General features: G+C 34.7%; 2 protein-coding genes and 1 non-coding gene across 3 annotated transcripts in view; 2 read left to right on the top strand and 1 right to left on the bottom strand.

Moving 5' to 3' along the window:
* Positions 1-21,996: 21,996 nt before the first annotated feature.
* Smp_tRNA_00715_His_GTG.1.1 lies at positions 21,997-22,067 on the top strand. Its single transcript has one exon. It is a non-coding gene (tRNA).
* Positions 22,068-24,968: 2,901 nt separating this feature from the next.
* Positions 24,969-46,529, top strand: Smp_168360 (hypothetical protein; the record flags this gene model as incomplete). The annotated part of the gene is made up of 9 exons (XM_018793619.1): positions 24,969-25,126; positions 25,159-25,439; positions 30,945-31,073; positions 33,215-33,497; positions 35,924-36,110; positions 38,599-38,831; positions 40,814-40,994; positions 42,488-42,749; positions 46,021-46,529. The coding sequence occupies 9 exons, from the start codon at positions 24,969-24,971 to the stop codon at positions 46,527-46,529; spliced, it is 2,223 nt and encodes a 740-aa protein (XP_018648113.1).
* A 20,167-nt stretch (positions 46,530-66,696) lies between these two features.
* The window catches only part of Smp_168370.1 (putative vav2), a gene marked incomplete at its 3' end in the record, with an annotated part of 47,530 nt that continues 42,137 nt past the window's right edge, over positions 66,697-72,089 (bottom strand). The window contains exons 18-20 of the mRNA XM_018793618.1: positions 71,184-71,274; positions 69,323-69,471; positions 66,697-66,729 (exon numbers count right to left, since the gene is read on the bottom strand). Coding sequence (XP_018648112.1) covers positions 66,697-66,729; positions 69,323-69,471; positions 71,184-71,274 — 273 coding nt within the window. The remainder of the gene's footprint in view (positions 66,730-69,322; positions 69,472-71,183; positions 71,275-72,089) is intronic.

Genomic DNA, 72,089 nt, shown 5'->3' with positions numbered 1-72,089 from the left:
GTTTCATTTGTATATTGTCTGGCATTTCTGTACTGAAAGATTTCGTCTCCTCTCCTGATGTTTGAACTTCGCAGCGGTAATAGAATCGGTTGTTGTTTCCATGGTCTCGATATTTTCTATCTGAGCATGAGATTAAGAGAGTGTTCGAGTTGTGTACAAGTCTCCGCACTTCGATTCTGTGGTCAACAATTCGTCAGGTATTTGGTTAGCACACTGCACATGATTAAGTAGTAATTCACTGTGAGATTCCTATGACAATGGAACTGAATTCTCTGGAAAATCCAGATGCCTTATCAGGTTATACACATCTTTGCCAATGAATGTCTGGAAGTCAGCTGCGAATTCACCATCTTTAATATCTGTTCCAGTCGTGCACCAGATTTCAAACAGCTCCATGTAGTCTTCAAAGAAATCCTCACTTGCAAAAATATCCAACTGACTCGATCTTGACGCCAATATGACAATTACAATTAGTCGAAATGATGTGCTAACTACGAACTGCAAACATAGTCCAATTTAATAAATACAGAACACGATGAGAACAAGGAATGAGACAGTCGGTGAAACATCGGTTTGACGTGATGCACTTACCGATGTGAGTGTCAACGTAGCTGTGGTTGATGTGTATGTGGATTGAGTAGGTGTGTTAGTTAGTTGGTGTTGTCGAGATTTTGCCCAATTTTGATAAGGGCAACTAGTACCATACAACAACATTTCAACATATAACTGCCAACACAGAAAGAAAAGATAATGAGTGAGATTGTCGATGGTGTGATGAAGGTGAGTGAGACGTGTGTGAAGTGTTCAGTTCGGTCGATTGAATTCGACAGAGTATTGATTATTGTGTGTGGTTGCGTTGGTGTGGAGGTGACTGTGTGATGGCGATGGTGTGTGTGTGTGTGTGTGTTGTGAGAGCGTGACGTTGGGACGCACGTTCATCGTCGCTGTGGTCTAGTGGTTAGGACATTGCGTTGTGGCCGCACTAACCCAGGTTCGAATCCTGGCAGCGACATTACATTTATTTGCCACTCCACATTCACTACCATCGACTGCACTTCACCCCAATCAATCCACAATTGACACTTCCAATTCAACTGAGTCCTCACTGACACTGGTGTCCCGACGCACCGATACAAGTCATAGACCGCATTCCGTCGTACACTTCCGATACAGTACACAGCACGTCAGTCCTCATTTGACTGCATCTCAGTTAATATAATATTATGATCATTGAAATTATTCGTATCGATTTGCTGAGAATTCCCAGATTAGTCCAATCTAATGCAGACATAATACGATGAGCACAACTCAACGTGTTATATTCTCAATTTGAATTAGCTGCAGAATGAAGCACTATGGAATCATCAATTGGTACGAATAACACAACGGTTACAGCTTATATGGGAATCCAGATTTCTGTAGTCTATTATTCGTCTTCTCAGTAGGTCCGTCATGTTTTTTGTTCGCTTGTGTATTGAGTATAGACTGTGTGTGTGTGTGTGTGTGTGTGATCTAGAATGTACTCATCAGTATTGTAATTCACAACGGAAATTGGAACCGACTCACCTGAATCCTTGTAATGTATTTGGTTGATGTGACTGATGTGCATACGAACCATAGATTTTTGAATATTCTTGGATTGTTGGAGATCAGTTCCTTGATAGTATGTGACGTCAGCAGTCTGTAATCACTCCATGTTCGGTCGAATATTTTTGTTGTTGAAGCAGTTTTGTTATTGTTTCATTTGTATATTGTCTGGCATTTCTGTACTGAAAGATTTCGTCTCCTCTCCTGATGTTTGAACTTCGCAGCGGTAATAGAATCGGTTGTTGTTTCCATGGTCTCGATATTTTCTATCTGAGCATGAGATTAAGAGAGTGTTCGAGTTGTGTACAAATCTCCGCACTTCGATTCTGTGGTCAACAATTCGTCAGGTATTTGGTTAGCACACTGCACATGATTAAGTAGTAATTCACTGTGAGATTCCTATGACAATGGAACTGAATTCTCTGGAAAATCCAGATGCCTTATCAGGTCATACACATCTTTGCCAATGAATGTCTGGAAGTCAGCTGCGAATTCACCATCTTTAATATCTGTTCCAGTCGTGCACCAGATTTCAAACAGCTCCATGTAGTCTTCAAAGAAATCCTCACTTGCAAAAATATCCAACTGACTTGATCTTGACGCCAATATGACAATTACAATTAGTCGAAATGATGTGCTAACTACGAACTGCAAACATAGTCCAATTTAATAAATACAGAACACGATGAGAACAAGGAATGAGACAGTCGGTGAAACATCGGTTTGACGTGATGCACTTACCGATGTGAGTGTCAACGTAGCTGTGGTTGATGTGTATGTGGATTGAGTAGGTGTGTTAGTTAGTTGGTGTTGTAGTGTTTGGTGAATATGTTGTGATTCAGGAGTCGTGGATGTTGGTGTTGTTAAATTGTTGTTTTCGTTGTTATTGTTGGGAATGAGTGAGATTGTCGATGGTGTGATGAAGGTGAGTGAGACGTGTGTGAAGTGTTCAGTTCGGTCGATTGAATTCGACAGAGTATTGATTATTGTGTGTGGTTGCGTTGGTGTGGAGGTGACTGTGTGATGGCGATGGTGTGTGTGTGTGTGTGTGTTGTGAGAGCGTGACGTTGGGACGCACGTTCATCGTCGCTGTGGTCTAGTGGTTAGGACATTGCGTTGTGGCCGCACTAACCCAGGTTCGAATCCTGGCAGCGACATTACATTTATTTGCCACTCCACATTCACTACCATCGACTGCATTCGCACCATCCCACACACTCACCACTGCACTTCACCCCAATCAATCCACAATTGACACTTCCAATTCAACTGAGTCCTCACTGACACCGGTGTCCCGACGCACCGATACAAGTCATAGACCGCATTCCGTCGTACACTTCCGATACAGTACACAGCACGTCAGTCCTCATTTGACTGCATCTCAGTTAATATAATATTATGATCATTGAAATTATTCGTATCGATTTGCTGAGAATTCCCAGATTAGTCCAATCTAATGCAGACATAATACGATGAGCACAACTCAACGTGTTATATTCTCAATTTGAATTAGCTGCAGAATGAAGCACTATGGAATCATCAATTGGTACGAATAACACAACGGTTACAGCTTATATGGGAATCCAGATTTCTGTAGTCTATTATTCGTCTTCTCAGTAGGTCCGTCATGTTTTTTGTTCGCTTGTGTATTGAGTATAGACTGTGTGTGTGTGTGTGTGTGTGTGATCTAGAATGTACTCATCAGTATTGTAATTCACAACGGAAATTGGAACTGACTCACCTGAATCCTTGTAATGTATTTGGTTGATGTGACTGATGTGCATACGAACCATAGATTTTTGAATATTCTTGGATTGTTGGAGATCAGTTCCTTGATAGTATGTGACGTCAGCAGTCTGTAATCACTCCATGTTCGGTCGAATATTTTTGTTGTTGAAGCAGTTTTGTTATTGTTTCATTTGTATATTGTCTGGCATTTCTGTACTGAAAGATTTCGTCTCCTCTCCTGATGTTTGAACTTCGCAGCGGTAATAGAATCGGTTGTTGTTTCCATGGTCTCGATATTTTCTATCTGAGCATGAGATTAAGAGAGTGTTCGAGTTGTGTACAAATCTCCGCACTTCGATTCTGTGGTCAACAATTCGTCAGGTATTTGGTTAGCACACTGCACATGATTAAGTAGTAATTCACTGTGAGATTCCTATGACAATGGAACTGAATTCTCTGGAAAATCCAGATGCCTTATCAGGTTATACACATCTTTGCCAATGAATGTCTGGAAGTCAGCTGCGAATTCACCATCTTTAATATCTGTTCCAGTCGTGCACCAGATTTCAAACAGCTCCATGTAGTCTTCAAAGAAATCCTCACTTGCAAAAATATCCAACTGACTCGATCTTGACGCCAATATGACAATTACAATTAGTCGAAATGATGTGCTAACTACGAACTGCAAACATAGTCCAATTTAATAGATACAGAACACGATGAGAACAAGGAATGAGACAGTCGGTGAAACATCGGTTTGACGTGATGCACTTACCGATGTGAGTGTCAACGTAGCTGTGGTTGATGTGTATGTGGATTGAGTAGGTGTGTTAGTTAGTTGGTGTTGTAGTGTTTGGTGAATATGTTGTGATTCAGGAGTCGTGGATGTTGGTGTTGTTAAATTGTTGTTTTCGTTGTTATTGTTGGGAATGAGTGAGATTGTCGATGGTGTGATGAAGGTGAGTGAGACGTGTGTGAAGTGTTCAGTTCGGTCGATTGAATTCGACAGAGTATTGATTATTGTGTGTGGTTGCGTTGGTGTGGAGGTGACTGTGTGATGGCGATGGTGTGTGTGTGTGTGTGTGTTGTGAGAGCGTGACGTTGGGACGCACGTTCATCGTCGCTGTGGTCTAGTGGTTAGGACATTGCGTTGTGGCCGCACTAACCCAGGTTCGAATCCTGGCAGCGACATTACATTTACTTGCCACTCCACATTCACTACCATCGACTGCATTCGCACCATCCCACACACTCACCACTGCACTTCACCCCAATCAATCCACAATTGACACTTCCAATTCAACTGAGTCCTCACTGACACCGGTGTCCCGACGCACCGATACAAGTCATAGACCGCATTCCGTCGTACACTTCCGATACAGTACACAGCACGTCAGTCCTCATTTGACTGCATCTCAGTTAATATAATATTATGATCATTGAAATTATTCGTATCGATTTGCTGAGAATTCCCAGATTAGTCCAATCTAATGCAGACATAATACGATGAGCACAACTCAACGTGTTATATTCTCAATTTGAATTAGCTGCAGAATGAAGCACTATGGAATCATCAATTGGTACGAATAACACAACGGTTACAGCTTATATGGGAATCCAGATTTCTGTAGTCTATTATTCGTCTTCTCAGTAGGTCCGTCATGTTTTTTGTTCGCTTGTGTATTGAGTATAGACTGTGTGTGTGTGTGTGTGTGATCTAGAATGTACTCATCAGTATTGTAATTCACAACGGAAATTGGAACCGACTCACCTGAATCCTTGTAATGTATTTGGTTGATGTGACTGATGTGCATACGAACCATAGATTTTTGAATATTCTTGGATTGTTGGAGATCAGTTCCTTGATAGTATGTGACGTCAGCAGTCTGTAATCACTCCATGTTCGGTCGAATATTTTTGTTGTTGAAGCAGTTTTGTTATTGTTTCATTTGTATATTGTCTGGCATTTCTGTACTGAAAGATTTCGTCTCCTCTCCTGATGTTTGAACTTCGCAGCGGTAATAGAATCGGTTGTTGTTTCCATGGTCTCGATATTTTCTATCTGAGCATGAGATTAAGAGAGTGTTCGAGTTGTGTACAAATCTCCGCACTTCGATTCTGTGGTCAACAATTCGTCAGGTATTTGGTTAGCACACTGCACATGATTAAGTAGTAATTCACTGTGAGATTCCTATGACAATGGAACTGAATTCTCTGGAAAATCCAGATGCCTTATCAGGTTATACACATCTTTGCCAATGAATGTCTGGAAGTCAGCTGCGAATTCACCATCTTTAATATCTGTTCCAGTCGTGCACCAGATTTCAAACAGCTCCATGTAGTCTTCAAAGAAATCCTCACTTGCAAAAATATCCAACTGACTCGATCTTGACGCCAATATGACAATTACAATTAGTCGAAATGATGTGCTAACTACGAACTGCAAACATAGTCCAATTTAATAAATACAGAACACGATGAGAACAAGGAATGAGACAGTCGGTGAAACATCGGTTTGACGTGATGCACTTACCGATGTGAGTGTCAACGTAGCTGTGGTTGATGTGTATGTGGATTGAGTAGGTGTGTTAGTTAGTTGGTGTTGTAGTGTTTGGTGAATATGTTGTGATTCAGGAGTCGTGGATGTTGGTGTTGTTAAATTGTTGTTTTCGTTGTTATTGTTGGGAATGAGTGAGATTGTCGATGGTGTGATGAAGGTGAGTGAGACGTGTGTGAAGTGTTCAGTTCGGTCGATTGAATTCGACAGAGTATTGATTATTGTGTGTGGTTGCGTTGGTGTGGAGGTGACTGTGTGATGGCGATGGTGTGTGTGTGTGTTGTGAGAGCGTGACGTTGGGACGCACGTTCGTCGTCGCTGTGGTCTAGTGGTTAGGACATTGCGTTGTGGCCGCACTAACCCAGGTTCGAATCCTGGCAGCGACATTACATTTATTTGCCACTCCACATTCACTACCATCGACTGCATTCGCACCATCCCACACACTCACCACTGCACTTCACCCCAATCAATCCACAATTGACACTTCCAATTCAACTGAGTCCTCACTGACACCGGTGTCCCGACGCTCCGATACAAGTCATAGACCGCATTCCGTCGTACACTTCCGATACAGTACACAGCACGTCAGTCCTCATTTGACTGCATCTCAGTTAATATAATATTATGATCATTGAAATTATTCGTATCGATTTGCTGAGAATTCCCAGATTAGTCCAATCTAATGCAGACATAATACGATGAGCACAACTCAACGTGTTATATTCTCAATTTGAATTAGCTGCAGAATGAAGCACTATGGAATCATCAATTGGTACGAATAACACAACGGTTACAGCTTATATGGGAATCCAGATTTCTGTAGTCTATTATTCGTCTTCTCAGTAGGTCCGTCATGTTTTTTGTTCGCTTGTGTATTGAGTATAGACTGTGTGTGTGTGTGTGTGTGATCTAGAATGTACTCATCAGTATTGTAATTCACAACGGAAATTGGAACCGACTCACCTGAATCCTTGTAATGTATTTGGTTGATGTGACTGATGTGCATACGAACCATAGATTTTTGAATATTCTTGGATTGTTGGAGATCAGTTCCTTGATAGTATGTGACGTCAGCAGTCTGTAATCACTCCATGTTCGGTCGAATATTTTTGTTGTTGAAGCAGTTTTGTTATTGTTTCATTTGTATATTGTCTGGCATTTCTGTACTGAAAGATTTCGTCTCCTCTCCTGACGTTTGAACTTCGCAGCGGTAATAGAATCGGTTGTTGTTTCCATGGTCTCGATATTTTCTATCTGAGCATGAGATTATGAGAGTGTTCGAGTTGTGTACAAATCTCCGCACTTCGATTCTGTGGTCAACAATTCGTCAGGTATTTGGTTAGCACACTGCACATGATTAAGTAGTAATTCACTGTGAGATTCCTATGACAATGGAACTGAATTCTCTGGAAAATCCAGATGCCTTATCAGGTTATACACATCTTTGCCAATGAATGTCTGGAAGTCAGCTGCGAATTCACCATCTTTAATATCTGTTCCAGTCGTGCACCAGATTTCAAACAGCTCCATGTAGTCTTCAAAGAAATCCTCACTTGCAAAAATATCCAACTGACTCGATCTTGACGCCAATATGACAATTACAATTAGTCGAAATGATGTGCTAACTACGAACTGCAGACATAGTCCAATTTAATAAATACAGAACACGATGAGAACAAGGAATGAGACAGTCGGTGAAACATCGGTTTGACGTGATGCACTTACCGATGTGAGTGTCAACGTAGCTGTGGTTGATGTGTATGTGGATTGAGTAGGTGTGTTAGTTAGTTGGTGTTGTAGTGTTTGGTGAATATGTTGTGATTCAGGAGTCGTGGATGTTGGTGTTGTTAAATTGTTGTTTTCGTTGTTATTGTTGGGAATGAGTGAGATTGTCGATGGTGTGATGAAGGTGAGTGAGACGTGTGTGAATTGTTCAGTTCGGTCGATTGAATTCGACAGAGTATTGATTATTGTGTGTGGTTGCGTTGGTGTGGAGGTGACTGTGTGATGGCGATGGTGTGTGTGTGTGTGTGTTGTGAGAGCGTGACGTTGGGACGCACGTTCATCGTCGCTGTGGTCTAGTGGTTAGGACATTGCGTTGTGGCCGCACTAACCCGGGTTCGAATCCTGGCAGCGACATTACATTTATTTGCCACTCCACATTCACTACCATCGACTGCATTCGCACCATCCCACACACTCACCACTGCACTTCACCTCAATCAATCCACAATTGACACTTCCAATTCAACTGAGTCCTCACTGACACCGGTGTCCCGACGCACCGATACAAGTCATAGACCGCATTCCGTCGTACACTTCCGATACAGTACACAGCACGTCAGTCCTCATTTGACTGCATCTCAGTTAATATAATATTATGATCATTGAAATTATTCGTATCGATTTGCTGAGGATTCCCAGATTAGTCCAATCTAATGCAGACATAATACGATGAGCACAACTCAACGTGTTATATTCTCAATTTGAATTAGCTGCAGAATGAAGCACTATGGAATCATCAATTGGTACGAATAACACAACGGTTACAGCTTATATGGGAATCAAGATTTCTGTAGTCTATTATTCGTCTTCTCAGTAGGTCCGTCATGTTTTTTGTTCGCTTGTGTATTGAGTATAGACTGTGTGTGTGTGTGTGTGTGATCTAGAATGTACTCATCAGTATTGTAATTCACAACGGAAATTGGAACCGACTCACCTGAATCCTTGTAATGTATTTGGTTGATGTGACTGATGTGCATACGAACCATAGATTTTTGAATATTCTTGGATTGTTGGAGATCAGTTCCTTGATAGTATGTGACGTCAGCAGTCTGTAATCACTCCATGTTCGGTCGAATATTTTTGTTGTTGAAGCAGTTTTGTTATTGTTTCATTTGTATATTGTCTGGCATTTCTGTACTGAAAGATTTCGTCTCCTCTCCTGATGTTTGAACTTCGCAGCGGTAATAGAATCGGTTGTTGTTTCCATGGTCTCGATATTTTCTATCTGAGCATGAGATTAAGAGAGTGTTCGAGTTGTGTACAAATCTCCGCACTTCGATTCTGTGGTCAACAATTCGTCAGGTATTTGGTTAGCACACTGCACATGATTAAGTAGTAATTCACTGTGAGATTCCTATGACAATGGAACTGAATTCTCTGGAAAATCCAGATGCCTTATCAGGTCATACACATCTTTGCCAATGAATGTCTGGAAGTCAGCTGCGAATTCACCATCTTTAATATCTGTTCCAGTCGTGCACCAGATTTCAAACAGCTCCATGTAGTCTTCAAAGAAATCCTCACTTGCAAAAATATCCAACTGACTCGATCTTGACGCCAATATGACAATTACAATTAGTCGAAATGATGTGCTAACTACGAACTGCAAACATAGTCCAATTTAATAAATACAGAACACGATGAGAACAAGGAATGAGACAGTCGGTGAAACATCGGTTTGACGTGATGCACTTACCGATGTGAGTGTCAACGTAGCTGTGGTTGATGTGTATGTGGATTGAGTAGGTGTGTTAGTTAGTTGGTGTTGTAGTGTTTGGTGAATATGTTGTGATTCAGGAGTCGTGGATGTTGGTGTTGTTAAATTGTTGTTTTCGTTGTTATTGTTGGGAATGAGTGAGATTGTCGATGGTGTGATGAAGGTGAGTGAGACGTGTGTGAAGTGTTCAGTTCGGTCGATTGAATTCGACAGAGTATTGATTATTGTGTGTGGTTGCGTTGGTGTGGAGGTGACTGTGTGATGGCGATGGTGTGTGTGTGTGTGTGTTGTGAGAGCGTGACGTTGGGACGCACGTTCATCGTCGCTGTGGTCTAGTGGTTAGGACATTGCGTTGTGGCCGCACTAACCCAGGTTCGAATCCTGGCAGCGACATTACATTTATTTGCCACTCCACATTCACTACCATCGACTGCATTCGCACCATCCCACACACTCACCACTGCACTTCACCTCAATCAATCCACAATTGACACTTCCAATTCAACTGAGTCCTCACTGACACCGGTGTCCCGACGCACCGATACAAGTCATAGACCGCATTCCGTCGTACACTTCCGATACAGTACACAGCACGTCAGTCCTCATTTGACTGCATCTCAGTTAATATAATATTATGATCATTGAAATTATTCGTATCGATTTGCTGAGAATTCCCAGATTAGTCCAATCTAATGCAGACATAATACGATGAGCACAACTCAACGTGTTATATTCTCAATTTGAATTAGCTGCAGAATGAAGCACTATGGAATCATCAATTGGTACGAATAACACAACGGTTACAGCTTATATGGGAATCCAGATTTCTGTAGTCTATTATTCGTCTTCTCAGTAGGTCCGTCATGTTTTTTGTTCGCTTGTGTATTGAGTATAGACTGTGTGTGTGTGTGTGTGTGTGATCTAGAATGTACTCATCAGTATTGTAATTCACAACGGAAATTGGAACCGACTCACCTGAATCCTTGTAATGTATTTGGTTGATGTGACTGATGTGCATACGAACCATAGATTTTTGAATATTCTTGGATTGTTGGAGATCAGTTCCTTGATAGTATGTGACGTCAGCAGTCTGTAATCACTCCATGTTCGGTCGAATATTTTTGTTGTTGAAGCAGTTTTGTTATTGTTTCATTTGTATATTGTCTGGCATTTCTGTACTGAAAGATTTCGTCTCCTCTCCTGATGTTTGAACTTCGCAGCGGTAATAGAATCGGTTGTTGTTTCCATGGTCTCGATATTTTCTATCTGAGCATGAGATTAAGAGAGTGTTCGAGTTGTGTACAAATCTCCGCACTTCGATTCTGTGGTCAACAATTCGTCAGGTATTTGGTTAGCACACTGCACATGATTAAGTAGTAATTCACTGTGAGATTCCTATGACAATGGAACTGAATTCTCTGGAAAATCCAGATGCCTTATCAGGTTATACACATCTTTGCCAATGAATGTCTGGAAGTCAGCTGCGAATTCACCATCTTTAATATCTGTTCCAGTCGTGCACCAGATTTCAAACAGCTCCATGTAGTCTTCAAAGAAATCCTCACTTGCAAAAATATCCAACTGACTCGATCTTGACGCCAATATGACAATTACAATTAGTCGAAATGATGTGCTAACTACGAACTGCAAACATAGTCCAATTTAATAAATACAGAACACGATGAGAACAAGGAATGAGACAGTCGGTGAAACATCGGTTTGACGTGATGCACTTACCGATGTGAGTGTCAACGTAGCTGTGGTTGATGTGTATGTGGATTGAGTAGGTGTGTTAGTTAGTTGGTGTTGTAGTGTTTGGTGAATATGTTGTGATTCAGGAGTCGTGGATGTTGGTGTTGTTAAATTGTTGTTTTCGTTGTTATTGTTGGGAATGAGTGAGATTGTCGATGGTGTGATGAAGGTGAGTGAGACGTGTGTGAATTGTTCAGTTCGGTCGATTGAATTCGACAGAGTATTGATTATTGTGTGTGGTTGCGTTGGTGTGGAGGTGACTGTGTGATGGCGATGGTGTGTGTGTGTGTGTGTTGTGAGAGCGTGACGTTGGGACGCACGTTCATCGTCGCTGTGGTCTAGTGGTTAGGGCATTGCGTTGTGGCCGCACTAACCCAGGTTCGAATCCTGGCAGCGACATTACATTTACTTGCCACTCCACATTCACTACCATCGACTGCATTCGCACCATCCCACACACTCACCACTGCACTTCACCCCAATCAATCCACAATTGACACTTCCAATTCAACTGAGTCCTCACTGACACCGGTGTCCCGACGCACCGATACAAGTCATAGACCGCATTCCGTCGTACACTTCCGATACAGTACACAGCACGTCAGTCCTCATTTGACTGCATCTCAGTTAATATAATATTATGATCATTGAAATTATTCGTATCGATTTGCTGAGAATTCCCAGATTAGTCCAATCTAATGCAGACATAATACGATGAGCACAACTCAACGTGTTATATTCTCAATTTGAATTAGCTGCAGAATGAAGCACTATGGAATCATCAATTGGTACGAATAACACAACGGTTACAGCTTATATGGGAATCCAGATTTCTGTAGTCTATTATTCGTCTTCTCAGTAGGTCCGTCATGTTTTTTGTTCGCTTGTGTATTGAGTATAGACTGTGTGTGTGTGTGTGTGTGATCTAGAATGTACTCATCAGTATTGTAATTCACAACGGAAATTGGAACCGACTCACCTGAATCCTTGTAATGTATTTGGTTGATGTGACTGATGTGCATACGAACCATAGATTTTTGAATATTCTTGGATTGTTGGAGATCAGTTCCTTGATAGTATGTGACGTCAGCAGTCTGTAATCACTCCATGTTCGGTCGAATATTTTTGTTGTTGAAGCAGTTTTGTTATTGTTTCATTTGTATATTGTCTGGCATTTCTGTACTGAAAGATTTCGTCTCCTCTCCTGATGTTTGAACTTCGCAGCGGTAATAGAATCGGTTGTTGTTTCCATGGTCTCGATATTTTCTATCTGAGCATGAGATTAAGAGAGTGTTCGAGTTGTGTACAAATCTCCGCACTTCGATTCTGTGGTCAACAATTCGTCAGGTATTTGGTTAGCACACTGCACATGATTAAGTAGTAATTCACTGTGAGATTCCTATGACAATGGAACTGAATTCTCTGGAAAATCCAGATGCCTTATCAGGTTATACACATCTTTGCCAATGAATGTCTGGAAGTCAGCTGCGAATTCACCATCTTTAATATCTGTTCCAGTCGTGCACCAGATTTCAAACAGCTCCATGTAGTCTTCAAAGAAATCCTCACTTGCAAAAATATCCAACTGACTCGATCTTGACGCCAATATGACAATTACAATTAGTCGAAATGATGTGCTAACTACGAACTGCAAACATAGTCCAATTTAATAAATACAGAACACGATGAGAACAAGGAATGAGACAGTCGGTGAAACATCGGTTTGACGTGATGCACTTACCGATGTGAGTGTCAACGTAGCTGTGGTTGATGTGTATGTGGATTGAGTAGGTGTGTTAGTTAGTTGGTGTTGTAGTGTTTGGTGAATATGTTGTGATTCAGGAGTCGTGGATGTTGGTGTTGTTAAATTGTTGTTTTCGTTGTTATTGTTGGGAATGAGTGAGATTGTCGATGGTGTGATGAAGGTGAGTGAGACGTGTGTGAAGTGTTCAGTTCGGTCGATTGAATTCGACAGAGTATTGATTATTGTGTGTGGTTGCGTTGGTGTGGAGGTGACTGTGTGATGGCGATGGTGTGTGTGTGTGTGTGTTGTGAGAGCGTGACGTTGGGACGCACGTTCGTCGTCGCTGTGGTCTAGTGGTTAGGACATTGCGTTGTGGCCGCACCAACCCGGGTTCGAATCCTGGCAGCGACATTACATTTATTTGCCACTCCACATTCACTACCATCGACTGCATTCGCACCATCCCACACACTCACCACTGCACTTCACCCCAATCAATCCACAATTGACACTTCCAATTCAACTGAGTCCTCACTGACACCGGTGTCCCGACGCACCGATACAAGTCATAGACCGCATTCCGTCGTACACTTCCGATACAGTACACAGCACGTCAGTCCTCATTTGACTGCATCTCAGTTAATATAATATTATGATCATTGAAATTATTCGTATCGATTTGCTGAGAATTCCCAGATTAGTCCAATCTAATGCAGACATAATACGATGAGCACAACTCAACGTGTTATATTCTCAATTTGAATTAGCTGCAGAATGAAGCACTATAGAATCATCAATTGGTACGAATAACACAACGGTTACAGCTTATATGGGAATCCAGATTTCTGTAGTCTATTATTCGTCTTCTCAGTAGGTCCGTCATGTTTTTTGTTCGCTTGTGTATTGAGTATAGACTGTGTGTGTGTGTGTGTGTGTGTGATCTAGAATGTACTCATCAGTATTGTAATTCACAACGGAAATTGGAACCGACTCACCTGAATCCTTGTAATGTATTTGGTTGATGTGACTGATGTGCATACGAACCATAGATTTTTGAATATTCTTGGATTGTTGGAGATCAGTTCCTTGATAGTATGTGACGTCAGCAGTCTGTAATCACTCCATGTTCGGTCGAATATTTTTGTTGTTGAAGCAGTTTTGTTATTGTTTCATTTGTATATTGTCTGGCATTTCTGTACTGAAAGATTTCGTCTCCTCTCCTGATGTTTGAACTTCGCAGCGGTAGTAGAATCGGTTGTTGTTTCCATGGTCTCGATATTTTCTATCTGAGCATGAGATTATGAGAGTGTTCGAGTTGTGTACAAATCTCCGCACTTCGATTCTGTGGTCAACAATTCGTCAGGTATTTGGTTAGCACACTGCACATGATTAAGTAGTAATTCACTGTGAGATTCCTATGACAATGGAACTGAATTCTCTAGAAAATCCAGATGCCTTATCAGGTTATACACATCTTTGCCAATGAATGTCTGGAAGTCAGCTGCGAATTCACCATCTTTAATATCTGTTCCAGTCGTGCACCAGATTTCAAACAGCTCCATGTAGTCTTCAAAGAAATCCTCACTTGCAAAAATATCCAACTGACTCGATCTTGACGCCAATATGACAATTACAATTAGTCGAAATGATGTGCTAACTACGAACTGCAGACATAGTCCAATTTAATAAATACAGAACACGATGAGAACAAGGAATGAGACAGTCGGTGAAACATCGGTTTGACGTGATGCACTTACCGATGTGAGTGTCAACGTAGCTGTGGTTGATGTGTATGTGGATTGAGTAGGTGTGTTAGTTAGTTGGTGTTGTAGTGTTTGGTGAATATGTTGTGATTCAGGAGTCGTGGATGTTGGTGTTGTTAAATTGTTGTTTTCGTTGTTATTGTTGGGAATGAGTGAGATTGTCGATGGTGTGATGAAGGTGAGTGAGACGTGTGTGAAGTGTTCAGTTCGGTCGATTGAATTCGACAGAGTATTGATTATTGTGTGTGGTTGCGTTGGTGTGGAGGTGACTGTGTGATGGCGATGGTGTGTGTGTGTGTGTGTTGTGAGAGCGTGACGTTGGGACGCACGTTCATCGTCGCTGTGGTCTAGTGGTTAGGACATTGCGTTGTGGCCGCACTAACCCAGGTTCGAATCCTGGCAGCGACATTACATTTATTTGCCACTCCACATTCACTACCATCGACTGCATTCGCACCATCCCACACACTCACCACTGCACTTCACCCCAATCAATCCACAATTGACACTTCCAATTCAACTGAGTCCTCACTGACACCGGTGTCCCGACGCACCGATACAAGTCATAGACCGCATTCCGTCGTACACTTCCGATACAGTACACAGCACGTCAGTCCTCATTTGACTGCATCTCAGTTAATATAATATTATGATCATTGAAATTATTCGTATCGATTTGCTGAGAATTCCCAGATTAGTCCAATCTAATGCAGACATAATACGATGAGCACAACTCAACGTGTTATATTCTCAATTTGAATTAGCTGCAGAATGAAGCACTATGGAATCATCAATTGGTACGAATAACACAACGGTTACAGCTTATATGGGAATCCAGATTTCTGTAGTCTATTATTCGTCTTCTCAGTAGGTCCGTCATGTTTTTTGTTCGCTTGTGTATTGAGTATAGACTGTGTGTGTGTGTGTGTGTGTGATCTAGAATGTACTCATCAGTATTGTAATTCACAACGGAAATTGGAACCGACTCACCTGAATCCTTGTAATGTATTTGGTTGATGTGACTGATGTGCATACGAACCATAGATTTTTGAATATTCTTGGATTGTTGGAGATCAGTTCCTTGATAGTATGTGACGTCAGCAGTCTGTAATCACTCCATGTTCGGTCGAATATTTTTGTTGTTGAAGCAGTTTTGTTATTGTTTCATTTGTATATTGTCTGGCATTTCTGTACTGAAAGATTTCGTCTCCTCTCCTGATGTTTGAACTTCGCAGCGGTAATAGAATCGGTTGTTGTTTCCATGGTCTCGATATTTTCTATCTGAGCATGAGATTATGAGAGTGTTCGAGTTGTGTACAAATCTCCGCACTTCGATTCTGTGGTCAACAATTCGTCAGGTATTTGGTTAGCACACTGCACATGATTAAGTAGTAATTCACTGTGAGATTCCTATGACAATGGAACTGAATTCTCTAGAAAATCCAGATGCCTTATCAGGTTATACACATCTTTGCCAATGAATGTCTGGAAGTCAGCTGCGAATTCACCATCTTTAATATCTGTTCCAGTCGTGCACCAGATTTCAAACAGCTCCATGTAGTCTTCAAAGAAATCCTCACTTGCAAAAATATCCAACTGACTCGATCTTGACGCCAATATGACAATTACAATTAGTCGAAATGATGTGCTAACTACGAACTGCAGACATAGTCCAATTTAATAAATACAGAACACGATGAGAACAAGGAATGAGACAGTCGGTGAAACATCGGTTTGACGTGATGCACTTACCGATGTGAGTGTCAACGTAGCTGTGGTTGATGTGTATGTGGATTGAGTAGGTGTGTTAGTTAGTTGGTGTTGTAGTGTTTGGTGAATATGTTGTGATTCAGGAGTCGTGGATGTTGGTGTTGTTAAATTGTTGTTTTCGTTGTTATTGTTGGGAATGAGTGAGATTGTCGATGGTGTGATGAAGGTGAGTGAGACGTGTGTGAAGTGTTCAGTTCGGTCGATTGAATTCGACAGAGTATTGATTATTGTGTGTGGTTGCGTTGGTGTGGAGGTGACTGTGTGATGGCGATGGTGTGTGTGTGTGTGTGTTGTGAGAGCGTGACGTTGGGACGCACGTTCATCGTCGCTGTGGTCTAGTGGTTAGGACATTGCGTTGTGGCCGCACTAACCCAGGTTCGAATCCTGGCAGCGACATTACATTTATTTGCCACTCCACATTCACTACCATCGACTGCATTCGCACCATCCCACACACTCACCACTGCACTTCACCCCAATCAATCCACAATTGACACTTCCAATTCAACTGAGTCCTCACTGACACCGGTGTCCCGACGCACCGATACAAGTCATAGACCGCATTCCGTCGTACACTTCCGATACAGTACACAGCACGTCAGTCCTCATTTGACTGCATCTCAGTTAATATAATATTATGATCATTGAAATTATTCGTATCGATTTGCTGAGAATTCCCAGATTAGTCCAATCTAATGCAGACATAATACGATGAGCACAACTCAACGTGTTATATTCTCAATTTGAATTAGCTGCAGAATGAAGCACTATGGAATCATCAATTGGTACGAATAACACAACGGTTACAGCTTATATGGGAATCCAGATTTCTGTAGTCTATTATTCGTCTTCTCAGTAGGTCCGTCATGTTTTTTGTTCGCTTGTGTATTGAGTATAGACTGTGTGTGTGTGTGTGTGTGATCTAGAATGTACTCATCAGTATTGTAATTCACAACGGAAATTGGAACCGACTCACCTGAATCCTTGTAATGTATTTGGTTGATGTGACTGATGTGCATACGAACCATAGATTTTTGAATATTCTTGGATTGTTGGAGATCAGTTCCTTGATAGTATGTGACGTCAGCAGTCTGTAATCACTCCATGTTCGGTCGAATATTTTTGTTGTTGAAGCAGTTTTGTTATTGTTTCATTTGTATATTGTCTGGCATTTCTGTACTGAAAGATTTCGTCTCCTCTCCTGATGTTTGAACTTCGCAGCGGTAATAGAATCGGTTGTTGTTTCTATGGTCTCGATATTTTCTATCTGAGCATGAGATTAAGAGAGTGTTCGAGTTGTGTACAAATCTCCGCACTTCGATTCTGTGGTCAACAATTCGTCAGGTATTTGGTTAGCACACTGCACATGATTAAGTAGTAATTCACTGTGAGATTCCTATGACAATGGAACTGAATTCTCTGGAAAATCCAGATGCCTTATCAGGTTATACACATCTTTGCCAATGAATGTCTGGAAGTCAGCTGCGAATTCACCATCTTTAATATCTGTTCCAGTCGTGCATCAGATTTCAAACAGCTCCATGTAGTCTTCAAAGAAATCCTCACTTGCAAAAATATCCAACTGACTCGATCTTGACGCCAATATGACAATTACAATTAGTCGAAATGATGTGCTAACTACGAACTGCAGACATAGTCCAATTTAATAAATACAGAACACGATGAGAACAAGGAATGAGACAGTCGGTGAAACATCGGTTTGACGTGATGCACTTACCGATGTGAGTGTCAACGTAGCTGTGGTTGATGTGTATGTGGATTGAGTAGGTGTGTTAGTTAGTTGGTGTTGTAGTGTTTGGTGAATATGTTGTGATTCAGGAGTCGTGGATGTTGGTGTTGTTAAATTGTTGTTTTCGTTGTTATTGTTGGGAATGAGTGAGATTGTCGATGGTGTGATGAAGGTGAGTGAGACGTGTGTGAATTGTTCAGTTCGGTCGATTGAATTCGACAGAGTATTGATTATTGTGTGTGGTTGCGTTGGTGTGGAGGTGACTGTGTGATGGCGATGGTGTGTGTGTGTGTGTGTTGTGAGAGCGTGACGTTGGGACGCACGTTCATCGTCGCTGTGGTCTAGTGGTTAGGACATTGCGTTGTGGCCGCACTAACCCAGGTTCGAATCCTGGCAGCGACATTACATTTATTTGCCACTCCACATTCACTACCATCGACTGCATTCGCACCATCCCACACACTCACCACTGCACTTCACCCCAATCAATCCACAATTGACACTTCCAATTCAACTGAGTCCTCACTGACACCGGTGTCCCGACGCACCGATACAAGTCATAGACCGCATTCCGTCGTACACTTCCGATACAGTACACAGCACGTCAGTCCTCATTTGACTGCATCTCAGTTAATATAATATTATGATCATTGAAATTATTCGTATCGATTTGCTGAGAATTCCCAGATTAGTCCAATCTAATGCAGACATAATACGATGAGCACAACTCAACGTGTTATATTCTCAATTTGAATTAGCTGCAGAATGAAGCACTATGGAATCATCAATTGGTACGAATAACACAACGGTTACAGCTTATATGGGAATCCAGATTTCTGTAGTCTATTATTCGTCTTCTCAGTAGGTCCGTCATGTTTTTGTTCGCTTGTGTATTGACTGTGTGTGTGTGTGTGTGTGTGTGATCTAGAATGTACTCATCAGTATTGTAATTCACAACGGAAATTGGAACCGACTCACCTGAATCCTTGTAATGTATTTGGTTGATGTGACTGATGTGCATACGAACCATAGATTTTTGAATATTCTTGGATTGTTGGAGATCAGTTCCTTGATAGTATGTGACGTCAGCAGTCTGTAATCACTCCATGTTCGGTCGAATATTTTTGTTGTTGAAGCAGTTTTGTTATTGTTTCATTTGTATATTGTCTGGCATTTCTGTACTGAAAGATTTCGTCTCCTCTCCTGATGTTTGAACTTCGCAGCGGTAATAGAATCGGTTGTTGTTTCCATGGTCTCGATATTTTCTATCTGAGCATGAGATTAAGAGAGTGTTCGAGTTGTGTACAAATCTCCGCACTTCGATTCTGTGGTCAACAATTCGTCAGGTATTTGGTTAGCACACTGCACATGATTAAGTAGTAATTCACTGTGAGATTCCTATGACAATGGAACTGAATTCTCTGGAAAATCCAGATGCCTTATCAGGTCATACACATCTTTGCCAATGAATGTCTGGAAGTCAGCTGCGAATTCACCATCTTTAATATCTGTTCCAGTCGTGCACCAGATTTCAAACAGCTCCATGTAGTCTTCAAAGAAATCCTCACTTGCAAAAATATCCAACTGACTTGAACTTGACGCCAATATGACAATTACAATTAGTCGAAATGATGTGCTAACTACGAACTGCAAACATAGTCCAATTTAATAAATACAGAACACGATGAGAACAAGGAATGAGACAGTCGGTGAAACATCGGTTTGACGTGATGCACTTACCGATGTGAGTGTCAACGTAGCTGTGGTTGATGTGTATGTGGATTGAGTAGGTGTGTTAGTTAGTTGGTGTTGTAGTGTTTGGTGAATATGTTGTGATTCAGGAGTCGTGGATGTTGGTGTTGTTAAATTGTTGTTTTCGTTGTTATTGTTGGGAATGAGTGAGATTGTCGATGGTGTGATGAAGGTGAGTGAGACGTGTGTGAAGTGTTCAGTTCGGTCGATTGAATTCGACAGAGTATTGATTATTGTGTGTGGTTGCGTTGGTGTGGAGGTGACTGTGTGATGGCGATGGTGTGTGTGTGTGTGTGTGTTGTGAGAGCGTGACGTTGGGACGCACGTTCATCGTCGCTGTGGTCTAGTGGTTAGGACATTGCGTTGTGGCCGCACTAACCCAGGTTCGAATCCTGGCAGCGACATTACATTTACTTGCCACTCCACATTCACTACCATCGACTGCATTCGCACCATCCCACACACTCACCACTGCACTTCACCCCAATCAATCCACAATTGACACTTCCAATTCAACTGAGTCCTCACTGACACCGGTGTCCCGACGCACCGATACAAGTCATAGACCGCATTCCGTCGTACACTTCCGATACAGTACACAGCACGTCAGTCCTCATTTGACTGCATCTCAGTTAATATAATATTATGATCATTGAAATTATTCGTATCGATTTGCTGAGAATTCCCAGATTAGTCCAATCTAATGCAGACATAATACGATGAGCACAACTCAACGTGTTATATTCTCAATTTGAATTAGCTGCAGAATGAAGCACTATGGAATCATCAATTGGTACGAATAACACAACGGTTACAGCTTATATGGGAATCCAGATTTCTGTAGTCTATTATTCGTCTTCTCAGTAGGTCCGTCATGTTTTTTGTTCGCTTGTGTATTGAGTATAGACTGTGTGTGTGTGTGTGTGTGATCTAGAATGTACTCATCAGTATTGTAATTCACAACGGAAATTGGAACCGACTCACCTGAATCCTTGTAATGTATTTGGTTGATGTGACTGATGTGCATACGAACCATAGATTTTTGAATATTCTTGGATTGTTGGAGATCAGTTCCTTGATAGTATGTGACGTCAGCAGTCTGTAATCACTCCATGTTCGGTCGAATATTTTTGTTGTTGAAGCAGTTTTGTTATTGTTTCATTTGTATATTGTCTGGCATTTCTGTACTGAAAGATTTCGTCTCCTCTCCTGATGTTTGAACTTCGCAGCGGTAATAGAATCGGTTGTTGTTTCCATGGTCTCGATATTTTCTATCTGAGCATGAGATTAAGAGAGTGTTCGAGTTGTGTACAAATCTCCGCACTTCGATTCTGTGGTCAACAATTCGTCAGGTATTTGGTTAGCACACTGCACATGATTAAGTAGTAATTCACTGTGAGATTCCTATGACAATGGAACTGAATTCTCTGGAAAATCCAGATGCCTTATCAGGTCATACACATCTTTGCCAATGAATGTCTGGAAGTCAGCTGCGAATTCACCATCTTTAATATCTGTTCCAGTCGTGCACCAGATTTCAAACAGCTCCATGTAGTCTTCAAAGAAATCCTCACTTGCAAAAATATCCAACTGACTCGATCTTGACGCCAATATGACAATTACAATTAGTCGAAATGATGTGCTAACTACGAACTGCAAACATAGTCCAATTTAATAAATACAGAACACGATGAGAACAAGGAATGAGACAGTCGGTGAAACATCGGTTTGACGTGATGCACTTACCGATGTGAGTGTCAACGTAGCTGTGGTTGATGTGTATGTGGATTGAGTAGGTGTGTTAGTTAGTTGGTGTTGTAGTGTTTGGTGAATATGTTGTGATTCAGGAGTCGTGGATGTTGGTGTTGTTAAATTGTTGTTTTCGTTGTTATTGTTGGGAATGAGTGAGATTGTCGATGGTGTGATGAAGGTGAGTGAGACGTGTGTGAATTGTTCAGTTCGGTCGATTGAATTCGACAGAGTATTGATTATTGTGTGTGGTTGCGTTGGTGTGGAGGTGACTGTGTGATGGCGATGGTGTGTGTGTGTGTGTTGTGAGAGCGTGACGTTGGGACGCACGTTCATCGTCGCTGTGGTCTAGTGGTTAGGACATTGCGTTGTGGCCGCACTAACCCAGGTTCGAATCCTGGCAGCGACATTACATTTACTTGCCACTCCACATTCACTACCATCGACTGCATTCGCACCATCCCACACACTCACCACTGCACTTCACCCCAATCAATCCACAATTGACACTTCCAATTCAACTGAGTCCTCACTGACACCGGTGTCCCGACGCACCGATACAAGTCATAGACCGCATTCCGTCGTACACTTCCGATACAGTACACAGCACGTCAGTCCTCATTTCGCTGCATGGTGTTTTTTCTTTTATTTCCTTTGACATGTTTTCTTGTAGTTGTGTTTTTCTCACTTATTTCAATGTTGTGCACATGTTACTTGTTCTTTTTCAGTATTTATATTTGAATACTGTTTAATTTCTTGTGGTGCAGATATTTGTGGTTTAATAGTAGAATTCATCAGTTTTTTCATCTTCAGTTGATTATTTGTGTATCTTTTGAACTTCCTAATATCATGCTATGCATTACTTGGTTTAGAATACCCATCTAAGTGAAACGAATTTACTGGTCATTAGTTTTTGCATGTTTATTGCACTATTTTTACTGATATTTTGAATTTCATTCTTACAGCTTGGCAAACAATATAAAAATGCTCACTTGCTCTAGAGAGGATTCAGAGAAATTTTTATATTGTCCAAATCACAATTTGGCTTTGAATCCTTTGTTATGATTGGAGAGATTTCTGCCATCATTTTATTCAACCTTTCGTATTAATTCGCTTACGCGTTTATTGCCATGGTGAGTAACTTTGATCATGCTTATTGAAATCAATAATGCTACGGCCTAAGTTTGAAATTTTTAAATTGAACTAATAATGAATGTGATGTCAAATTAACAAACGGATTCGTTGTTTGTACCTTAAGTACTTCAATGATGATATTGTGGTGTGGGTCACTTATATCCACATATGTAGTATATGGTGATGGTCAGGCATAGAATGTATTTTGGCAGAAGATTGATAAGGAAAGAACAGGAACGAAGCGCAATCGGTATGAAAATGTGTGAACAAAGAAATCAGAGAAGATGGACTGATATTTGCAGAAAGAACGGTCAAGAATGAGACAATTGATTGATAGTTTGAAAATTAACTGTTTACTGTATGGTTATCAGATTTTAGTGTTATAGTCTGTAATTTGTGCTTAAATATATTCGGTTAGGATCAGCATTTTGCTGGGTGCATCACCTCTAAATTGTAGTCGTATACACAGAAACCTTTTGCTCACATTTGGGACTTCTTTATCCTCTTTCCACGACTAATTGTTTAGTTATAAATCTCTCGACATAACCTTTTATTTTTAGCGAAGTACGTAATCCATTTGTTTCTTCTTCAACCGTATCTGGGAAGTATATAGTCTTGATTCTATATTCTTAATCAAGTTTCTTCCATATTGTAAAGGAACAAAACTAACAAAATTTATAAACCGACCAATCGAAGTAGTTTTCATGTTCAAGTTTCTTTGAAGTGACCCATCTACAATGATATATCATGTAAACAGCAATCTGCCTAAATCCGTTAGACAAAGAATTCTTCAGACGACTAAAGCAATAGCTATACAGATCAGAAGACCGAGGCTTTGCATTTAGAAGAAATATATTCAAATGCTTCTCTTACCTTGGTCAACTTCTGACAATCATTTTAATGATATGGCCACGCGATTTGACTGATGTTCATGTAATCTTCCTCTTTGCATTTTAAAAGCTTAAGCTTATCTTATTCACAATTATTATTATTATTATTATTATTATTATTATTATTATTATTACTAGTACCACAACGCTTGCAAACGTTTTGAAGAATTTGTTCAGCATCCACCCGCTCTTACTAACCCATATTATTCTATATATTACGTGATTCCTGATTTGTAATTATATTATTATCTCTCTCACCCCATGTTAACCACATTTATCCACATTTATTCTGACCAATATACTCTCAAGTTCATTTAACGTATAAACTCGTTCAAGTCAAAGCTTCAAGATCGTCATCCCAATATTAACGTCCCTATTTTCTTTTATATTGCAAACAATCCCAAATCCACATGCTATTACTTTAAATGATGTATGTTACCTGGAACCTGTCCACTTTTTGGATTACTAACTTGAATATATAACTGTACAATCTGTAGAGAATATATTGAAAAGACATATTTTTGTTTACAATGTATTGATGATCATTTTACAAGCATAAGGTGATAAGAATAAGTTTCAGAATGTTTTTAAATACTTGGATTAAGGAAACTGACAATCAATCCAAAAATTTAAAATAAAATTAGAGGCAAGGTAAATAAGTCAGTGCGTTTTCAAACCTGCCCGCCGTTTCGTATGCGCGACCTTGAACGGCCTGTCACGAGGCGGTCATTCCGTATTTGATTTGTTAAGGGTCGGTTCGTTGTCGTCTGGGTTGCACGAATATCAGGTTTTCTCGTATTTGAGTCGTTTTTGGCTGTAGCAAATTCGCGAAATCAATGCCAAAAGCGTTTATTTGGCTTCCTCTGTTTTGTAATGTACAATTTGGCTCTTTTTGTTGCTTCGTAACTTGACCTGGGATAACAATTACCCTGCTGAACCTCACTCTCCTTGTTTAAAATTTATAGGGGTCCCCATTACTGCGTATCCAGTATAAATTAACTGTAAAAGTTACTCTGAATTTGTGTGAATCGTTGTTTTCTGCAAGAAATAAGACATGACAAGTAACCCGTAAGTCCTAAATGTTTGTAGTCCTTACTTCAGTTACTGAAGGATTACTGCAGGAAATGGCTGTTTTTTTAATAATTAACGAGTGATGTTTTTAGGTACTCATGTTCCAGAGACATTTCTGTCGACTTAAGCGAGCCATTTCAACGCATTATACTGAGCAAGCGTTTTGGAAGCTGGAATGAATTCGAAAGTGTGTTTAAGGAGTTCCAAAAAGTATGAATGCATAATTCTATCCCTTTACAGACTACCCATACGCACTACATTCACGGTGAAAGTAAAGTGTTGAAGGACGTGCGATTCAAGTACAGTTTTGTGGTGTTTCACTGCACATTTGGCCATCGGCGTAAACCACAAGGTCTATCAGTGAATAAAAAACCGTGAGAAATTTAACTAACGTGTGACGTTTAAGGTCCAAGTTTCGAAACTGCCAATCAAGATTCCGTGTGAAATTGGACGGTGATGAATATGTCATCAAGTCGTACAAGATGCTTCACAATCATCCGTGCAGTAGTTCATTTATGCTTTGCGATCCGTGGTCCAGAAGGTTGTCCGCTGAAGAAAAAGAAAATCTGAAGCCCGTGATACTACAGTCATCGTCAACAGATGAATTAGTAGAAAGTATTAAGGACAGAACGGGTAAACAGGTTACGGCAGCTGATGTGAAGACTATGAAAGCTAAACTCTCCACAGGTAATTGTGTAAAAGTATATTTCAGGTTGTTATACACGAACGCAAGTATTTGATGTATTGCGGCAAAATGGTGAACTAAGAGAGTATTCCGAAAATGGATACATCACCAGAATCTGCTTTAGTACTTATGAGCAGATAGAATTATATAACAAATATCCGGAAGTAGTTTGTATGGATTCTACTTACAACACCAATAATAAAAAGTATTTATTTTTTTTCCAATTACGCTTTGTAGATATTCTTTATTCCTGTTAGTAATAACAGATAATTTTGGACGGGGACGTCCTGTTTTGTTTGCATGGACCAAAAAAGAATTTCGTTCAGATGTAACTTGGATTTTGGATAAATTCAGACAAATTATGGGCAATACGTCAAACACCCAGACTTTTGTTATGGATTGTTCACGAGCGGAAAGCGCGGCAGTCCGCATTACACACAGTAGTGCAAGTATAATTTTATGCGCCTTTCACGTATGTCGCGCTTTTCGTAAAAAGGTACAGTGATCGCGATTTTTATGAAATTGCCTTTAGACTCGTGACAATATCTTGAGAACTTACCTGAGTAGGTTAGTAACCGCTGAGACTGTTGGAAGGTATTATGTGAAATATATTTATTCTGCAGATTTAACCAGTATTTCAGAATTATTAACCAACGTGATAAACAAGTAGGTCATTATCTCCAACGATTCTGGATGCCTCGTAAACATTTGTGGGCTGCAGCTTTTACCGGAACAGTTTTGACGCTGGGTAACAACACCAACAATCGTGTTGAGTCACTAAATCGTCAACTGAAGAGAAACACACGCAAAAGCGACAGTTTGCACAAGTGTATACACAAGGTTTTTAAGTGGAATGCACTGACATCAGCAAGAAAAACTGTCGAGGAAACAATATTAGCCAGCAGATGTTGTATGCATAGTGTCCCAAAGCGATTAATTCCGTTGTTTAACCTACTTACTCCCTTTGCACGGACGAAGGTCTCATTGGAACTGAAAAGAATGCGTTTCGTTAACATTGAATACGAAAACGGTGATTGGTTGTTCATGATTGACTGCGGCAAGCATTATGAAGTAGATGCAGGCACTTGCGAGTGCAATTGTCGAACATTTATGACTTGTCGATATCCTTGTCGTCATATACTACTGACATATGTAAAAAGACCAACTCTTTCAGGTAAGATTAATCAATTACGAAATAAATAAACTAATTAGCTCATCACATTCTTAGACCATGCAGCCGATGGAAGTTAAATAACACACTTAACTTCCATTATAATACAACAACATCATTACCCAGACGGAGTGAGGGGTATGTCCGGATTCAAAGAACCCAAAAAATCCTCAAACAACAAATAATTGAAAAATATGGTGAACACTTCGCTATGATGTTGGATAGGAATGTAAACAATTATTACTTGAAATTCATCAATAACTAGGTAAGACCGCAATTTCTCAAACATTTATCTACGTGCAGTCCTTTTTACGATCGGTATATACGGATGAATAATTGGAGTGGCATTGTTTCCTAATCACATGGTCTCCGGAGCCAAGGATATAATAACTGAAAAAATGTAGCACTTAGAGAAGCTCGGAAGTGGTAAACGTGGCGATATTCAATCGAATGGCATGACTCAGTGTTGCAGACGTGCTCATTATGTTAGACTTATTTATATTCACATTAAATATATTATTCTATCCCAAGCATGTGTTCTTCAGAAGTACTAAGTATTATCGTTAGTTGTCACGATACGAGGACTCATCGTATCGTATGAGTCCGTGTAGATAGTGATGCGATTTTCACGTAAGATCTTACAGACTAGGCAATCAAACGATAAATTTACCGTTTTCGGACGACGTCTGTTATCAAGGTAGTGTTAGTACCGAACTAGATTTAAAGTTCGAAAAACTACAGTTGTTATATATTACATTTAAATAACTTATTAGATGAATAAACGCGGTAGTAGTCAATACAAAACACAGTTATCGTCAATGTGTAAATTGTTTCTCCGCATAAACTTCCATATTACGAAATTCGCCAACTTGTTCACCTGCATAGACTTGATGATTCCAAAGATTAGAGCCTTTAAATTAGTTGACAGAAGTCATAAGTTGTATAACAGAAAATGTATGGATAGCTTGCTTAATGCAATTCTGAAAAACAACAAATCAATCGTGAAAGAAAAGACTAAACCTCGTTATCAGTATCAAATTCAATAAGTAAATGAAATAGCAATTGATAGGATGTACCTGTAAGTGTTTTACTTACTGTAAACAGTGCTCTTCATTTTATAACCTTCCTACAATTTCATCTAGTTATTCGGTATTAACAAACAAACTTCAGGCACCAAATGAAGGGACTCACAAACTTTAAATAGTTATATGAAATTTAAGAAAAATCCAACTACAACGTTCATAATACTGTTTGCAGTTCACTCATTACGTACAATAATGAAATAACTGGAAAATACTATTTGGCGATCACTCGTCAACATGGATTAACACTTTGTTTATGATTTGGTCAGTGATTTCGGATTCCGTTAACAGAAATTTATATTTTAAACCTATACGAGACATCGTAAAATAGTATTATCTACGACATATCTTAGTTACCATGCTCATAACAAACACGCATCGCTTTACTTAAGAAGAGTATTCGGCTAACTTATGTGGCACTAAGAGTAATGTTCTACACAATTCTTGTATAAATTCAGAAAGCGGACAGAAAAATCTATCAACGCCAATTCTTACTAACATAATTTTTCTTTCTCACATTACGTAATAATATATCAGTCCAGTTGACAACGATGATACTTATCATAGATTAAACTGTTTACGGCTGTATATTAATAGTACATTGTTTACTTTTCTACTACATACGCACCGACGTAATTAAACGCCCACTTTTAAAACGCTTCTGTATTTACCTCAACCGCCTCCTGTGTTCGCCTTCATTCCCACAACACAATACACGAATAATGCAAAGTACGTAAAATATGATATAATTCCCAAATTTTTATTGAAAACAAAAAGCTTATTAATGTACAACGTTATGAGCAGATGGTAGAGCATCAATGCTCCTTATGTAATTGCAATTGTCACGGACCACGCATTTCACGTATTCATTCTTTCTACCAGGCCTGTTGGACTATAGAGACTCAAATAATTCTTGTGAATTCTAAAATGTAATGAAGAAAAACGTTACTATATCTAGGAAACTTGTTTTGTACAACAAGGTACTTGAAGCTGAACTTACGGTTATATCCTTGAACACGGAAGACTCTACCTATAGATAAGGCAAAAACAATAATCACTTTAAAGTCGTACATACGTGTTCTTTCTTCCGTCGATGACGCTACTGTACTTTGTCTCTCATGTCGTGAAAATAACTTTGCGTAGCCATGTCATATAGTTTCGCAAGGTCTTTCTCGTTGACAGATGACGACAGGAATCAGTTTCACTTTCAGTTTGGAAAGGACAGGAGGCTTGATGGCCTGCGTTAGTCCTGGCAATGATGGTCTCTCAGCTGATCCAACTTTCTTTTGAAGGAGTCGACGGATGGAGCCTCAACCACGTGCTGAGGTGATGAATTCCACTCGTTGATTATTCGATGGGAAAGTCGGTAGTCAGCTGACAAGTAATTCGTTCGGGGCTTGTGAACTTTTTTGGAGTGTCCTCGTAGATTTTCTGTTTTGGAAGACCAGAAAAATGAGGGCATATCAGGTGCAAATTTGTCATTAAGCAATTTGAAAACTGTAATCAAGTCGCCTCTGATTCTTCTATATGACAGCGGGAATAGGTTTAGCTTGGTCAGTCTAGTATCATACGGGAGCTTCGCTATTCCGGGAATCAGCCTAGTTGCTGTTCTCTGAACCCTTTCCAAGAGTTCACTGTCTTTTTTTAAGCAAGGCTAGCTGCTTGTATGCAGTACTCAAGTTTACGGCGTACGAACACTGTATACAAAGTCAGAAACGTTTTAGCGTCAACATGCCTAGAAGCCCTGCGTATGGACCATAAAGTCCTAAAACCTTTGGCGGCTATTGCACGGCAGTGTGCAGTAGTCTTTAAGTCTTGACTAACGATGACGCCTAAGTCATTGTGTGCCTGAACAATAGGTAACTCAGTGTTATTCATCGTGTATGTATCTGTACCCTGGTGGCCAATATGCATCACAATACACTTGGAAGTGTTTATCGGCAATTGCCAGGTTTGGGACCATTCAGATAATCTCTCCAGGTCATTTTGAAGTTCTAAGCTATCGCCCTTGCTTTGTATCGCTCTCCATATCTTGACATCATCAGCATAGAGTAAGACCGATGACGATAGTAGACGAGGGAGATCATTTACGTACAGGAGGAATAACACTGGCCTCAAAACTGTACCCTGGGGGACTCCACTAAGCACAGTTTCCCAGCTAGACAACTTGGAGTTCACCCTTACTCTTTGTTGACGCCCAACTAGGAAGTCTTTTATCCACATCAATAGATTGCCTCCAATCCCGACATTCCTTAACTTATATAACAGCCGATTATGCGGAACTTTGTCGAAAGCTTTGCTGAAATCGATGTAAGCTAAGTCGATAAGTCAGTGCACCTAAAGTTTGAAAACCTTATTTATCTTACTTCGTACGCAGCCATAAAACCGGCACTTCTGAATCGCTCGTTTTGATGAAGTACTAAGTTGCGTGCAATTAATGGCAACTTCTGGTTTCATGATGTAGAACAGAAGATATCGCATGGAGGTTTCAGGATAATCATCCATTAAACGCGTCAACATGGCCATCTGTAATAGGAATGAAGGATAAAAAGCATGTTGTGTACTTACAAATCTGTCCCTCACGTGCAGGAGAAAAAGCGACATTCCCCGTTTATTTACGCTCTCGTTCGCTTTATTTCCCCTTTTTTCGCTTTTATTTCCACTTTATTGGTTGTTTGGCTCACTACCATAATAAGGGGTGTAAGTCATATGTAAATTATTTTACAGCTTGTTTTTGCTTGAAACTATAATTTCGGTTTATTTTTGACTTGATAAATGATGAATTTCACTTGCCTGAGTTTGCATCGTTACAAATTACCAAGTTAGGCTGACTAAACATTCATCCAGGTTGTCAGCTCCAAATACGTCAGGCAACCAATAAACTGCAATAAACACCATGTAACACGCATAAATATTACAAAAATTTACATGTGACGGAGAAATACTGCGATCAGCCGATAAAAAACGACATTAGAAATCCGCGACAACATGTAACACATAAGCGAGAATCAATGACATGACTTTTCGACCATGCCAAATTAGATAAACGATACTTTTGAAAAAGTACCGATACGTCAGAAAATGTAACTTCTACAATTATCATTGGTTATTTATCTTAAGAAGAAGCTCATTGGTGCAAAATTACAATTGGTTGATGATATAATTTAAAGTTTTATATTAAACTCTTCAATAATGATAAATCCAATAGTTATATCCATAAATTAACTTCATAATGCGTACTGTTACAAACGTAGGAAATTATTATACTTGTAATTCACCAAATTGTTGTCATCCATCATGTTGGGAAACAATAAGGAAATTAATGAATGGGATTCTTCCATTTAAAGCTAAAAATGATTTGTGGAAACGCATTGAAGATTCAGGTAATAATGTCATTATAATACTTGATTAAGAGAAAATAAACATTACAGATATTCCATATCAGTTAATTTATGATTCATTTGAGCAATCAATATTTTCAGATTCACAATATAGTTATAAGTGTAAGTTCCTGTTTGTTTGTTTTTATATGTCATGAAATTAACTTATGAGCAACCAAATTTGTCCTTTTGATCAAATTATCATAAAATTATTGAATATTGACCAAGTTTATTGCCATCATTATATAAAGATGTTTTATATAAACCTTATTAGTAAAATAAGACTGAGATTACTCTCATTGTATTCAGAGTTTAGAAAGTCTATCTTAACCAGCACTTTCGTTTATTGTCTTTCATTTATTGGATGAGTGTTGCATATTAGAGTGTGATTTTCACTAAAGATTTTAGTTAAAGCATTTGCAGTTATTAACAATTATTCAATGTAATTGAACCCAATATTTTAGATGTGAAACATGAATATATTGAAAGTTAGCACTTGAAATGAAATGTCCACCTAAATTTACACCCTATTGTGCAGCAGTAATCTACTAAATAAAAGAAAAATGACGGAAATACTTTGTTGAGACATTTATGGAATAATGAAAATATTGAGGGATAACCTCAGACTCAAAACTATGTTAAGTGAATTTAAATAGAGCATATATTTTTAACATAAGAGTAAAGTTAAAGTTATGTGTCCGGTAATGAACAGTATGTACATGAATCCTAAAACTGTAAATTCTGACCAAAAATATATCTATAATCCTAAGGATTCTCATAAAAATCAAAACGTATGAACTGGCGACGGATATTAGCTAACATGATAATATAAATTTGGATACTGCTTCTCTGTGTCTTGATCAGATTTAAAACAGGCTAAAGAAATGTTTGATGAGGGCATCGAACTGCTTCCATATCAGCTACTAAGGTTTATCATAGCACTCTTTCTGTGCAAACGATTTTTAACAGTACGAAGTAAAATCTATAAAACATTCATTATATGCTCATCCAAAAACGATTTACAATTGAGTCCACTGCTTAATGAACTATTACCATAAAACGGACAATGTATAGTTTATGTTTAATTCATTCTTTAAGTTTTAGATTTTACTGAACCGCACTTCAGAAGTAACACCGATACCATTATTCAAATAAACTTAACCCTTAGATGTATGCCAAAGGAAATTTAGTGTTACTGGGAAACTCTGTAGAAGTTATTTCTCTCTTCATTCTGATCTGTAGGCATCTGTCGACATTCAAATTTATGATAAACACTTATGCATTCATTAATAGCCATAGAAATAAGAGTTTTAGGGTAACAATAACAGTTAGAAAAAAGCCACTTATTGAAAAGGTGTTTTGAAAGTAAGGTAAATAAAATGATAGGGATGGAGATGAATAAAAAATAATTGAAACATTGATGAGAGGTAATTCGGAAGTGACACATTTGATATGATGAGTGATAGTCTAATAAATTCACTGCGAATTTCAGAATGTTCTGCTCCACTTACGTGTAACAGCAAACAGATAAACATCGTATCAGTGAGTATGAACCCAGCGGTTATCGTCAACAGTTCTTTATTACAAATATGTAAGCTTGCATGGCTTCAAAAGAGTTAATCATCACTATGAATGATTTCTAGATAGTCTTATATGCATAGTTTTTATTGTTACTTTCTTTGAAAGTGTTTATAGTTCGTAAGAGCTAAATATTTATACTTTCTTTCATTTAATATACCACTTACATCCCCTGTCCATTAAATGAATGTTCTTGTAAGCATCTTAAGTCATCTTATTTATATTTGATATATAAAATATAACTTGCGCCAAAGATTATGAATATTACTAACAGTAAATAAACAGTATAAGTCAAACATTCAACCGATTATAAGGAATAGAAAATTTTATTTATTGAAAGAACGAATGAGGTCTCCAAATGACTTCTTGAATCATGTAACACTTATTTGTGAATAATGTATGCAGTCCCGAAATTTCATTTCGTAATTATTTATTTATTATTCCGTAAGACTCATTTAGTATTGTTTCTCAAACCATCAAAAATATTGTCATCTAGTGACTAGTTCAAGTTAATTAACAGTCGGTAAAATCCATATCTCAGAGGTTTCTTTTAATTTCTTTTTTAGCTCCAAGATTAACAAATTATGCTTATTTTATGATGGAAAAATTAAAAGGATCTCATATTGAAGATATAAAAAATAAAGAAGGTGAATTAATTGATGAAGATAATCAAGATATTAAGATTGATGAAGAATGTGTAAAAAATTCAGGGGAACATTTAATGACTTGGAATTTACTTAAAAGTCAATTAACAAAATGGAACCATATAAAAGATGAAAGTCAATTAAAGCCTCCTTATGTTTGGATATCATCAAAAAAGTTAGATAAGTCAGAAAATAAACCAGTAAAGTAAGCGTTATTGAATATACATTGTTCAATTGTGTTTTTTCTAAATATAAAGTCTAACTGGGCGTATATTTATGTGAATATACCAAAACTACTTCCATTCTAGAAATAGAGATTATTTGTAGGTGATTACTATAATAGGTTTATCAGTTTAGACTTTTTTTATTACAGGCACCTGTTATTAATTAAATAAGTTGTGATTTTTACAATACACAATTTTGGTTGCTGATAATTTATTGATTATTGCAGTAGAGGAAAGTAATAGTTTTGTGCAACTTTTAAATTTTTTTAGTAGACAATTCACAATTTATCAGTAGATTTATCTTAATTTTAGAAATTGAGATAATTAGATTTTTCATTCTTGATTTTTAATCGAAGATTTTCTCGACTAGACCTGAATTGCCCGATAACAGAATTGTACTATTAAAAATCATAGTATTCAATGAAGCAACTGTTACATACTTTTGGTTTTTAGAGCCTCTTCAAGTAAAATCATGTTAAAAGGGAACCTGTTCCAGAATTAACCCTGTTGCTTGAATCCGTTAACAGTATACCCGACACTACTTGCTGTTCGATTTATTAGGTTAGGAAACATCTGATGGTTAGATTAGTGAAAAATACCATCTAATGAAATAAATAAATTTTAGAATAAATAATTAATAGAACTAAGGATCTAATATCCAACTGATCAAATCCCAGAGAGCAGAGAGCACAACACCTCCAAATTTTTCTCCCCTGACATATTTTTCATTATTTTGAGTAATTTGTTACATCGTATTAACATAAATATTCAGTAAACATTGAAGTAAAACAGGCAGAATTGGAGTAACCCTACCCAACTAGGAGTCGTGAGTATTGATCAATTATCACTTACAGTGACTCTTTCATACACTGAAAGCACAATTATTTCGTCTTTTATCTTATGGAATAAAAATCTTTGTAACATACATTACAGTAGATGTCAATTTAACAAAGAAAAATTAGATAGTACTGACCCAACTACTTTGTGCAACACACGTTTGTAATATATTAAGGTAGCAAAATATTCACTTTAATAAGGTAGCAAAATATTCACTTTAAGAGTCTATCTGTTGTAAACCAATTCTATGTAACGTTTGCAGATATATATATATATATATATATCCGCAAACTATTCTAAAGTGGATATGATTTATCCCGTTTAGATAATAAAATCTGAAGCAAAAGCCATACTAGAGACCACACAATTAATATTTTTCGGTGATTTTTATTGGTACTAAGGTATTTATTAGAACTTAATTCATCCTTCCATTTTTGTAGATAGTTTAATGAAGAGCTTTAAATAATTTCTGGGACCTCAAACAGCCAAAGAGAACAATAAAATGGTGTTTAGTCTTTGAGCAAAGCTTTTCTATAGTGTATTATATATTTGTGTTTGAGAAGTTTACCGATGTTTAAAAACTACTTTTATCTTATCCTCATTCTGAAGTGTTATTCAATTCAATGTAGCGTTAGGTATTATTGCATTTGGTTATATTGGTATAAGAAAATAATGGAGACAGTCAGTCTAGTTTTTTCCAGTACAGATAATAATATTGTTGTTGAAACTAAACACGACCTACTAAACTTCGAACCCAAAGGTATTTATTAAACCTGTATTATACTTTCGAAATGACTTCAGTTAAGCTTGATAAAACACATAGCAGAATATCTGTAATGTGAAAGGTTGACTCAAAACTTATTCACATATGAATTAAATTAAATTTTATTCGGCAATGATTTTTGAAGAATTTCTTTTGACTAATTATGGTGTTTGTCCTAAATAATAGTTCTTTTTTATAGTATTACGCACCTAATTCAAGTAACAAATTTAATGCCTTTAAGTGTACTCACTGCTTTCTCTTTGACTTCAGTATTGGTTCATTCGCAACTAATAGAGTACATGTTGGAAGTACTTAAATTGCTAGTTAGTATACCAAACTAGATTCTACTACTCCAAATTACTACATCAACACTTGATTGCACATCATTTATATGACAGTCAAAATAGTTCTTGGGCTTTCATACAAGTGTTACAGAAAATATTTCAGTACTTTTATCCAGAGGCTTCAATTTAGTTTGAACATTTCAGAGATTTCCATGAATTTAATGTGGAAATAGCTTCAAAGGGCTTTCTGAAATCGATTATTCATTAACATATAATTAACGTACTCCATTTAAAAATGCGTGATTCAGCGAAAGTGACTAATTACAACAAATTTGTATATAAGGTTGTACAGCTTGACAATAAGTTTGTTGAAAAGAGATCACGTCACTGAACTTAATGTTTTTCATTTCCTAATGATATTCTATTAACACCATTTTTCCAATAAATCACTTAGTTTGGACAGTGAAAACAAAACAATTTTGTTTATTCCGTTCTGTTATTATCACAAAAACGATTTTATTAGACGAAAAAGATCTAAACCGAAAGGTAATGGGAATCTACTATTTATGTTGGCATCAAAGCCAGAAAAATGTCAGTCATTTGTTCGACAGATATCATTAACAAAAAAAGATGTGAATCAAACTCTGGTCAGTGATTACAAACTAAAAAGAAATGAACAAAATGATATATCTGAAGAAGCCTCTTGTATGGTAAGATAAAAACTTTCATCCTCTAAACATTTTGTAAGTTTTGTGAACTTTATGTCACTTAAATTGTTAGATTAATTGAACTTACACCCAGTAAACTGAGTCTATCATATGGAATAAGCACCAAGAAACATTATTATATAATTGTAAGCAAAGATGGATAGTGGCTAGCAGTGGTGTGGCAGTGGATGACATAAATTCGAACAACAGATTAATCCTTATTAACTACTAGATTTCACTATTCGATCAGTGAAAATTGAGCATAATCTAAAATTAAACTTACATGCTATGTTGATATGATATTTTAGACCTCGTACTTATTACTTATGCAGTCGTAATATATTTGAAGTTTGTTTGATTCTGGTCTGTTGGAGATTTAGGTTTTCGATCCTAGAGATGCTCGTATTCAAGGAGTCATCAAATTTAATGTTTACTTAAAGATTATTAGTTCTGGTCGAGTTTTACACTCTTACCGTTTCCAATTTGGTTGACTAATTGAAATTTAACTTGAATGCAAATAATTCACTAAGTCACAAATTTCGGATCAACATTATATTCGAACTTTAATTTTCACTTAATTCAATTAAAGTATCGTATTGGCTTGCTGAAGGTTTTCTAGCCTATGTATATAACAATTAACTAGTGAACAGGTGATTTACAAATATAGGTAAATAGCTATATCAGATCTAATTCACTAATTGCTATAAAAAGAGCAGCATGGATTTAGGATATTCTCTTGACGTTTAACTACTTTTAGTATTGAAAAGGTGACCATTTACTCACAAATGGATTAATATACAAAAAGACTCATGAAACTGTATTGCTTTAGGCGGATCTATGTATTAATTGATTCTCTGGGCCTAATGCATTGGTTTTTCACACCATTTAAGGATTTACTTGTTGGACAAAATGTCAGTTTTGGATTATGCACTTAGTTACAACCAATTGGTATCAGAATATAGTTCAGCGTGAATCCTTATTAAAGTAACATTAGACTTCTGTTGATTCGAGTATTAAATGTATTATCAAACCTGCTGCCTTTTATTCAATTTACTGATAACTAAATTGCTAAACCTTATTGACCTTATTTGTAAATTAGTCTATACCACATCATACTGTACAGTTTAAACTACCTATTAATTGCAGAAGATAATGAGTGGGATTTATGGTAAATTTAGTTTGTTTAGAAAGAACTAGCCAAATGTAGTAATCTGTAACTAAAATTACATTGTATCTAGAGTGAATAACGTAAGTGTAACGATATTTAGAATGCTTCATGAAAGTAATATTATAATATCAGTATGAGAAACATATCATCTATTTGGATCAAAGTTTAATAAGTCAAATATGCAAATAAATTAAAATTAACAATTATACTAAATTAACACAAGAACTGGATAAATGACGGAAAAACTCTAAAACCTGGTGTCAAAGTTTTTTCATAATGTCAGTAGTATAGAAAATTTAAAAAGTAACTTAAACCAGACCTATTTTCAAATTTGATGTATTTATAGTGACTTGTAAGGATAGAATTATTACAAATGAATAAAATCATAATTTGAATACTTAGCAGGGAACATACAGTATTTACCACAAAAAAACACACCTAATATCTAGTTTACGAGAAGCCACTATTAGATTTGATTATCAATTTTGAAGAATCGATTATCAATGCACTTTTGTCAATGTTAGGTAATTTTAAAATCAATCATTGAATTACCTTAACTTATATTAAATAAGCTTTACCTCTCACACGTCATTAGCCAAATAAGTCCTTCCAATTTTCGAAATTAAAAATTTTGTATATAATTGGAATAAATCAAATCTGATGGTGTAGTATTATTTTTATTTTATTTTAACAACGTGCAGAACAGAAATCAAAACTAAAATAATGGTTACTTAATTAATCACTTTCATTTAAGTCATTAAAATTTTAGAAATAGAATTGAGGTGATTTAGTAGTTTAATGATGTTGCATTTACTCACCTGATTAGGTTAATCGTTAAGTTTTCATTATCTTTCTAAACAAGTTTGTTTTTATAAGCAAAGATGGATAGTGGCTAGCAGTGGAATTCAGGACGCGCTATTTGGGACTCGTCAGCTGGATGTACCTGCGTCTCAGAGTTGATGTTCACCCTGGGACTCAAACCCAGTACCTTTCGCTTCAAATGCCATCGCGTTATCCACTCAGCTACTGAGTCCTGATAGCCACTTGCTTGTGCAATGGGGTGAAGTTTGATTTCACTTAGTATTGTTTGTTTGAATTTTGTTTTTCTTAATCAATTCCAAGAAACCATCTATTATGATTACCGTTTTTTCTCAAGAATATTTGAAAAGATACAGATAGATATTCTTGGTACTAGAATTATTAGTCATATGAGTGATAATTTTAAAACAAAAATATACTCGAATTCAATAATTATCGGTTATTTGCATGATATTATAAGTCCTGATTATAGTTAAATGTTTATACATTTATTTTAAATTTTAGCCACGATGGATGATATCCTGTCATATAAGTGACCAAGCCTTAAGAGCAAGATTATTACCCTTGGCTCGAGCACAAATACGTCGACATATTCGTCAAGGAAGTTTAATATTGTGTCCTAACATAAATAATATTGAATCAGATAGAAGATTGGAAAAAAGAATAACTGATAGCAAGGTTTCATTGACAAAACTCTCAGAAGATGTATGTGGTTTTGAAGGAGATGAACAGTCAATGTTAGTACTTTGTGTTAATAGAAAATTTTTATTTTCTTCATTAAATAGAAACAGATATGGTGGTTGTGTATATAATTGTCTAATTCTGTTCGTTATGGTTATTAAGAACCATTATTTATCAGTCTCAATCGGCATATGTCCTTTATAAACAAATTGTTTCTATGTAGCCAAGTGGTTATAAGTTTAATAACATCTATTTTGTAAAAATCAACACTTGGATCCAAGTACATAGACCTGACAATTCTTAAATATGACAAAATAGGCTTCATGGATCCCACTTTCAGTCAAAATCAGAATATGCCAGCTATCTAGGCAAAGATTTATATATTTGTCTTAAATACGCACACATTAAGAAAGTATTGATTATGTATGAAAACATAAAACTCTTCATTGGATTTTGACAACTTTAAACCTGTGAATCCTTGACTACTCATTCCATTCGTTAACATCCGAAATATCAGCTATTTTGATGAACAATCATTCACCTGGAAATATTTTGTGTGATTGATCTACAAACCCACCCTATATTTGAAGGCTAATGATACCAACTGTTTGCCGAAACCAAAGTAGTTGAAGAGCAGTTCGAACACGCCACCTTTTAACTGTAAGTCAAACACTCCATTTATTGACCAACCCCTACACAAAATCAACTATCAAGTAACATCATTCCATGTGAGTTCGAGGACCTTGAGGACCTTGGCTGTCATTGGCTCGAACTTTGTTGATCTCAGAAGTTACTAGTATCCAATAGGATATCCAAAGGCGTGTCATAAGTCTACCCATTATATTTAACTGTGAACTGATTGATATTCCGTGGTTATAGTTCATAATTCTATGCAAATAAAACTGATAAAAACGTGAATTATATTTAAAGTATTAGATGGCAAACAACCTGGTCAAACTAACGTAGGTGTTTTTGTCTAAATAGTACATAAATTTCATCGAGAAACATATTATGCTATTAATTTACTTATGAAGTACACCAGAGACTGGAGTAATGAAGTATTTGAATGAGACAGTCTTAATAACACAAATTAGTGTAAATTTATCTCTACTGTTATGGTGATTGCTATGGTTGAGTTATTTTTATTGGTTAGATCGTCTTAATAGTTTGACTTCTCAGTCGTACAACATGATTAACTGATAATCAACCGTCAAACTGAGCTTAGTCTGTAAACTTCCGTTGATGTTTAAACGTCCAATATAAGTTAAACAAACTGCAAAAGATAGGCTAACTATTTATATTTGTGTCAGTTTACATAGAATGATCCGCTTGGATAGTACATAGTGAATAAAAACTTAAGAATTTTAAACTATGAAATATTATAATGAACTCGTGACCCTTTATTCAGTTGGAATATTAAGTAAATATCGTAACGCGTAACCTCAATCCCTCTAATAGTTTCTTCATGATACCAGCTTAAATTTCGACCAATTAACTTATTGTGAAACACATCATAAATATTCTACTCTGTTTCTGATTACAATTTAGTGTTAATTCAGAAAGCTAATCATTCAAACGACCTCATCCTTTGGTAATAGATGTATAAAAATGACTTATTCGCTCACATGAATTCATATCACATATTGTGAGTATCACTGCTACTAAGCTTGAAATGAAATTGACGGAGTTCATAAAAATTAGATCTAAAAAATGGTTTGAATTCTGAAAACGAAACATCATAGTTTAACATTATTTAAATATCATAAATTATCACAAACCATGGGTAACCAAGAAGTTTGTTGAAATGTAGGTGTGAAACCTAAGCATAGAAGTTCGATCTTGATTCAAGATGATCAAGGCGGGAAGTGTTGGGTTCGAATCCCGTGTGAGGGATCGTGGATTCATACTGCTGGATTAACACTTTCCTGATTATCTCAGCTACAACAAGTATTATATAGTGATTCGTTTGACTTTCACTGTAAAATGTCGTAATGAAACATTGAAATGTATCGTTTTTTCGAAATTTGATTCATTCTAGTTTATTCACTAGAGAACTTACCATTCCAAACCAGAAACTTATTTCTTTAAATGAATCATTGCACTCAAATAGAGTAAATGTGGAACAGCATCAGCACACTAAACCATATTTTTTGAACGAACTATTAAAATCTCAGTGTTCTGGACATGATAAACGAAAAGTTTCTGATTCTCCAATCCAGGTAAGTCTGATCGTTTTGAATTTTAGTCGTTTGTTTTATATTACTAAAATAAAGAGAGTAGTTAACATGCAGATATGTTTCACATTTAATATTTCCAGTTGAATCTACACTAGCAACGAAATTAAATACAGCTTTTTGTGGAGAAATCTCTTTACCAATAAATTCGTTTACATATGTATGACTATATTTTAATAAACACTCAAGTAAAAATACATGATTAATTATCCGATAAGACAACAATTCATTCTGTGTATGAATGGTCGGTTATCTTAAAAAGCCATTTGGAAAACTGTCATGGATTAGAAGTAATAGCCTGGATTTGATTTATTTTACGTGATGTCGATAATATTAGTAACCTTTATAGACAAAGTCCTTCAAGTAATTATGCGTACATTTCATCTCATGAACAATCGTATTCTAAAGATAAATTATTGTTTTTCGCTTTGAAGATTGATTAATTGGCCATGTTCATACATTCTTTTTTCCGACAAACTACTCATCAACTTATAGACTAATAACAAATGAATATTGATCTACTTAAAATTTATGAGACAAATTCAGCTGGCCAGTTTTTATTTCTCATTTAGTGTCAAGTACTCACGTATACGTGATGGTACGTTGATGTAATTATACACCAACGACTAAATTAATCGATCATATATTAATTATTACTGAACTAACTTTACAATATATTTCCACTCATCATGAATCGAACACAAAACAAACATTCATCAAATGATCGCGTTTTTTAAACACTTTTTAGTGTTGTACTCATTCATCAGCTAATTAAAATAACCAATTGTGTCATTGGAATTCAGCGAAGAAAATTTTCTTCTTGACGAAATTATCTACACGAATATTCGTCAAGGTTAGAACGAATAGTTTGACAATAATTGGGCGCCGAGTATGGAGAATTCATTATATGTGAAAAAATTATATTTGAAATAGTCTCAGCGATTGAAATTTAAATAATTCCAACGTTTCGTCCAGCTAACTTGTCTGGACTTCTTCAGGGAGATAATCAAAATCAAAATCATCAAAGAAATATATAGTGTTTTTTTAACAATCATATCAAAATCTCTACTACTTTTTAATCCAATCATATTTGGATGTCGAATTTTTTTTGTAAACAGGATAATATGAGTCAGTTGAATGAGAATCAAGTGAAAAGTTCAACGATGTGAATTAAAGGAGACTGGATGGATTGTGTGTGTGTGTGTATGTATGTATGTGTAAGATGAGTTATTAATGAATGATATTCAGTGTTGATATGTTTCTATGTGAAGTAAAAATAGGAATAAAAGTGCAAAATGAAGGTTGAAAAGTTTTTTCGGAAACATCGAAATTGCAAATAAAATGAGAAATTATCTACAGTTTAAGCAGATGGTTTCATCGAAAAGAAACTCTTCGCTGAATTCTTCCTATCTTTATTTGTTTATCAGTCTTTACGGTTAAGTAAAATAACACTTAAATTTATCGTTTATATTATTCAGGAACAAGATGAATTAAAAGCAAAATCGCATTTGTTAAGTGATCTGCTACTATTTCAACAGTCCAGACTAAAAAGATCTGAGCCAACTTCTCACTATTATATGAGTTCTATTGATAATCTACAAAGTTTATATACGAATCGATGTTATACGTCACCAATTAGCTGGCCATCTTTATTACCTAGAAATTCAGAGTCGAAGGAAATAAGCTGCAATTTAATTGAAACAATTCCACCTTCATCTAACCAAGAAAAGTATTACACCAGTGATATAATACAATCAAGAAATTTATGTAAGATCTATGAAATCACGTTTTTTTTCTGAATTATAATTTCTAGAAATTTGATATTAATGTAATTTACAAACTTTCATAGTTAACATAATGAGCTAGACAACCATGGACAACCTGGAAGCACTGGACGGCCGTTTCGTTCTATTGCGGGACTCCTCAGCAGTGCTCATCCACGATCCCGCCTCGCGAGACTCGAACCCAGGACCTACCAGTCTCGCGCCAGAGCGCTCAAACTCTAAACCATTGAGACTGCATTCAATGGTGTTAATGCCTAATTTCAACCAATTCAAGAAGTTGAGTAACCGTTCACCGATTGTCTTCAATCAGTTGATCTCTCACAACAGACGTGACTGAACTGGTAGATCCTGGGTTCGAATCTCGTGAGGCGCACTACTGAGGAGTCTCACAATAAAAAGAAACGGCTGTCCAGTGCTTCCAGGTTTTTCATGGTAGTCTAGCTTCAATTGACTTATGATTTCAACTATGAAAATACTGAAACCTCCATAAAACCCCTTCTAATTTACAAATTTTGTAGTATTATAGGTTATCTGCGTTTAAACATCCTGTGCTTAAACTCCTTTGGAATATAATTTATATCTTGTATTTCATTCCTCTTAGTTTTTTTCTTCATATTTTATTATTAGACAAAATGTGGAAACTGATAGACAAACCAATTTTTGATTATTGAATTTTTTTCAAGATTGATTTTATCGATCCATATTGGTAAAATACGAAATCACAAGCTTTTATAAAAAAAATTATTAACAGATTAAACAAAGATTTATAATGCTATCCGTCTAACGTCATTTTCATCCAGATATGTAGATAGAAATTTTCCGACTATTATGGACAATGTGAATGTATTTCAGAATGGGATCAGTTTGACTTTTATATATTGATCAGAAAGTGTTACTAGTTCATTTAATTCAGAAATATAAATTTCCAATGTAGACAGTTTGACGTTCTTATCATTCTCCAATCAACTTTATGGTAACTTTCTACAAAGATCTTCTAGTATACATATATGGTCTTTGGTTTGTAGAAACTGATCAGTAAAAAGGATAAAAGTGTATATTCAATGGAAATATAAATTCTTGTCCGGAATTTCAAGATACTTTGAATATTATGGTTCCCATTTATTAGTGTCTATTGTCATTGATAGAAAGATCAATAAACATATATTACATGGAAGTTCATTGATTACTTGAATATAATAACATTTCTTCATTAGTTTTAATTCACATAATCATCCACATCTGATAATACAGACATGGAGGCATCCCAAGAACATTTTAGTCAGCTATTTCCAAGGGATAAATAATAGCTTTATTGTAAAGGTTTAGAGTTGAACAGTTTGTCAAAGCCACAAATGTTTGAACAAATAAACATAACCAGCTAAGTAAATAATGTTTACTTTCAAAAGGCATCAAATATTGATCTGAATTATTGTCTATTTTCATGAATTTCATTCAACAAATTACTAAATCATAATACTGTTTTTTAATTTCATTTCCCATCATCTATAATTCCGACAAGTGATTATAAGTCTGTTTTCTTCAAACAATCATACTGGGCCAATTTTTTTCGAAAAAGTTTTTAAGGTAATGTTTCTTACTTTTTTAGTGGACAATGAGAACTCATTATCTAATATAAATGATTCATTTGAAGATTGTTCAAATTCAGTAGCTATATGGCAAACAATGCCTGGAAGACTACTTCGTAGATCTAAAACTCAGTATACATTGAATAAAAATCAACAATTGAAAAATGATCAAATTTTTACAGATAATTCGAAACAAACAAAGAATGAATTGAAATTAAATTTTCTAATCGGTAAATTATTTATAAAATCCTTAATAAATGAATAAATCTATTTAGTTATTTTTACTAACGCTGTTCAGAAAATAAAATAATGAGACTACATCATCAAATTGATTCACTGAGAACTAATATGGAAACATTCAGCAAAAGATTTAGAGTTACTTAGACCATTAGGCACAGAAGGAACTTGGCCGACAGAAATCAGTTGAAGCTAATATTTGGATAAAAACAACATTAGTTAATACTCAGTAATCGTTCAGTAGAAATCTAAAATAATTTAACTTAAAATGGCTTCCGTTCATAAAGAGGTTCTTCGTATGATGTTATATATATATATATATATATAACTCTAGAACAGCTACAGGTGGAGTTGCGTCACTCAAAGGTCGTCCATAAATTATAGTCTCACCGTTGCGAGTGACTGATAAGGTAATTATGATAATAAACCAATTTTAAGGTTACTGTTGTATACGAGGAAAAAGAAAAATCCAACCACAAAAATCGGTTATACAGAAATGACATATGCATGTACAGAATATGTACTTCTAAGAGAAGTTGATAGCGATGCCTTCGGATGCCTAATAAAACTTAGGACGAATAGCATATCGATTAATAATCATTTGCTTTATTTCATTTTGATTGTCTACTATTTTCTTTATACAACAGATCATTTGTTTACTTTATTCAATACTGATCGATATAAATTAGATTAAAATCATTTTCAATAGGTTGCAAGTTAAAGCTCGAACAAGGGTGTGGTTATCATCAGCACTATATTCAGAGAACTTCGAAATATGATCTTCAATTCCAAATCATTTTATCAAAAAAGAAAGCGAAATGTTAGTGTTTCAGAAATAAGATTATTAATTGTACCGTAATTCTATTCAAATAAGCATGAAATCAGTTGACTCATCTATCGTGTATCCTTTCAGTCAACGTGTTCTGCCAGTTGGATTAGCTGAACATAAACGAATCCTTTCTGATTAGTCGGTATTATTTCGCTTAATCGTTTCTATTGACTGGTGGTAACATTATTTATTGAATTTTCTTGATGTTAATAAACGGTGTCCTAGTAGACTAAATTTATCTTTCCAAACAATTTAAGTTTTGGTCTTGAGTCCTTTTATCTTGTTTCCTCTATTTATCGTAATGTATTGTTTAAAACCTTTTACCAATAATTTCATTTTGGATAGCACTGAAATCCCAAAAATAGGTTATATACACAGAGCTTGACTTTTGGAATCAGTCTGTAGGAAGTGGTTCAGCTAGATGTTATTAGCTTTCATTAAAAGGACTTATTTGAAACTTTTTAGAAAATTGATTCGCTTACTTAAACAAACAGGGTACTTTTATTTCCTATTGTTTATAAATTTCTAAAAATGACAGCTATCATAAAGTTTTAACAATCCTGTTGTATTTTTAGAGAATGTTAATAATCAACACCATAAGAAGGAAGCACTGCATTCAAAAGTTATCAATGATACTTCAGAAGTGGGACTCTTGGGGCCAACAGAAGATACACATGAAAGAGATAATGATGGCGTTAGAAAGAACATTAATCGTTTTAATAATTCCTGCTGGTCTAGTCGACGTCATCCAGGTTATATTGAACGTATGCATACAATAGGTTTTGTTTCAGATCGTAAAAAATCACTTCAAGACAACAATAGTAGAAACAATAACGACAAAAGTTATATCATTCCAGATAAATACAAATTTGCAGATTCAGTTGATTTGATCACCTTGAAGCCTAAAACAAAATCTTTTCTACCACAAATACGTCATTCTGTCTCAACAGAAAAACACTGGCACAAAAATATATTGAGACGTAATTCCTGTGATTTAACTGATCAAAATGATCATTCCAGTTCATTACCAATGTTAATTAAACCACCACCACCTAGTCCGGATGTAAAGTTTTTAGATTTCTGATGAAATTATATATATATATATATATATATATATATATATATATATATATATATAGTGATAAAACAAGTGTTCTCTTACTTTAAGTCAGTAGATATTATTTTCACTTTTGTAAACACAAATCTGGTACCTGTTTTTCAAGTTTGAGTCATGCAACCACTAGACCATATAAGTAGTTAGACTTTATTTGTTAGTTGATAGTCAATAAAGATGGAGGCGAATTACTTAAATTTTATCCTTAGAAAGAATTTGAAAGGTAAGTTTACTTTAGTGATTAAAAATTCACTAATCATAACCTTCACGCAATGTAGCCTATCGACAATTCATCTGGCACGATGACTAGTCTGTGAAAAATTTTTGTACGGACTAAGTAACCTATGACAAACAACCTAATCAAGCCAAGTAAAATCGAGTTGCTGACGTTTACAGTGATATCTGTATTGCAATCACAAAGTATTCATATATGATGAATGTTGCTAGACTGAAATACATAGAAAACCATAATATATTACAACAATCATTGGATCTTATTTATTTTGACCATAATATCAGTAATCATGATAGGTCAATTCTTTATGGTGTGTAAAAGATGTGATAGAGAACTCTGAAATATTATCACACTGAAAAATTTCAAATAAATAAAAAAGTTGGTAGTATAATAAAAGATACATTGATTTTTACAACATTAATTGTATTTACAATTGATTGATCAATACGTAGTGATCAATGTCATGTGTGTCAGGTCCTTCTGAGGGCAAATCGAATCCTATCGACCAAGATGCAATGTGACTACCAATTTAGGTGACTTGATATTACGTGCACTATGTTGAGATAAGATGGCGGTTGAAGGTAGTCAAATTTAAAATCTGTGGAAAAAATAACCCAAATTTCTTCACATCTCTCATGATATTCAGTGTATTGTAATTCAATTCTTTTCCACCGAATTCGTTAGTAATTTGAAATATAAAAGTGAATATTATAGCCTGTATCTAGTTAAATGAGATTAGCAATGTCTTTGTATTCACTTAAAATAGTTCTCAAAATGATTATCATCACAAAACTGAGTAATGCCTTCTAATGACAGTATTAGTTTGCTTCCACAGAACACTTAAAAGTCAGTTGAAGAACTGGAAAGTGTTTTTATCGGGCTAAAGGTTAGAATGAAGTAACTGATAAATTTCAACATACAAAATGTACAAACTCTCAGTTACGAATGAAAAACTAAAAATATTTTTATTGAGAAATTATATAAAAGACTGGTAAAATTGCGGCCGGAGTTTATTAAAATTTAAGACGACGCACAACTCTGAAATAAAATCTTCCGATTGGGTGGCTCAAAAGTTGTCGATGTTTAATCCTAATGATAGAAAACTTATTTCCAAGCTAATTATAAGGAACTAATGTTCTATACGCACTAAGAATAGAATAATTTAAAAGTACACTAACCAGGACAGTGCAAGTCAAAAACGATGCATTATTCACTGGAAGTGTACATAGCACAACCCACACCATTCTTTTAGGATAATGTACTGTTACAACCCAATGGGTAATCTGTATACAGTTTTATTACTCGCAAGTTTATTAAATTTGGCTACAAATTTCCAACAAAGGTTAAATTGGGGGTGACAAACTTTCTTTGATGTTATAAGGGGCAAATCATGCAGAAAGTTTAGCGAACGTGGAATTAAATGGACGAGTGAGAATATATACTTACTAGTTTTGCGAAATAAATCTATGCGTTTAAACGAGAAGAATGGCGTGGTCTAACCAAATTCTTGTCAAATTTGTTCGTAAATATATGAAGTAGTTATATCGTCGTTAGGTATAGTTCATTTTGAGGATTGAAGGATACCTCAGTTAGCAATGCTGAGTGAGTAAAATGCTTTCTGATAGCATTCATTGTGAAAACGTTAAAATGAATAAAATTCAAATACCAAAAATTGGAGATTGATATGGTGAGCCGATCAGAAGCAGCTTTATGAGAAAGTCAGTCGATGGCAATCAGAAGTGACCTGTAGGATGAATGAATTTCTTTGACTAAGAAGTGGAATGGTTTTCTAAGGGGTATATATATATATATGAGTATTTGTGCATTTTATTCGGAGGCCCAATATTTTTTTCTCGTCAATTGTTGTGTTTTCGCCCAAGTTGTCAGTTGCGGGGTCAATGCGTTGCACGTCGTGTATCAATATCAGATTTCAGATACTAAACATCACAATAGAAACTATTCACTATGAAGCTTTTGATGAGAATGTTTTATAATCAAGCTTTAAATCATCATCAAGTTACAGAGTTTTTTTCGTAAGAACATATTTGTAACTGGAGATTCCACCTTAACGCAACAACAGATTTATTAGTGTAGTATAACTTTTGTTTACATCTGTCTGGCTAATTCATTATATTGTTATAATTTTAGACAGAAACTCATTACTAGACACTAGAGTATACTCTAGGAGTTAATTACTAATTTGCAAAGAATGTAAATGAAATTAGTGATGATGACCCTCCAAAAGGTGAATGAAGTACATTTCATACAAAACATCCATCACTGTTATCAGCTAAATATATGGAGTTATTAAAGATTAAAGAGAAAGACATCATTAAGAAGTATAGTTTATTGATAGAATATGGAAATAGTAAGTGAATACAATGAATACAATTATGTTAAAAGAAATATTATTGTTTCCTTGAATTTGTTTGATTGTATTTGATTTTATGTAATCTAAAAATCAGAAAGACAGTAGAATAACTCGTTAAAATTTGATAAGTGAAAAAATTACTAGAAAAGGCAAAAAAGAAGAAAAAAATACTGAAACATTTTTTCTTATTCATTCACGACTTTACTGTGATAAAACACCTTCCTGTTGTTGTGAGAATGATTCAAGGGGGGGGAAGGGTTAAGTTTAAAATCAATAGTTGATACTTTTTCCGTTATAATCATATTCTATACTGTTTAATATCATATGGTGAATTGGATTATTTGAATAATACGATACAAAAAAGGCTATTCATACCAGTTTATCTTAGATCTTTCTCGTAAACGATATGAAATAATGGTGAAAACAACCTCTAAAAAAGTTAATATTATAAATTAAAATTATTACACTTATTAGTTAAAATTTTTAGTAGATTGTGTTAAGATCAACTAAATATTCAGTGAGGTTGAATGATCTTTGTGATCTCACTTATGTACTACCTTCTTTTTAAATCAGTTGATTGTGAATAGACTATTTGACATCATGAAATATGATGTTTATGTTTGAAATGAATGCTTACGATAAGTCTCCACTATTATTGATCTTCAATTGATCCTATATACTACAATTGTAAACAGATCGAAAAGAAATTAAATTCAGTTGAATTTTCTGATCATAGATACTATTTCGTTAGATCATTTCCTTTTTGGCATTTTGTTAAGTATTATCAAAATTCTTCTTTATTCTTCTCAGCACTTTTTTGTATATTAGTTCAATGTTTGATTGAAATCGTCTGAAGATATGTACTTAACAATTGAGAATAGTGGAGAGGAGTTTCAATTCATAAATTTCACCACATATTCTCCTAACTATAATTTAATTCATTCAATAATTTCTTTACTATTGACATGAACATAAACAAACCTTGGTATTTTTGACCAAAAACTGAATAGTTATAACAATCTTTTTTTAAAAAAATGTACACACATCCCCCTAAGAAAAATACCATGAATTCAATCCCCCGAATATATATAATGATGTATTGAAGTATTCAGTGTTTTTCCATAAAACTAAACGATGCGGTTTGTATGTTAATGCTCATATCTTCTATGATAAATAATCTGAATAATGTCCCAGAAATCTTGACCATTCCATTGAAGTTTTAATGATCCTATTACTGCAAATGTTACGAACAATACAATGACTGTGGTCATGAGCATAAATCTTATGCCTGGAGCGCGTACCACTGAGAGAATAGCTAGAAAAATATCAGACATTAGTAAAAAGAAAAATAAATAATAGTATGAAGGTACAAATGAAGTGTACAAATAATACGAACAGACTCTCACATATTAAATACTTTAGGGCTAACTTACTTTCTATGTTTCCTAAGCTGTTTTTCGGCATTTCAATCAGGATTAATTTTTATTTACAATGACATCTTTGGTCTACACAAAATACTAGAAACTTATGACTTTTCGACAATAGTAATTTTCTAAGGTTCTACAGATAAACCATGTCAGTGAGTAAAAAGCAAGAATCAGTCTCTGAAGTGACTTTAGTTCATTCAACTTAACTACAGTAGCACTGAAAACTAATTGAACTTGAAGATTAACTTGTCACAACGTCTGTCTGATATGAAAAATAGACACTGTTAAGTAAGAACACGATTAATTTCTTTACACTAACTTTTTGGGCCTAAAATGAAACCGATGAGATAAGGAAGCGGATAACACTATAATTTTCAATTTATTGAACAATAAGTAAAGAAATCCATTACGTCTTTTGGAAAAAATGAAGACAATTCCACGAAGATTTTTTTGACGATCTCATTAACTTCAGCTATACAGTCGTATTTAAAGTTAATTTGATTTCTAAGAATGGTAGTATATAGTAAAATAGAATGCTATTAGGTAATTTAAAAAAAGTCTGAAATGCTATCTTGGACTCTGAATCAGTTATTTGAGGTGATGCACGCGATACAAGACCTGAAAGTTATGATTTCTGTCCGTTATAGGATCGCTGGTGTTCATAGTCGACGTGTCTAAAACTAGTAATCCTTCGATTTCAATAATTCTCCAAATTATGTCAGCCCATGAAGTCAAACATTTTCAAATTAAACTAGTTTCTACAAACTCCATAACTTGACCACTCTATCCATATTTATTGATAATCATTATGCCTGTAAAGCACTTGTTAGAATTCGCAACAGGAGTAAACTACTTTTATCTCACTATATATCTATAATTCTGTAATTTTTCGCTGATGAAACTAACTGAAGTTATACTCTCATACTATGATATTATCTATAATTTACTTATAATCTACTAAGAATTCAACTTAATCTGAAGTACATTGAATGATTTGTAAATGATTATTATATAAATTTTAATTACTGTTTCGTTTTGATTCACTTTATACTGTAGATTATCATACAGTCAATGAATACCATTTATTTCCTTTTTTTTTTTCTGGATGATGTTTATATTTATTACAGTTAATCAGCTTTTTGTTCATGAAAGTAATAACAATAGTTAGTCATCATTTTGCTAAAAGAAGGTCAGATATTTTCAAAGAAAACGCATAAAACAAACCTGTTTGAAGATTGTCAGGATGAATTATTCTGCTTTGATCCATTTGTTTTTTTTTGGTATTTAAGGTTACATTAACACCCTACTTTATGCATTTCCAGTAATAACACTGAATGAATGCTGTTTTCATACTGGTAGCATGTTTCGGCGTACTGATTATTTTATTCAAACGAACATAAAAAAGTGTATTACTGATTACGGAATAACAGGCTCTTTTCCTCAAAATGCTCAGCTAGAGACAAATTTTAAGTATGAGAAACAGAATATACCCTATGGATGGATAGTTTTTAGTGACAAAGTGGTTGAATATCCATTAATTTGAAGACGCCAGTACTAGTCCCAAATTAACGATGTTCCAAAATATAAACAAGCATCAGTAAACAATGTGATTCCCTTCTTGATCTCTGAAACATCTAGTCATCGAATGCTTTTGAATTACCTCTTATCCATATAGACTGTTAGAATTTTTTCCTTCTGTCCATGAATATCATTGATAGGTTTAGGTTTACACAAGCGAAATCGACATCTGAAATTTTAGAACACACCCTCGATCCTGCTAGTAAAAATGGTGACTTCCAAAAACCCATGTTCAGAATGATGAATGTCATACAAAGTGTAGAGGATTAATTCCTCTATATCTGACTCCAATAAATAAATAATATCCCGCTAACTGAATATTTACTGCAGGCTAAATCTCCTAGTAGAATTACGGGTTTACTCGAGATTATTCAAAAGCCTGAACACCAGTTATAGAGATAGTTTATTGTTGAAGCTCGGTAAAATCCGCAAGCGTACAGACAGCAAGCACACAGGGAAAGCAAGTGAGTGTGTGTGAATGTTAAAAATCCATATATATTTTTGAGTGTTAATGGATTGTGGATAAATTATTGATTGACTTTGTTTACAACCAATGAGAGAACAAATTAAGGATTGATGTGCAGACATGCGCTCAATCAGACTCACACATAAATTTGCAAAGTGGATTAAATGTTATGATTACAGAGAGCACACAAAAAATACAGTAGTTGAATGGGCTTGCTACAAAAGAAACAAGCATGATAAAATGATTTCATATATATATATATATATATATATATATATATATATATACATATAATTAAACTGGACCTAAGCAGACAGGTATAATAGCCTAATTTATGATAACTGAGATGAAACATTCAAAAAATAGGTATATAGTCAAGGTAACGGGTGTAGGATAAAAAATGATAGATCAGTAGATGTCCTACAACCAATAAAAAACAAAAGGTGAATTTGTATACAATATTCTGTTATCGATTTTCAAGCATATTACCTACTGTTGAGAATAAAGTCACATCACCTGGGTTTCCTTGTACACCCAAGACCACTGATCAGTGAATTAATGATGCCATGTTGTATTTTGGTGTAGTTATTCTTGGTCTCTTAAAAATCTTTATTTAACTAATTTACAAGATACAGATTAATGCAATTGGCTTTGATAGTTATCTCGAGTTCTATCTACAGTTTGATTTGAAGATAGTTCAAATCACAAACTAACTTTAAATTGATACACGTTAAAAACCGAATTGAAATAGACAGCCCATTTTGTGGCTTAGCATGTCACTCTCCGATAGGCTGCACCAACGATTCTCACCCTACAGGATCAAAATCAGAACTTTCAGGATTTACAACGACTGTTTTTGTGTGTCTTAAGAATATTTCATTTGACTACTAACTATCTAGAAACCTTTATAGTTTTAGAAATGATGTGCTCTAGGACTTGGAAATTTTTTCAGACTTCCGGTCATGATTATTTGTGCTTGGTGAAATTTCAGAATATGTTATATCTTTTTGCTGCCGAATTATATTTATACACGATTTTTAAAAAACTGACAGAGTAATTAATCCGTATGTTAATGGCTTTAAAAAAGAGCTTATCTTAATGATTGTTATTTAGCTGAAAATTCTTCAATAGTGAAACCTTTAGTTCAATTAAAATATACTGTGATGGTTTAACTAGTTTAATTTAAGCTTAAAAACCATGCATAAATCTATTTAAACAGTTAATTTAAAGTCCATAATGTAATATACAGTTAAACATTCTAATTATTAGAGCCCCTGATGCAATATCTTCTTATAACGGTAATACTGACTGACTGTGCAAAAAGAAATTATGGGTCTGATATGTTTCAGATAAGCAAGTTGGTAGTTAGAAAATCATGATATTTTTGTTGGAGTAGGAGCTACAAAATATCGGATGATTTATGTTAAAAAGGTTTGTGATTTCTGAAAACTTCTCATTAGTCTTAATTTAACCCATTCCTACTGTTTTACAGAATCAGTGATTTTGAGACAGGTTATATCACAAACTTGTTTCAATTAAAATATCACAAGATTATATAAAACTTCCATCAAGAGGGCTGAGGTCAATTCTGAAAAGTGGTTAAATTTATCTAAGCTCAAAATCGATTGACATTTGTTAGAAAATCTTACATGTAAACCAGATAGCTATTTACCTTTATTACATAAATCCACTGTTGTAAATGCTTTTATCTTGACGAGATGAAATTAGAATATTCAGGTTTTGTAGAAAATAGATTTCTATATTCTTTGAAAGAAAATCCAGGTAACCATAGTGAATTAAATAATTAATTAATCTAATTGACCATGTGATCCGTAAAGATCATTATTGATTTACATTACAAACTAAATTAATCAAATTGAGCACAGAATATTGAACTGTTCATAACTCTCTATAAAACTGATACCCGTATAAATGACATTGAAAATATAAAAAAAGAAACATTATATGTGAAAAAATTATATTTGAAATAGTCTCAGCGATTGAAATTTAAATAATTCCAATTATTAATTTATAATAAATTGTATATACTACTGCTTACCATTCATTTCATCTTTGCCCATTATTATTTCTCACGTTTAATTTCTAAAAAAAATTATTCAATCAAATATTCACAACAACAAAAAAGAACTAATATTAATTAGAAACTGTTATTTTAATTGTTGACAAAGTATGTTTTATTAATGAAGATCTAGAGCATTTGTTAATTGATTTACATGTTATATGTGAAACATCAAGCTCAGTTTTTTTAAAATAATAAATTGCCTTAATCTAGAAAAAGTCAATAATCTTTCAGGTTATAATTTGATTGGTAAGAAGTGCTTTTTTGTTGTACATCACATGTACAGTGTATGTGATCATTAATTTATAACTCTAACATGTACATGAAATAAAAGTACATTAGAGTAGTTCACGACTTTTGATTAATTTTATAAAATAAATTTAATTAATATCAGGAAGGGTTTTTTGTTGAGATTTTAGTAATTTTATAGTTGAAATCATGAGTCAATTGAAGCCAGACCACCATGGAAAATCTGGAAGCACTGGACGGCCGTTTCGCCCTATTGTGGGACTACTCAGCAGTGCGCATTCACGATCCCGCCTCTCGAGATTCAAACCCAGGATCTCTCAGTCTCGCACGCGAGCACTTCTGATAAGAGCTGTATATTTAATCTATTTCAATTAAAAATTTACAAGAATCTCTACAAAAAACCCTTTCTGATAATAATCATATGCTCACTAGTGAGTGGCTTCAAAAAGTATTTCCTGGAGTTCCAGTGAGAAGCAGTGACCAGTAGAGTTCAATCAGGTCTGTTGTGAGAGATCAACTCGCTGAAGACAATGGTGGACGGTTGCTCAATTTTGTGGATTAGTTGAATTTAGACATTAACACCTTTGAATGCCGGCTCATTGGTCTAGAGGTTAAGCGCTCGCGCGCGAAACTGATAGGTCCTGGGTTCGAATCTCGCGAGGCGGGATCGTGGATGCGCACTGCTGAGGAGTCGTGCAATAGGACGAGTTGGCCTTCCAGTGTTTCCGTGGTGGTCTAGCTTGAAGTAACTCCCGATTTCAACTATAGAATTTAATTAATGACAAAAATGATAATCCTGTCAATGAAAATGAAATAGAATTTCTTAAATAACGAAATATAAATTCAGATTAATATATAACACAGTTCAGGCAGTGTCAAGTCACATAGACTAGTGGCCACAATGCAACTTGGTCGATAAGATTCGATCACTACTAAGAAGTACCTGACATACATGACATTGATCACTACCCAGTGCTTTACTATATTATACGTTTATAACTCAAAAAATATGTAGAATAACTGAATTAACTAGGACTTTCAATGAATATAACTATCAGTTTACAACTAAATGATACCCATTTTTAACAGTTCATGTTAGATATTACATGTATGGACATGAGTTATACAGTATTATGCTTCCACTCTCTTGGTGAATTTTACCTTCAGTTTTAACATCAACATATGTTTTTTGTTAAGTTAGCTGGATTTACCACTCAAATTACACCCAATCACTTGGATGAGTTTAATTTGTTTCTATAGTCTAGACTTTTCCAGTAGTTTTCAGATTTTTACATTGTCTGAGAAGATAACCCTTATAGTTATATAATTAATTTCAGTTCTCGCATAAACTATTTATAACTAAAAGCTAATAAAATTCTAGAATAAAAAGCGAAATTTTCTAATGTGTTCCCTCGATATCAAATGAAGTGACATGTCCATTGACTATATTGACTAAAGTAGTTGATAAATAAGCTTACAGCTTGTTCACAATCTAATGATTAATCACTTTGTTGAAATAGAGATAAATTTGGCCTGACTTTAGTTAAGTAAGTAAGAAATCTAATACATGATTACAGATATATTTATTTAATCGCTGATTACCGGATAACATAAAACGTTTAGCTTACATTTCACTTTAGGATATCAATAAATTCTGTGAGTTAAAAGGTGGAATGAGAATATGTAAATAATTTCCATACACAGAATTGATAAATGAATATTTTAACCCATCCGAATGATACATTTCTGTTATCTGAAGAGTTGCTTTTGTAGCACACTAATCTGGTAGACGATGTTTTGATATTCCAAATATATGCATTATAAATACAAATGTTATGGTGATTAAGAAATTTCGCTTACATTGGAGTGAATCTAACCATTAAGTTGCGAAAAAGGAATGAAACACTTCATAAGGTAATATTTTGGTGTGTGTTACTGATATCGACAGATATAATTAATATGTATCATCAATCGAAAGTGAAATGTTTGGTGGCAGAAGGTTAAGAAGGTCGAGGAACAGAGAACGAGGAAAGAAAGGGACTAGTGTAGAAATGATGGAACAATCAAGTCTGAAACACTTGATTGACATTTTGCAAATAAATTGTTTACTATATGGTTCTCAGATTTTACTAAGATGTTCTGTAAGTTTGTGGTAAAATACATTCGATTTTCTCCACTTGTGTTCTCGTTCACTACAATATCCGCTTGGTTTAGTTTTTATCGTATGAAATTGTTTTGCTGTATTCTTGTCATTTCCGATCCTTCGTTTAAATTAATAGGAAAACGATGATTGTTTTCCAGTTATTAGATTTAAAAATTAACAAATGAAGCCTAAGCTTCAAAAACATTCTATTAATTTTTGGCTTTAAATAGAAACTTTTATGAAGATTTTTGTATCCTTAGAAAATAATTTAAGTCACAAACTAACGCTAAAATGTAGATTTGGACCGAAATCAACATAATGAGCTTAATTATCTTGTTTGACTAATAGTCATGATTTAGTAGAACTAACTCTAATGATATAACTGCTTAACCCACATAATCATACACTGAAGTTACATCATATTATGAAACCTCACCAAGGTCCACCCCATTCTATCCGCCTATCCCTTTAGTATATTCTAAAATGAAGTCCTACCAAGTAGTTATATTTGAGAGTCCAGATTTAAGTAAAACAAAGATAGATAGGTTATAACAAAGTCGCTGAACCTGGAGGCTTCATACAATCAACCGATTAATCATCATTAGTCTTGATTTGCCTAGATGAGTTGCAATAAACCATCTAGTGTTTAGTGATCAGTTTTCCAAGGTACGGATACATTTAACAGTGTTGTTTAGTTCGATCTAAAACCCGTAAAATCAACACAGAGCAGTCGACGTTTAATACCTGCTTAGCCTTACTTTAGTACTACCCAGTAGTGAGTAATCACAATTACGTACCTACAGGTTTTGTAACAGCCATGATGAAAACAAAATAAATTTCCAGTACAGCCCAATTTACTCTTTAACCAACTTCAGTTCATAACAACATCATCAAAATTATATGAGATTATTTAGATATTTCTGAAAAAAAATGATATGTAACCTATTTGTTCTAAGATCAATGATCAAATTTGAAAGTAAACAAGTTTGTTTTACACTACTTACACTTAATTTCTTATGACTAAGGTTTATAAAGTTTTTTTGAATTTGATCTGCTCTTTTATTTAATCTTTACATCGATTCTATCAGAAAACTATGGTGACTGCTAACAACCAATAAACAATCGCTTTTAACTTGTAGATTTAAAAGCGTTTGAAGAAGTTTAGGATTAGAAATCAACATGTTTCATGATTGATCGGTAATTTTTGAAAATATTATTCACATAAGTTTAAATATCGTAGCCGTATTCAATGAACTACATCTATACAACAGATAATTTGTGTATCGACTGGTAATCGTTATCATTATGATCTTTCTACAGTTGATAAGCACAACTAAGTGAAACAGTCACTAGTGCCATCGGTTTGGGAAGGCTATGTGGAAGTGTTCTTTAAAATTAACTGAAGTTACTTGGAGGTTAATCGTAATTTCAAATCTGCTTTATATGACCATCTAGTTTTTCATGCCACATAGTTTACAAAAAGGCCAAAGTCTGAATTCTTGTGTTTGTCACCTGTTCCTACTAGCAACTATATTTATGAGAATCCATAAACATGATCAATGAAAATATCCAAATATTTTCGTGAATATTTCAATAAACTGTTTTCAAATCAATATGGCAGACAAAAGTTGTTCATAAAATACTGTAGTGACAAATAAATTCTTCCTGCACAGGAGTGGATATCTTTATTAGTCAGCATTATGAATATTTCTTTAGTATCATGGTCCATAGATTAGAATGTTAATAACAGTGCCCTTAGCTAATAAATGTTAAATTAAGCGAAATGCTTCAAATTCAAATCTAAATAATTATGAATAAATGGTTTTAGATTTATTCACTTCTAGATACCTGTTAATTCGACTGCAGCGACGAAACAATCACACTTCAGATATATCCTCTCGGACTATTATGCGAGGTTCCAAACCCTGTAACGGTTAGTTTGCACTTTATTTAAAACCAAGTAAAATTTATCAAAAATCATATAAAATGAAAAAGAGTTCTACGAATTACTTACCCATATTGATGTCATCTAACTCCATCTGGCTAACTCAAATAAATTTGTCAATAAATATCTTGTAAGGGATAATAAATTTTTTATAAAACTACTAACGACCATTAAACATATTCAGTATAATACCTTCAGAATGAATACATTGGCATTCAGATAAATATGGTTACGTACCGATATCACTATAATAATAGGGTTGGAAATCATTTAATAAGTCCTGAAAGATTAATAAAATTCATAAAACTGCTAAATTCTAACAGGTTTATTTCTATTGAGAAATGATTCTGATTCATGTAGAGTATCTGTCAATAAGATGAGAAGCGACTTTAAAATCACAAGATCAGTTTAGTAACCTCTGAAGGCAACCTCAACACAATTCTTTGACCTGAATATTTGGTTTCTAAGACGTTAATTGGTAAAAATAATAATAGTAAAAACAGGTTTAGACCTGAGCGGTGCTGATAATGACACTTAGATAATGATTCGCCTTTTGCGGAATAAATAATGATGAATAAATACATTTGTTTTCTACTTAATTCTATAAAAGCAAAGTGCTTAAAATACTTCAATATGATATATGAACGTTTTGTGCTATTTAGGACGTTCATGGGATTCGAAACCAGGTAGCTATCTGCATTTGCATTTTTCATCATGGTTACAAAGCGTTCATCTGTTAGAATTCCAATTCTCAATCCTAGCTCTGACTCACAACTGTAACCTGATTCCGGTTTACCAAGATAAATATTTCAACAATCATGTTTTAACCATTTATATATCGTACATGAGCATCCGGTACTGAAATCGGTGCCGTGACCTTGAAAACCCTGAAACGCTTCTGATTGGCTTGTCCATAAATTCTAGTCTCGCCAGACGTTTCTGTAGAATTGAATCATTGCCGGTAAGAAGAATTCTTATCAATTACAAGATTACATTTATAAAAACTAGTTTACAAGAATCTTTCAACACTAAATTGTTTGCTTAATATAAAAAGCCACCAAAAACTATAAACATTAAGTATATAATTTATTTGTTTATCACTAACATCACATCTGTTATCAAATATGTTTCAACCGACATGTATGTCAATAAAAAAACGTTTTAAAATTTAGAAATTTTTCAAAAATCATTTTCAATATGATAAACAAATGATTTCTATCTAAAACATATGAGAAATTTCATTAAATCAAATAAACAATAAAAGTAATCAATTATATGGATCTCGTATCTTTAGGTCAATCTTACAGTTTCTAATTCTAAACGATTGATTGTGTGAAAATCCAAGAACTATAAACAAAGTTCCAATTCTCCGTAAACCAAATTTACAAAAGACTTGTTATCTATAACGTCGATTATATTGTAGTGAACAAGAACACGACTGGGGACAGATTACAAACTATCTTAGTAAGATCTGATAACCATACAGCAAACAGTTAATTTGCAAAATAACAATCAATTGTCTCAATCTTCACTGTTCCTTCTGTAAATACCAATCCATCTTCTTTCATTTCATTGTTTATGTATTTTCCTTACAATCGCGCTTCATTTCAGTTCTTTCCTTATCGGTCTTCTGCCAAAATACATTCTATGTCTGACCATCACCATATACTACTTATGAGGATATAAGTAGACTACACCACAATATCTGCTTGTCTGAAATGTTATGGTAACTTCTGATATGTATCACTAAGTGGCGTTTATTACTGCAAAACTACTTATCTATTCAGTATCATTTTCCATGGATTTGTATTTACGTTCTTATGACTACTAAAGTTAGAAAAATAAGTTATCAAACATCCAGTGATAATTCTGTTGAATATTTTATTCAATGAATAATTTATTCTAATTCATCTTACATCCCTCTGTTAAAATTAAATCAATTGAAAAGTCAAATAATGAATAGTTTTGTTTGTTTAATTTATAAAGATTTTGGCATTGTTCACTGAATTTAACAATGTTTATTTGATAAGCCTTCCTGTTGACTAACGTGAATATAATGTTTATATTAAATAAAACCCATTACTTAATGGTCATCATATTTCGAATGATAATTTTTTCTGTAAGAATAGTGTCACTGAATTGATAAAATGTTCAAAACTATTGTGTGAGTTTTTTAGTTACCTTATGAGATATTTCGGAAGATTATGTAATGAAAGAGTATTGTTGTGATTAGCATTTGTGAGTCCTATGTTTGACGTAATCGAAAATTAATAGAAGTCAGAAATGTGGTTCAGTGAATTCCAGCACAACGACCTAAAAATAGTGAGCTTGGTGAGAGGTATCAAGGTATTGAATTTGATCCCTGACGCGGTAATGAGTAAGCATTGCTGAAAAATCGCACACTAGAATGAATAACTGTTCAGTACTCGATGATTTTCAACGCTTCACCAGCTGATGTAGATCGACGATGAAAAATGAAAAAGAGTTGCCCACATTGCCAAATCAAAATATTTTGATAAAAAGGGATTCGTTTGATAAAATTGTATGTTATGCAAAGTATTCTAGTGTGTTTTCGCGGATAAAACTCAAATAGCAATTATTTCCATAATTTTTGTTCCATTCGAAAGATATAACTATTCATATAACCAAGAAACCAGATCCAAATGAAACTTCCTATAAGAACGATGTTAATAATAGAGTTCGGAGTAAGGGATAATTACTACTCACTCACTAGAAATAAGAGAATTCTGTGAGCAAACACTTGATATGATATTGCTCACGGGGAAGGAAAAGAAGGTATTAACTATTTTTCTTAAACTGAAGAAATTCGGATTTCCATTAGGTTGGGGTTATCATTAACGTTATTGCTGTTAGCTAAGTGCGTCTTAATGAACAATGTCAATCATTTTTCTGATCATCTGGTGGACGAGCTCTTCATATCAGAGTGTAGTTTTGAATTAACGACTTCATTCTAAGTAGCTAGATTATCTTCAACCATCTGGTACGTACATTTTGAGTGTTGCGCATCTCAACATTTCGGATGAAATGAGCAAGTACAGTAAAAGCTAGGACTTGAAATCCGGCATGGAAATTATGATTTAATATGTAGCACTCATAAAGTAAGTGGACAGAGAAATAAATGAAAGTGCTCATCAAGATAAGCTCTGCTAACTTCCAAACATTTCTGACAACTTTAGCTACCTAGAGTTATCATTAATTTATAAATGTTGAAATTATTATTAATTCATTTTCTTATTGTTTGTTCAAAACTTCCCGTTGATGTTTAGAACTGCAATTGATCAGTCTCTTATCGACACATCTCCATCCAGTGTGGACTGCCTCGATATCGCCTTAAATCACAAATAAGACCCAAATGGGACGAAACGCGCTTTCTCGATTCTATTGCTATTTGATATGACGGGATTAAAAAGTAAAATTACATTCTGTTCAATATTACTTTCCTTTTTTAATTCAAAGTGATAATTGCTCAGAGTAGTATTTTTCATTTTCCAGTATGATATTTTACTCGGTACAATATTAATTTATTCGATCGAGTGTGATGTGTTTGTTCAAGATACGATATTCTTGTATTAAATGAAGATGAACTATGCTTAGCATGAAATGCAACATGTGATTTGTTATAACTCTGGGCACTTTTCATATATATGATTTCATCATAATTAATGATCAAAATGGGCGTACATTCAATACATAAATGAGTGCATCTTCGACTAGAGTCGTCGTGATTTGGGGTTATTAAATCTTTACTTGTACCAGTCTTGGTATTCTTACTTTGCGTTGTGGGAATTGCAATGGTTACTCGTTTTACAAGTTTAAGTAATAAGCGATTCCGACATAACAATTGGCGACGCAGTCATAACAATTAAAGATCAGTCATAAAACTACACACCATCTATCTCTGCTTATAGTGCTTGTTGAAATGATTAGTTGTAGCATAGACCTGAAGCAGACAGATTAGATAATCCTGTTAAATAATTATTCCAATTAAATAAGTAATATGTGGAAGAAAAATAAAATAATTCATGATCATATCAAACGCTTGATTGGAAATTACACAATGGATTATATATATATATATATATATGAAGGAATATATATAAATAAGGAAAGGTGAAATTTAGATGCAAATATTAGTACTGATTATAATAATATATTTCATTTTGAATAACAAATTACTTCCAACCTTTAATAGGAATAAAATCATATGTAAAAATTGTTAAAATCAACATTATCAGAAGGGGTTTTTTGTGGAGATTTAGTATTTTTCATAGTTGAAAGCGTGGGTCAATTGAAGCTAGACCACCAGGGAAAACCTGGAGCACCATCGGATGCCGGCTCAGTGGTCTATCGGTTAAGTGCTCTGGCGCGAGACTGATATCCCCTGGGTTCGAATCTCGTGAAGTGGGATCGTGGATGCGCACTGCTGAGGAGTCCCGCAATAGGACGAAACGGCCGTCCAGTGCTTCCAGGTTTTCCATGGTGGTCTAGTTTGAATTAACTCATGAATTCAACTATAAAAATACAGCTTTTTTTAAAAAAAAATAATTAATTCTGCTACTATTCTGTTGATTTACTGCTTGATTATTAATGTGATTAACTCTCCTAACCGAGAAGAATACGCTATCTGAAACCATTTAAATTGTAAGCCATCTAAATTCTGTCTGTACTTCACTCAGATAGACATAGATAAAGATACAATGATAACAATTTTTGTGATACGAAAATTAAACCTTAGAAATGAAATTGAGACAAAACTTTTAACGAAATTATATCCAACATAAATAATCAATAGATAAAGTAACTTGTTAAACTGTCTACGTTTTTTCTTTACTATTAAATGATTTTAAAGATTCAATGATTAAATATAAACCCATTTGTATTTAGAATGAAAACGATGTTTTATTTTTGTAAACATTAATTAGTGTCTGATCAAGTTAATTAACTTTCGTTGGAACTTTATTTTAATCAGTCTATTAGTACCGATAACTATTCTATCATTGTGTATATCAGATGTTATAATTTATTAAATAATTTTGAAATAAAATAATTGATGTGTTCACGAGAAATAGATGACTAGTTTCGTTTCAAGTGAATAACTAAATAGATAATCTATTATTAATTAGCGTAGATGGGTTTTCTTTTGAGGTGGTGGAGAAGATTTGTAGCTCAGATGGATGATTTTGACGGAGTTTTGTTCTCTAAGCTGAATGGTTTGGTCGTCTTTCTGAACGACATCATCAGCAAAAACGTCAAGTAGAAGTGAAGTGTTTGAATTTCTTCATATGTGGTTCACAGCTTGTCCTGTAGACCTCGATGTTGATTGGTTCTTGTTGACCTTAAATCTGTCATTGTTTACTTCTTTGTTTTGGTTGCATCTCCCATTGGTTTTAATTTTGTTACTATGTTTTTGTATAATTTTCCTGATTGGTTGATAAATTGGATTGATTCCAATGCGCTTGTTTACTGCTGATTGACCTGAGTGTCAAGCTTCTAAAAATTCTCTGGTGTTTTTAGAATTGTCTCTATTCGAAATCTCCACATTTTTCCAGTCGAATGTGTCCGCAGTTGTCCACGTGCATTGTTATAAGTGAAGACATGTTATGGCGTTTGACTGCAGTAAACCTCAACATACGCTAGGGAAAAAGCAAGATCCTTAAATGCAACACAGAGAACACCAATACAATCACACTTAATAGAGAAATTCTTGAAGGTGTGGAAACGTTCATGTATCTGAGCAGCATCGACGAACAAGGAGGATCTGATGCAAATGTAAAGGTGAGGATTGGCAAAGCAAGGACAGCATTCCTACAGTTGGAGAACGTATAGAACTCAAAACAACTGTCTGGTAGTATCAAAGACAAAATCTTCAATAAGAACGTCAAGACAGTTCTGCTGTACCGAGCTGAAACTTCGAGAACTACCACAACCATTAACAAAAAGGTACAAGCATTTATAAACTGTTTTCTATGCAAGATGCCCAATGTCTGTCGGCCGGATACTATGAGCAACAACTTACTGTGAGAGAGAAAAAGCCAACTTCCAGATGAAGAGGAAATTAGGAAAAGACGTTTGAAGTGGTTAGGAAACACATTAGGGAAATCTTCAAACTACATAGCGAGGTAAGCGCTAACTTGGAATCCTGAAAGGAGACTGATACGTCTTGTGAGTTGAACGCTATATTCAGATCCTAAGCTAGTTCCGTACCCCCGAGCTAGAACTATACACCGACTTGAAGACCAGAGAGAAGACTCGAGTATGAGAGAAACACTTTACTACAAGGTTCATTTATGTACAGAAAATATAGGGATTTTATAGTAATTTAAGAGTCCTTGAGTTTTACTGAAAGTTCTAGAATACTGCTAAACATAGTAGCAGTGTATCAATCAGCCAATCAGGATCTCCACATGTGACTTTTCCATTTTCGTTATTTTAGTAACATAACTTCTAATTAATCGCTGATTGGTTGAAATGCTCCTTGACGATCCCTGAGCTTGTCATGTCGCTTGCGAGAAAAATGCAGGGTCATCCCAACAGAAACAGAAGAGAGGAAGGTCAAAGAACATACTGCATCGAGAATCAGAAGCAGACATCAAAATGAATGGCAACTGGAAAGGATTGTCCAGGACAGAGCTGGATGGTGAATGACGGTTAGTGGCATATGCTATGTTGTTTGATGGATCGGAATAACTCTTGGAAGTTGTATTAAATTTTTATCCAGTCAAATAATTGTATGCTGAATATCTTTGATAAGGTTGTAATAAAATGGATAGATAGATAATTACTAAAATGCGATTGAGCTGGCGACCATGAAAAATGAATTTTGTTTTATTGTTCTTTGTTTTCCTTTGCCAATCATTCAGTGATCAAGTCAAATATGTTTGGATCATCCATGTGTTATTCCCATTTCCTTAATTAAGTCAAATGAAGAATAATTATTGTCCTATGATAATTCTCGAGTTAAATAACCTTAGCGTTTATATGGGCGAAAACAATCATGATTTGAATAGCTGATTTAAGAAAAAAAGGTCCTAACAAGTGAACTCTTAATAAAATGTTCTGTTAAATTAATAAACTATTAAAAAGATCTTTGTCCTGACAACAAAGGCGATAAATTCATCGACTAAGTACTTTTTTTAACATCCAAGGTGGCAGTGGTATAATCCCATACATTAAAACTAATCTGTCAAATAACTGAAACCTTAGATTGATTAGAGAAAAGATCCATATTATTGCCTTTTGTACACATTTAATTTGTTTATCTATTTTTTATTAAACTTAAAACAAAGGGAATACAATAATTTTAAATCAAAGTGATAAAAAACGGTGAAAATTATGATGGTAATAAAAAAGAACAATAACCGAAGAAAGTACATGGACAATTATGAAATAAAAATGGGAAAAAATTAAAACAAATAACTGTCTGTTGTCTCACACTTTACCTTTCTATGATTCGTTCAAACAAAACAAGGCATTATAAGTCTGTGAGAGGATAGGGGGGAAACCAACTATACACAGATAAAACGAGGCGAAGAAACTGGCAGAAAGGTAAAAAGCAATATGATTGTGAGTGTGCGTTCATAGACAATAAACGACAATGATGACAGAAAAACAGTAGAACAAATTCATTGATAACTTTCTTCTGATAAAAAGAACAGCTATTATAAACAGAGTAAGTACAAAAAGATCATTAATACTGGTGTTCTAATTATTATCATTATCAGATGTAATGGTAAATGCTTTGTGTTTTGAACCATATGGAGGAGAAAAGTAGCAATGATAAGAAAAAAACATAATAATGCTTAAAATCAGAAATGCTATACATCAAATAAAAAGGCAAATCAAAAATTGCTAACTACAAAACTATTAAAATCTTTTGGACAAAATGGAACACGCATACACAGTGTACATTCGATGTGATAATACACACTATTTACATACTATGATTGGATAGTGGAATTACGTAGTTTCATATACGTGTACTTAGACAACAGTGAGAGAGTTGTTGATTAGTTTCCTAAATTAACGATCAAGGAACACGAATGTACAAAATAAACAGAAGCGAGAAGTTATTATACTTATAATAAGGCGCTACATACGTACAGACAATATAGTAACCAATAAACTAACTACTTAACGATCAAATAGTAATTATAATAATGTAATATTGATGGAAAAAAGATACTTAGCTAAAAATAAAAGAGAAAATGTATGCAATGCATTTCTTATGGTTATTATACAACTGTCTTTCCACATAGATATATAACCAATAGATATTACAATAAATCAGTGAAAAAAGGAAGTTATAGTCATTCAAAAATTCATTGTGTAAATCGTTGTTAATACATAGTTTACACTGGGTTGTATGTATAGATTTCTGACGGGATAAAAGTGAGTTTGATAAAAACATGTTCACAAAATAAGTGGATTAAAAAAGAATACAAATTTTCCAAAAATAAAATAGTAGTCCAATATAATCATCCAGATAGCTCTCGTGTCACAAAAGACATGGGGAAGAATCCAATCTAGACAAACAAAAGTATGGGAAAAAACACAGCAGGAATTACACGAAATTATTTAAATTTTTACATTATATACATTCATGACAACTGTCACTATAGAAATGATAAAAATCTAGAAAAATAGTGAACAGTTGTTACTAATTCATTCATAATAACACTCTACAAAAACTAGTTAAGGATAGAACAGGCTGATAATTTTTTGTTATAAAGGTAATAATAATAATAATAATATAGATTATATAATATTCGGCAACACAATACTTATTCTACTGAGATTACATTGGAATGAGTTTATTAAAATTGAATTCTGTAGCCAATGCTAGACAGTCATCAGATGGAATAGATGAAGTGAATTGAATAGTTTATACAGTTATTTGGTGCACAACAAATTAGGTTCTATTTTATAAATTAACAAGAAAAATTTACTGATATTAAGAGAGCTTAAATGAAATTCAATAATCACTGATTAGATTCATTCTAACAATGTAGTTTGATTTTTAAAAACATATTGATAAACTATTACGAGCCATAGCTATTGCTCCCAATTATTTCTAATAAAAAACCTTTTACAGGATTATGATGGTATAGAAAGTAAGGGTGAATTAATTTACTAGAAAATAACTATTTGAAGAAATATCTCTGTGTCTATGTGTTATATCATCAGTCATTCATAAGTTTTCTAATTGAACACTAGATTCGGTTCATAGGCTCTTCTAGTAACCCCCAGGCTAAGTCTACACAGCAACCTGAACACGAGACAGAAGGTGGGAAGTATGCAAGATACGCTTTACTTCCAGGTGCGTTTATGTAAAGAAAATCTAAGGTATTTATGGCATTTTAGATGGCCTTGGGTTTCCGGAAAATTATGAAACTCTGCTAAACATAGTAGCAGTATACATAATCATTCAATCAGAAACGCGACATGTAACTTTCCACTTTCAAGATGTTTCTGGTAAAACGTCTATTGAATGCTGATTGAATAAGATGTTTCTCAACGTTTTCAGAGCCTTTTTTGGCTTTTTTCGAGGAATTTTCTGGATTACCCCAACAGTTATCAATACTGTAAGACTATGAACCATTCTATATATTAATTAATTTGCATGAGAATTAATTAAAAAAATGTAAGTCTTCGAAGTGAATGCGAAACACGTATGAAAGATAGAGAACTTATTTACACTTAGAAAAAGCAATTATTATATACAAAAGAAAATTACTGATAATTTCATAGTAGGGAAACGTGACTACTTGAAAGTAAATAAGTAGAAGACTAAATAATGAAAATATTCGAAGCGTTAGTGTAAGTCCAAAGAATTTAAAATGACCACGCAACATAACGAAATGTGAACAACACTAGATCACTGATAGTCGTAAAAATTATCGTCAAAACTTTAATTATATTAGGAATTAGTAAAATGATGAATACTTTGACATTGAGAGTAACTCATAAATATAGAAGTCAATAATGAAAAGCTACTGAAAATAACTGCAAAATCTCTTATCCACTGAGATAAAAGTTAATTTCTATAAAGATGTAAACGATCTTTTAGCAAGTCCAAAGGAAAATCAACTAGAAACGTTTTTAGATGAGGTTAAAAATAAAAGATATTTTCAAACATTGAATGACTAAACCTAAGATCGAAAATAGACTGAATTGTTAGTTTAATTGTGTGTAAAAATATAATACAGGGTTTCATAATGTTAACATGTGAAAAGAGACGTATAAACTTACACGACCATTTAACCATCCCTTCCACCAGCCTCTGTCTTCAGCTGCACGACTAACTACAGCAATTCGATCACCTCCTTTCAAATTCAAGAAACGAGTATTAGACGTATCATGAAAATCGAAATTTGCACGAACATAGAACAATGGCGATGCTATTCAAAATAAAAGAAAAACAGTTTAATAAAGAAAAAGTACGTTAAACTTGATAATATATTCGCGTACATTTCATTAATAGGTCTCAATAACTATGTAAAACAATATACAATCTATACATGCCGTGAAATCAGATACAATTATCGTGAAAATGAAGAATTAAACAAACGGATAAAATAATGATAGGAACAATTAGATAAAATGAAATAAATTCTAAAGTCTAAGATACATTAGGTTAGTTTATCTGTTTGGCATTGGATATAAAACGAAACGATTTGAAACTTAAGAACAGAAACGGTATTCACATCTTCACATCATACAACATAAATATCTCATTCGATTTAATTTGGTATCTCCTTAACTAAATAATTTATAGAAATTAATCCAAGTTGTACTTCAAAAATCATACTAATAACTATTTAGCAATTTTACCATATAGTGGTAATCTTTTATCAAGGATAAAATATAGTAATTTTCAGGAATGAAGCTTTCATTTGGATCCTCCTTATTTTAGTCATGACAAAATGAAGTACAAATTTAATTGTCATCGAAACCAATTTTAAGTGTTTATTTTACAAATCACCTGACAATTCAAATACATTGATGAAAAAGACACAGAATGAAAAGAAGTATTTTACAAAGTATTAAATGAAACATTTAACTTGTAACTTTTATGCAAGACATACCTATATTCTGTGTGAGTGGTGTTTGATGGTCAAAAATATAACTAACACGTCAATCTTAGCTTAAATTTTGGTGATCTTATGAAATAGACAAGATTTTTTTCTCAAAAGACTTGAAGTCTGAATGCCGTAGCACTCTAATGACCTTTGTTTGAATAAACATATAAACAGGATTATTTTTACCTATAATAAAACAAACTTGAGATAAATTGCCACTTAATTAAGGATCGCAAAAATTAGAATACGATTAGACCAAAACTTTTACGTAATTGATGGACACTGTTCGAAACTTACCTAATAAAAAATAAGATTCAGGTGGAGAATTCAAGATATATAATTATGGTGTATTATGAATGATCAAAGAAATTTTATTTAACTTGATGTGTTCTATGGAATATCTGTGTTAGCTTAGTCATCTTGAAGTAGTTAGTAGAATTTCCAAGCATCACCGAGTGATTGGAATATCTAGCAATAAAGTCAATTATGAGCAACTTAGAACCTTACACATACGTGTAACCATTCAAGTTGATACATTATAACAACATCGTGAGATAAAATTATCAAGAGAGATGTCAGAGTAGTAGAAGTAGTAACAGTATCAGTCGAATGTGTGGTAATATAAACCATTAGGTATAGACAATATGGTTCGAGAAGAATGAATTCGCCGAATAAAAAACATAAGATAAGTATAAAACTCAAAATCTAAGAGGAAACAGAGTGAATGCATCTGTGGTATCGCTAACGACTCTGACCTATTTCGACCAAACCTCTTCAATTATCCGTTACAATAATCTTGATGACCACAATCGCACCTACCGACTTCCTTCAATGAAACAGTCAGTGATTTTATTGACCAATGTAACGTCTTGATTTGTCCGCCCCTAGTTTTCCCGAAACCTAATTTTATACAAGCAAACATTACTCATTGAAGTAGACAATGGTTCAGTAAAGAATATCAAATAGAAGTATATACACACGAAACCGAAAGGTATATAATAGAAAAGTATGAGTAATAGTAGGTAACTTACAAGGACACTTCTGGTAGGGATAAAGTAAGGTGATATCAACTTCATCGAAGCACCGATTTAACGACACTTTGGAGTAGTTATCAATTACACACTAAGGAGAGAGATAGACACATGGAGAGAAAAGTTTTCGATGTATGTGTAGTTTCAGGACCTTATATTTTATAACATCAAGTTTTAAAAAATTATAAAGGAAATACTTTATTATTGTATGCTATCAAATCTTATCTTTTGACAAAACGCATATTTTGCGAATTTGCGGAATCACAAAAACGTTATTGTTGCTACATGATAAACCTTACATAGAAATAAAAATACTATTACTGATACGTCCACATTCATCAAATATTTTGATGTATACGCAGCTCACTAAAATGTTTCAGGACTTAAAAAGCTACAAATATAGATTGGTTTCTGATCGAAAAAGTTTATTAATTGCTTTGGTTAATGTTTATCAGATTTTTTCTACTGAATATTGAGAATTTTACGTATTTGGTAGATTTGACTGACTATCCACACTAAGACTAACTCTCAATGACTACTCTTCAACTACATATCTGTTTTTTTGTCCGAAGACATTCACGTGAAATCTTTGAGATATAGATTCATAACTGACAAAAGTGCTTACGGTGCCTCGGTTGTATAACATTTATACATCTCTCGTTATCAAAGATCAATATATATCTCACGTATAGTATCAAAATTAAACGATTGGTATATTGATGAACTACTATTCTAGATAAACCTGAAGGAACGTTTAGTGATACCGATTTCGACGTACAGAACTGTAACTACAGGAAAAGTTGACAATAGATACTTCGTGTTCAACTATTTTGTCTCTTCAGTAATTAGCTACCAAACATATTCTAAAAATATTTCATTAATTACATGCAGTTAGTTCCCTTTATG

Source organism: Schistosoma mansoni, chromosome 1 (assembly GCF_000237925.1).
Source record: "Schistosoma mansoni strain Puerto Rico chromosome 1, complete genome".
Taxonomy (NCBI): domain Eukaryota; kingdom Metazoa; phylum Platyhelminthes; class Trematoda; order Strigeidida; family Schistosomatidae; genus Schistosoma; species Schistosoma mansoni.
This window is presented reverse-complemented; position numbering and strand designations above follow the sequence as displayed.